General features: G+C 45.9%; 1 protein-coding gene across 1 annotated transcript; it reads left to right on the top strand.

The window, feature by feature from the left end:
* The first annotated feature begins 15,433 nt into the window (after positions 1-15,433).
* Positions 15,434-65,167, top strand: LOC137504556 (G-protein coupled receptor family C group 6 member A-like). The gene is made up of 6 exons (XM_068233138.1): positions 15,434-15,621; positions 25,638-25,932; positions 27,738-28,595; positions 35,203-35,415; positions 58,332-58,449; positions 64,140-65,167. Exons 1-6 carry the CDS (start codon positions 15,434-15,436, stop codon positions 65,165-65,167), a joined length of 2,700 nt encoding a protein of 899 aa, XP_068089239.1.
* Positions 65,168-72,089: the final 6,922 nt, after the last annotated feature.

Raw genomic sequence — 72,089 nt, 5'->3', positions numbered from 1 at the left:
AAATTTGTTCTGTCCACAATGAAGCAATGACCTTATTATTTTGGGTGTGCCCCCCAACACACTCATATAGGTCATTGCTTTATTTGTGATACACAAGCCCCTTCATCGCGGCAAGGTAACGAAGGGGAATTGACACATGTACATGCCTTTTGTTTTGTTGTTGTTGCAGCCGCAGTGCAGCCAGAAAAATTAGGCATATACATGCACCAGAAAAATTATTATTTTGGTAGCGGATGCTGCTTAAGCATTCAGGAATCCACCTGGATTCCTGGACCCTGTTGGTGGTGGCGGAGGAGGCAGTCAAGCATCCTCCCGGCAGAGATGCTGTGTGGGGACTGATTTAGTCTTTGGGCAGGCAATCATGTGGTATGCAGGCAGAGATGCCATGTGGGAACTAAATTAGTCTTCGGCAGGCAGTAGCCCTACGGGATCCATGCCTCATTCATGCCTGCGGGGACATGGGAGGAGGAGGATCACAGACACCTTTTTCCCGTTGTGTTGTGAAATCACCCATAAACGTACTGTAAAGCATACTTGCCGGATTGTTGTGCAAAAGCTGCATCCTTCCAGCCTTGTGGTAATTTGGTAACATCTCTGCCACTTTGTAGTTATACTGAGGATGTAGTAACTTTGCCACCCAGTACAGCTCTTTCTCCTTGATTTTTTTTATATGGGGGTCTCTCAACAGGCTGCAAAGCATGAAAGACTCCATCTGCAGAAGGTTGGATGCTGACCTACTAGTCATCTCCTCTTCCTCACTGATGTCAGATAAGTTCTCCTCCTTCCCCAGCCATGAACAATACCACGGGTACTCGAAAGGTGAACAGCACAAGCCCCCTGCAACACCTGCTGCGGCTGTACTTCCACCTCCTCCTCAAAGCCCCCTTCCACCTCTGACTCCTCCTCCCTCTCCTCCTCCTCCTCCCCCCTCCTCTGTGCTGCTGCAGGTGTTGACAACAGATCTGGCTCTGGTTCCCACAACTCTTTCTCCTCTTTCTGTTCTACAGCTTGATCTACCAATCTATATCCTTGGCACACTCCAGAAAGAAAGTGTATGGGATCAGATTGCTGATAGCACTTTCACTGTGACTCACCAGGTTTGTCACCTCCTCAAATGGACGCATGCGCCTGCAGACATTATGCATGAGTGTTCAGTGTACGGTACCTCGCAAAGCAATTCCCCAGCTCCCCAGAGCCTGCTCTAGCACCGTAGCTGTACAGATACTCATTGATGGCTTTCTCCTGTTGTAGCAGGCGGTCAAACATGAAGAGCATTGAATTCCAGTGAGTCGGGCTATCGCAAATCAAGCGCCTCACTGGCAAGTTCTTTTTCTGCTTAATATCGGAGAACCATGCCATGGCCGTGTATGAATGCCTGAAATGCGCACACATCTTCCTAGACTGCTTCAGGACCTCCTGTAAGCCTGACAATTTACACACAAATCATTGGATTATTAGATTCAGCACATGTGCCATGCAGGGTATATGTGTCAACCTGCCCAAATTCAAAGCCAAAATGAGATTGCTGCTGTTGTCACACACCACGTTGCCGATCTCCAGTTGGTGCGGGGTCAGCCACTGATCCACCTGTTTGTTCAGAGCGGCAAGAAGTGCTGGTCCGGTGTGGCTCTCAGCTTTGAGGAAAAAGACTTGTCCAGGATGGGGTGACACCGTTGTACCTAGCATGCGGAATAGGCCCTGGGGAGCTGGGGGTGTGCAGCTTGAGAGGAGAGCGCAACAATAGAGTAGGAGTCAGCTGAGGAGGAGGATGACAGCAAACAGGATGTAGGAGGAGGAGTAGGAGGAGAAGAAGAGGAGGTGGCAGCAGGCCTGCCTGCAAGCCGTGGCGTTGTCTCCACCGAGTCCGCTGCACAGCCATGTACTCCCTGCTTGCCAGCGGTCAGCAAGTTTACCCAATGTGCCATATAAGTAATACACCTGCCCTGACCGTGCTTTGCAGACCAGGCATCCGTGGTCAGATGGAACCTTGACCCAATGCTGTGTGCCAGAGATGACACTACTTGCCTTCCAATATTACAATACAGTTTGGTTGTCACCTTTTTGGAAAAATAATTGTGGCCTGGTAAGTTCCACTGTGGTGTCCCAATCGCCACAAATTTTCTGAAGGCCTCAGAGTCCACCAGCTTGTATGGCAACAGCTGGTGGGCTAACAGTTCCGCCAAGCCAGCTGTCAGACGCCAGGCAAGGGGGTGAGTGGCAGATATTGGCTTCTTCCATTAAAATATTTCCTTAACGGACACCTGGCTGTGGGCAGAGGAGCAGGAACTGCTCAATGTGAGAGGCGGAGTGGAGGAGGGTGGCTGTGAAGGTGCAAGGGCAGCAGAGGATAAAGCGACTGAAGATGCTGGACCAGGAGGAGGAGGCGGAGGTTGGCTTAGCATTTGTGTGCTGCTTTTCCTCATGTGCTCATCCCATTGGTGTTTGTGATGGGAGATCATGTGCCTTCGTAAGGCAGTTGTCCCTAGGTGGGTGTTGCTTTTTCCACGACTCAGTTTTCGGTGGCAGATATTACAGATGGCATTGCTATAATCTGAGGCAGAGACACAAAAACAATGCCACACTGGAGAGCTCTGGGATAACGGCATTCTGGTGGTGGCAGCAGCAGACGCTGAAGGGCGTGTTGGCTGGCTGACCCCAGGTGGCGATACATCCCATCGGACGCTGCCATGAGCTGTTTGCGACAAGCTCCCCCTGCTGCTTACAGCAACTTGTCTCCTCCTCCTCCCTGTCTCCCCCTCTGAACTGTCCCCCTTTTAATCTTGTCTCCCGGGATCCCACGTGACATCCATGCCATGACCATCATCATCATCATCAACATCATCATCATCCACAGCTTCATTTGTATCAGACACCTCCAAAACTGCACCAACAACAGGTAGTTCATCATCATCCTCACACCTTACCTCCATGTGTGTAGTGATGCATAACTGAGACATATGAGGTGGTGAAACATCCTTAGCGCCTTCATCTTGTACCAATAATGGGTGTGCATCAGTAAATTCTTCAGAGGAATGTGTGAATAACTCCTCTGACATCTCAAGTGGAGCAGCTGTGGTGGTAGTAGAGGTGGTGGTGGCTGCCGGCTGAGTAGTAAGTAGTTGTGGGGTGTCTGAATCAGAGCAGGAGGAGGAAGATACATCTCAGTTCTGTGCGGAAGCTGAGGTGTTCTGTGTTAACCAGTCAACTAAGTCCTCAGAATTTTGGGGGTTGAGGGTACGCACCCTCTAAACACTGTGCATTGTTGGAGGGCCGCACAAAACCACACCAGCACGACCTCGAAAAGACCTGCGGGGTGGTCTGCCTCTGCCTCTGCTTGTCATTTTTTCCACATTGGGGTATGCAGTACTACTACCAATATTTAATACTGGTAGACAATGTGTGTAATCACAAAGAGGCACACAATCAGTGTCAAATACACTGATTACACAGCTGTGAGTGTGTGTATCAAATCAGTGTCAAATACACAAATACACAGCTGTGAGTGTGTGTATCACTGGGCTGTGTACTTTAACATACACAGAGAGATATGCAGTTGTGATATTGCAATGGTTGTAAAAAGGCTGAAGTGCTGTAATAGTAGTGTGCATAACCAAATGGCTGTGTGGACTGTGGGCTGTATGCAGTGTGTCACCCACACAGAGAGATACCCTATAGTAAGTTCAATCACAAATACAATTGGAAGATATGCACTGGTAATAGAGTGTGCTGGCAGAACTACAAGGGCCAGCTGCGACTGTTGGCTGTATACAGTGTGTCACCCACACAGAGAGCTATCCTGTAGTAAGTTCAATCATAAATACAGTTGGAAAATATGCACTGCTGTTCTGATAGTGTGCTGGTGGACTACAAGGACCAGCTATGACTGTGGGCTGTATGCAGTGTGTCACCCACACAGAGAGCCATCCTATAAGAAGTTAAATCACAAATACAGTTGAAAGCTATGCACTAGTAATAAAGTGTGCTGGTGGACTACAACAAGGGTCAGCTGCGACTGTGGGCTTTATGCAGTGTGTCACCCACACAGAGAGCTATGCTATAGTAAGTTCAATCACAAATATAGTTGAAAGATATGCACTGGTAATAGAGTGTGCTGGCAAACTACAACAAGGACCAGCTATGACTGTGGGCTGTATGCAGTGTGTCACCCACACAGAGAGCTATGCTATAGTAAGCTCAATCACAAATATAGTTGAAAGATATGCACTGGTAATAGAGTGTGCTGGCAAACTACAACAAGGGCCAGCTATGACTGTGGGCTGTATGCAGTGTTTCACCCACACAGAGAGCTATGCTATAGTAAGCTCAATCACAAATATAGTTGAAAGATATGCACTGGTAATAGAGTGTGCTGGCAAACTACAACAAGGGCCAGCTATGACTGTGGGCTGTATGCAGTGTGTCACCCACACAGAGAGCTATACTATAGTAAGTTCAATCACAAATACAGTTGAAAGATATGCAATGGTAATAGAGTGTGCTGCCAGACTACAAGGGCCAGCTGTGACAGGGCTGTATGCAGTGTCACAGAGAGAAAAAAAAACACATCCGAACAATATTCTCTCTCAAAAGGGCTTTTTTGGGGTACTTTCAGAAATAAATAATAGTGAGGAGCAAGCTAACAACAGCCTAACTAACGCTTTCCCTATCTCCAGCAATGTCTCTCCCTTTCTCTCACTAAAGCAGCAGCTGAAGACTGAGAATATGGCCCGTGCTGCTGCATTTTTATAGGGGGCGGGCTTGTGGGGGAGTGCAGCCTGATTGGCTGGCATGTGTCTGCTGACTGTGATGTAGAGGGTCAAAGTTTAGCCCAAGGACGAGGTATAGGGTTGAATGCCGCGGAGGCAAACAGCTGAATTTCTCTGGGAACTGTCTGCTGTCGAACCGTTCAGGCCATCTCTAGTTGTGGCATCACTGGGCCAATCTATTATAGGAATGTGTCCCAAATACTTTGATTGATGCTCCAAATCCTTTATGGAACTAAAGAGTTTCCACTTTTTATGCAGACAAAATGCAACACAAAAATCCTTCTCCAGAATACTCGGTGTCAGGAATAGCAGTATTACCTCACCAGCGGAGAGTGCTGTGGCCGCCGCTTCCACGTCTGACGTCACCCTGGCGGAGGCCGCTTCCTCTCGGACATCTTGCACAGCCCCTGGCAGGACAGGTCTCTCCTCTGCACATCAGATTAGGTCAGCACGCTCGAGGGCGGGGCAGCAGGACCTTTATAATCTGAGGAGACGGGTCAACTGATCTTGCGGTCAGCTGACACCAGCCTGCCAATCACACGCGGCTTATTGGTTCAGACCTCTGGGTGGGTGGCTTGAATTTGCTTTCTGTATTTAAGCTGGGAGATGTAATTTGCTCATTGTCTGTTGTTGTGAATACTTCGTGTTAGCGCTCAGACCTTTGATAGCTGTAATCAGTAGTGAAAACCATACTTATTGTATTTATCTGTGTATGACTCTTGCCTGTTCTGACTTCTCTCTCTGCCTTACGATTCTGTACCTCTGCCCATCTGATCTTGTTGCCTACTGTTGCTTGAACTTCACTCTGATTCTGCTTGTTGATTCTGTACCTTATCATCCCGTCTGTTGCCTACCTGATCTGTCTGACTATTCTCACTCACCAGTGGGCCCTCACCACTGGTGAGGTTACCGTTGTGGTTCTATCTGTAACCTCCCCCGTCTCCGGTGAGGTTACTGCTGAGATTCTATCAGAAACTTACTGTTTGCACCAATCACTACACTTTGTGCAATAAAGCTAGTGACTTCTGTCACGTCTTACACGCCACTTGCTTACTATATTTCTATTATTGATGATTCTGCAGATCATCATATAATCAGATATAGTATTTGTATTATTGGTGATACTGCAGATCACCACATATTCAGAAATCTGTTATCCTGCTGACACTAATTGTTACACTCGGCCTGTCTTCTGTAGTGTCTGGTGACATGTAGTGGTTAGGACTGTGCCATGTCATCGTATAATGGGATCAGCCGGGTACCGGGGGCATGCAAGGAGTAGAGATGGGCCGAACTGTTCTGCCGGCGAATAGTTCGCAGCAAACAAGGGGTGTTCGAAATTTGTGTCTAACCCAAATGTTTTCAAAAAAAAAATTACAGTCACAGTTTTCCTTTAGACTTTAATAGTAGCCGAGCAGCCACTGACTTTAGCGGGTTAATAGCAAAGCCCCCTTAAAGAGACACTGAAGCGAGACTAAATCTCGCTTCAGGTCTTATATATAGCAGGGGCACGTGTGCCCCTGCTAAAACGCCGCTATCCCGCGGCTTAACGGGGGTCCCTTCACCCCCAACCCACCCCCCGCAAACCTGGGTCGGAAAAAGGTCGCTGGAGCTGATCTTCCTGGAGGCAGGGCTAACGGCTGCAGCCCTGCCTCCAGTCGCGTCTATCAGACGCGCATCGCCGCCTCTCCCCCGCCCCTCTCAGTGAAGGAAGACTGAGAGGGGCGGGGGAGAGGCGGAGTTACGCGTCTGACAGACGCGCATGGGGCAGGGCTGCGGCGGTTAGCCCTGCCCCAACCAGGAAGCGCTCCCCCGCTGCTCGGAGGGGGTTTGGGGGGACAGGGACCCCCGTTAAGCCGCGCTATAGCGGCGTTTTAGCAGGGGCACGCATGCCCCTGCTAGCTATGAGGTCTGAAGCGAGATCTATTCTCGCTTCAGACTCTCTTTAAGTGCTAGAAACCACATTTTCAGGGTATGTGGAGGGGGACAGTGGCTACAAGAGGAAAAAAAATCAAAGGACTTTATAGTTTTTGATATAATTGATTTTAAAGTTTCATAGAAAAAAATAATACATTCAAATGTGGTAAATGACAGATAATGTATCAAACCTAATGGTAGTGTAAATTTACATATATCAAAAGAAAGCCCCTGGAAACCCTTTGGAAGGGCAACGCTTTGGCCAGGGATCGCTATACAGCCGCAATATGGCTGTACTGTATAAAGATCCCTGGCAACTTTACCTTTTTTTTTTTTTTTTACTTTTTTTCAATGTTCAGAGTGTGGGAACTGCTCAGTTGTGGCTGAGTAGAAGCTTGTAAGAAGTTTCTGGGCCATACCAAACTTCTGAAGTTGGTGGAGATAAAATAGCCTCTGCTGGGCTTTCCTCGGGGTGTAGGCGGTGTTGGCCTTCCAATGCAGGCCCATGGAGATGGTAGTGGTCAGGAGGCATGCACAGGGAATGCTTTCAACTTTTGTGCCAGCAATGCAGAATGGAGAATGCCTTCTGAAGTCTACAACAATCTCAATGGTCTTTGAAGTGTTGAGGACTAGGCTATTTATTCTCTCTACACCAGTGGCAAATTCTATGGGACACTTTTGTGTTCACATATTTAACCCTCTATTTGCTAGGGGTAGATTTTATAAAGAGAGACGATCTCCAACCTCTAGCAACCTGACCTCAGGCTGGGTCCAGGAAGGGCCTTAGGAAGAGAGTTTTGCCATTTTCTCAGATTATGCCATAATTATATGGATGTTCAGCAAATTATATAAAAAACAACATTTTATGCTGTGTCAAAATGTGCTGAATTCATGGGTATCAATCATGCCTAGTTGACCACATTCACTGTCTAGGGGATTGATATCTCAGGCTGTGGACCAGCTAGAAGAATCATTAACCTTAACAACCTTGGCTTATTATTCACTGTGAACCACAACCACCTGCAGCAGTGCTGTTCCTAAATATTCCTAAAATGATGTCACAATGTGGAATTATATATATCAGAGTTGAATCAGAGGACCATAGATTCCATCTTCCCCGCCATGAGATGTGGAAATGAATATGACAAGGCTTGTAGTTAGTGGTAGTCTTATGCTGGATGCACACCATGCGTTTCCGGCCTGCGTCGAATGCGTCCGCCGATACGCGTCGATTCGATTATTTCTGAGCATTTCCGAACGAATTTCGATGATTTTTAGGTCGATTGCCATGTAAAGTATGGGAGATCGACCTAACGATCCATCGAAGCTTGAATCGGAGATTTCGGAAATAATCGAATCGATGCGTATCGACGGACGCATCGAACGCGGAAAAGCATGGTGTGTATCCAGCATTAAGCCCCTTCCGAACAGCTCATGAGTCAGTCGAGGAAAGGTTCTGGTCCAGATTTCCTGTATAGATCTTTTTGGCAGCTCTCAGTTCCATGTTTAGCATGTTTTTTGTTTTGTTTTCCTATAGTCCTCCTGGTTGCTGGACTTGTACACCATTTCCTTGCTTCTCCTCAGTTGCCGTAGTTTGTTGGAGAACAACACATTGTCATTGCGGGTAGAATATGAGGGTTTTCATTAGTATACAGTAATACTCCCAGAAGCTGATGTACGAGGATCCATTGTCTGCCCACTCATCTATAGAGGTAACAGCAAATAAACATGAAACTCCTTTGTAAGTGTATTAGGTTGTGGGTGTGGTCAATTGCAGGTGCAGTCTGCACTATTGTGTCTCCCCTCTGGTCCCATAGCATTCAGTCCTGGGCGGCCCACCTAGACTGTGGCATGTGCGGAATCCCTTGTTGAGAGAGACAGACCACACTGTTATGCTGGGCATACACGGCGAGGTGCGCTCTTATCAATCGAGCCGCTGATGGCTCGATTGATAATATCTGACAAGTCCGATGACCTGCAGGATAGATTCCCCGCTCAATCCCCGCCGGCGGACAATAGCGGCGAATCGAGCGGCTGATAAGGAACGCCAGCGGGGACGAGCGGGAATCAATCTGCACGCATGCGCGGATGAGCGGGGATGCAGCAGGGACACAGCGGGAGTCGATCTGGCGGCTAATCGGCCGTGTATGCCCAGCATTAGAGTTTTGGAGCACTGGATCGGCAGGCCACTATCTTTCTTGGAGGCAATTGTTATTAACCACTTTGGAGGACATTGCAGCCTTTTATCACTGGAGGTGGTAAGACTGCACATTACGCCAGGGAAGGGAATTGAGGCTTCCCTCTGGGATGACAGCCATGCAGACCAATCTTATTTAGTGTGCAGCATATGGCCTGAGCATATGGGAAGGGGGGAGGGGTCATCAGGATACCTATACTGGAGGGAAGGGGTCATCAGGCTATCTAAACTGGAGGAGGGGGGAAAGGTCACCTATACTGGAGGGAAGCATTAACGGGCTACCTATGCTGGAGGGAGGGGGAAGAGTCATCTGGCTGCCTATACTGGGGGGGAGGGAGGGTCATGTAAGTACCCATACTGAAGGGGGTGTGTGTGCTGACAGTGGCCTTGGGCAGTAGAGACTACAAATCCGGCCCTGGCAATGGTTGCCACTCAAATTAGAATTAAATGGTAATCTTTATTGCGGCATAAAATATTCCAATGTTTCGAGACATCGGTGTGTCTCTTTCTCAAGGACAAAATACCAGATAGATCTGTAAATACCACAAAACCAACAATGAGTTGCATAAAACCACATGAAGGAGGACAAAGCAGTCACCAAGAAACAGAAAAGTCTTATGGCAGTGGTAATGCAGCTCAGCATGCTACCAACAACGCAACACAAAATGAGGATGCCAGCGCAAAACTGCGGCAAATAGTCATAGCACAAATACAATGGACCCCAGTATTAAGCTGGTCTTCCTTAATGGGAACCAGAGATGAACGTTTCACACAAAATAAACATATCAGTCGATAGCTTGTAAAGAATAAATGCTCTACCTGATAATTTTGCCACTCTGATGTGCCTTTTTTAGTGTTTTGTATCCATTATTGCACCAGGAAAAATCCAATATGGCCGCCAGCTCATATCCCTTCTGCTTCCGGGTTATGAGTTGTTCTGGATGTGCTGTCTAGGCTATATTAGAAAGGCTGCTGCAGCCTTTCATCTGTGTGCTTTCATTTTGGTATGATGTGCAGCTGCCTGTAGGAAGTGTCTCTCATAGGAATGAAACTGCAGTCCTCATCATTATCTATGCAGAGTGCACACAGAGCACACAGATCATATTGCAGCCACACTTGTCTGTTTCAGAGCTTCTCTCTCAGCAGAAGCAGTCCCTCCCATGTCATCAGAGCTCTCAGTATTATGTATTCAATGCTGCTGCGCTTTAACTCCTCATGGATTCATCCAATAGCATGTATGGGGGAAAGGAAAAAGAGAAACCAACATATGGTGTGTAACGTTTGCTTACTGACACCCTCAGTGATAAACACACACTTCCGAATAATGTGATAAAGCCCCCAGCCTGGAGAACCTCCACCACTAAGTATAGAGTGGCCGCTCACCCTCAGTTTTCTTGTAAACAAGCCCAACTCCTGGCAGCCATTGCCTCTGTAAAAAACTTCCTAGAGCCAATGTAAGGATAAAACATAGCGTAATTCCGTTTATTAAAACAACAACATCCCTGCTAACAAAGCTGCTTACAATGTAATCTCTTGGGTATGAGCATATCTTATAATATACTGCACCAGGTCATCAGCGCGTCCGCCGGCCAAGTGTAGCTGTAACCTCGCTCCTTCCCAGTATGCGTGCGTGCGTACGTCCAGGCTCCGCCCTACGCGTTTCGTCACTAAGCGTGACTCATCAGGGGCTGGACGCACACACGCAATCAACATCTTTTATACCATCCCTCGCAACCCGCTCCCAGTGGCCAGGAGGCGTTCCCAGGCGTCATATTCACAACGTAATACTACACGCCCCCTAACCATCACATGAGCTGCGAAGCAGCATATATAACCCCTCCAATGCCGCTTAAAAGACGCGCATATAGCGCTAGAAAGGCGCATGCGGCACATACATATTGCGTCCTATATTCCATCATAATCATGCTATAAAATACAATACAATAAAAGTAGCAGTAAAAATTATAAATAAAAAAACAAAATAAAAACATAAAAGGTATTCCAAAGGCCATCTTGCAAAAAAGCCATCTCTTAAAGGACCACAGCCCATAGCATTACATGCAATCAACATAACCAATGCTAATAAAAACACATATGATCATATCCCATATGTATCATCACCCCTATATATATCATGATACCTTGTGTCTATCAACACCCCCACTGTTTATGGCTTCATTAAAGTGCATTCATATCTGACTTCTCTGTCCAATATAAGCAGGTAGAGAGGAGCATACGTAAACACTGGCCTGTACTCCTTACTGATACGGCCCTACGTAGGGCCTTACCAGAACAACCCCGGTTCATATACCGTAGGGCCCCCAATCTACGTGACCAATTGGTACCAAGCTGCGTGGATCCTCCGATCACGCAGAGATTAATAGGGTGGCAGAGACCGGGTTTTTATCCATGTGGGGCATGCAAGGGGTGTGAACTGAGGGTTGCAAGGAGGACAACGGAGTTTTTCTCAAGTAATATGGGAAAGAAATTTGATATTAAATCATTTATGACATGTGGGTCCCATCATGTAGTCTATCTGATATGGTGCAACTGTGGTTTCCGCTATGTTGGACGTACTACTAGGCAGCTTAAGAAACGTATTTCAGAACATATATACAAAATAAGAAAGGGCCATGAGGACCACAGTGTTTCAGCCCATTTTAAACAGATGCATGCATGTGATCCAACCCAGATGCATTACTGTGCAATTGATAAGTTGGTGCCCTCTTGGAGGGGCACAAACAGATTGCGGGAATTATGTAGAATGGAAACTAAATGGATTTACTTACTACGCACACTTACACCTGAGGGATTAAATATCGAGGTTGATATCAACTGTTTCATAAGTAATGATTAATGGTTGGGGGTGGGGGGTTCTGTCGTGAGCTGTTAACTTGCACACATCTTAGCTCTGTATAGTGGGGGGCCCTTTCGGTGGGGGGTTTTGATATGTAGGGAAGGATCATATGGGATCATTTGCACTTTAATGAAGCCATAAACAGTGGGGGTGTTGATAGACACAAGGTATCATGATATATATAGGGGTGATGATACATATGGGATATGATCATATGTGTTTTTATTAGCATTGGTTATGTTGATTGCATGTAATGCTATGGGCTGTGGTCCTTTAAGAGATGGCTTTTTTGCAAGATGGCCTTTGGAATACCTTTTATGTTTTTATTTTGTTTTTTTATTTATAATTTTTACTGCTACTTTTATTGTATTGTATTTTATAGCATGATTATGATGGAATATAGGACGCAATATGTATGTGCCGCATGCGCCTTTCTAGCGCTATATGCGCGTCTTTTAAGCGGCATTGGAGGGGTTATATATGCTGCTTCGCAGCTCATGTGATGGTTAGGGGGCGTGTAGTATTACGTTGTGAATATGACGCCTGGGAACGCCTCCTGGCCACTGGGAGCGGGTTGCGAGGGATGGTATAAAAGATGTTGATTGCGTGTGTGCGTCCAGCCCCTGATGAGTCACGCTTAGTGACGAAACGCGTAGGGCGGAGCCTGGACGTACGCACGCACGCATACTGGGAAGGAGCGAGGTTACAGCTACACTTGGCCGGCGGACGCGCTGATGACCTGGTGCAGTATATTATAAGATATGCTCATACCCAAGAGATTACATTGTAAGCAGCTTTGTTAGCAGGGATGTTGTTGTTTTAATAAACGGAATTACGCTATGTTTTATCCTTACATTGGCTCTAGGAAGTTTTTTACAGAGGCAATGGCTGCCAGGAGTTGGGCTTGTTTACAAGAAAACTGAGGGTGAGCGGCCACTCTATACTTAGTGGTGGAGGTTCTCCAGGCTGGGGGCTTTATCACATTATTCGGAAGTGTGTGTTTATCACTGAGGGTGTCAGTAAGCAAACGTTACACACCATATGTTGGTTTCTCTTTTTCCTTTCCCCCATACATGCTATTGGATGAATCCATGAGGAGTTAAAGCGCAGCAGCATTGAATACATAACATTTGGACTTCCTATACAGAGGACACTGCTTGCGGCTGGGACACCTGTCAAGTACTTTTTTTGAATATTTTGCGCAGTGATACTATTGAGTATTGTTTGAAGAGCTCTCAGTATGCAAAGCAGGAAAGCTGAGCAAGGAGGGGGCAGGCTTTGGCTTGAAAAGACTCCAGAGAAGACAGACTCAGCTTTAATGTTTCCAGGTCAAACCTAGACTGAGTGCTCAGTCGGGGATTCTTATCACAGCTGATAACAGACTAATTAAGCAGATAAGAATGAAACTAAAGGTAGCCATACACTGGTCGATTTGCCATTAGATCGACCAGCTGACAGATCCCTATCTGATCGAATCTGATCAGAGAGGGATCGTATGGCTGCCTTTGCTGCAAACAGATTGTGAATCGATTTCAGCCTGAAACTGATCACAATCTGTTGAGCTGCTCCTGCTGCCTGTCCCCTCTGTCCCCCCGTATATATTACCTGAAGCTGGCTCCGGGTCCTCTTCTCCGCACTGCACCGCATCCCAGCATCCCGCACCGCATCCCAGCGTACACTGTGTCACTCCGTGACCAGGAAGTTCAAATAGAGCGCCCTCTATCTGAACTTCCTGGTCACTGGAGTGACACAGGAAGTTAATGTACGCTGGGATAGAAGCAGGAACAGAGCGGTGCAGCACGGAGAAGATGCCCGGGAGCCAGCGTCAGGAAATGTATACCTGATCGGATCGGCCGCCGCTAGCGACGCGCTCCCTACCCGCGGGCGATCGACGATATTTTTTCGCACGGCGCGATCGACGGACTGATCCGATTTCTGGAGGAAATCGGATCGGCGGGTGCATTTAGCGTGAACGATTGGCAGCAGATTCGATCCCAGTGATCAAATCTGCTGTCGAAACGGCTGCAAATTGGGCCAGTGTATGGCCAGCTTTAAAGCAGGGTAGGTGTTTACTGTCCTGTTCCCACTGATAAATGTAGTAAAATACATGAGGGTGCTTCGTCTCTGGTTCTCTTTAACACTGGAGTCCTTTGGGTTTTTGCTATGACCATTTACCACAGTTTTGTGCTGTGATGTTGGTATCTTGTTTTGACTTCTTTATCCTCCTTCATGTGTTTTTTTGTGGCTCAGTTTTGTTTTTGTGTTATATACAGATCTGTCTGGCATTTTGCCCTTGAAGAAAAGACACACTTTTGTCTCGGAATTATTTTTTTTATGCAGCTATAAAGATTAATGTCTAATTCTAATTGAAGCGTCGACCATTCACTCTCCTTATCCATTGGTCGGCCAGTAACCATTGGTCTGAGCACCAAGGAACCAGTGGGCTACACCCTTTGGTATGCACCACCTCCCCTACCCTAACTTGACCTCCTACAGTCAGATCCATTCTCGGTACCTGGTGGAAAGGAGGGGCCTGGCCTCCTTCCTTACTTCCCCTCCACCAGATCCCCCCTCTCCTGTGCTTCTTTGTCTGTGTCCATTCATGCAGACCCACAGATCAGCGAAGTGGCAGTGACACCACCTGGGGCTTACTTCTTCCACCATCGGGTCTCCCTGGCGCTCCTGCTGCTGCCACTAGGTGTCCTCTGGCCTCGGCCACCCAATCGGAGTTTCTCTGCACACAACTCCCCCGATTGCAGGGGCTGCAACCCCATAGTCACACCACTGGAGACATTGTTGGGACTGGTGTCATTGTTGGGACTGGTGTCATTGTTGGGACTGGTGTCATTGTTGGGACTGGTGTCATTGTTGGGACTGTCATCGATAGGGAATTACTTTCTCTGTGGAGGTTATGGAATTTTCCCCAAACAAAGAAAGACATCGATACACAAGGTTGAAAAACACGTTCTTACCATCCCCCACTGTATACAGAACTAAAGAACATGATTTTCAGGAAGAGAAATATTTGAAATTCTTGTGAAAACCATCTCCTATGGGTTTTTGTATTGAGCTGTTGTCACTCATGTGTGTGAGTTGTACAGTTGTCACGCACCTAGAAATCACCCATGCGTGACGTCACACACTTCCCCCTCCTATAATATCTAAGTGTGGCTATAAAGCCCAGCAGTCATCTGTTACTGCTCCAGTCTCTGCAGCACACAGGAGACGGTGGTGGGAGGAGCTCTGTCCTCAGTGTGGCTATAAAGCCCAGCAGTCAGCTGTCACAGCTCCAGTCTCCGCAGCACACAGAAGACGGTGGTGGGAGGAGCTCTGTCCTCAGTGTGGCTATAAAGTCCAGCAGTCATCTGTTACTGCTCCAGTCTCTGCAGCACACAGGAGACGGTGGTCTGAGGAGCTCTGTCCTCAGTGTGGCTATAAAGCCCAGCAGTCAGCTGTCACTGCTCCAGTCTCCGCAGCACACAGAAAAAGGTGGTGGGAGGAGCTCTGTCCTCAGTGTGGCTATAAAGTCCAGCAGTCAGCTGTCACTGCTCCAGTCTCTGCAGCACACAAGAGATAGTGGTGGGAGGAGCTCTGTCCTCAGTGCGCCTATAAAGCCCAGCAATCAGCTGTCACTGCTCCAGTCTCCACAGCACACAGAAGATAGTGGTGGGAGGAGCTCTGTCCACATTTCCCGCAATGTTCCTGCTTGTGCTCCTCCTCCTCAGTGCTGCTCCTCTCTCTGGATTGGTGGATTCCTGCTACTCACGGGAACATGCCGTGGCTCACAGACCAGGTGATATCATGCTGGGGGGAATATTTCCCATCCACGATGGGGTTTATAATTTGCTGCAGCGCCCCCATGTGGACGGATTCACTTGTACAGGGTAAGTCCTGGAGAATCTATTTCTTTAACCAGTTTGTAACCTAACTACAGTATATTCAAGCTGTTACCCCCAAAATAAGGCAGTGTCTTATATTAATTTTTGCTCCAAGTGTTGTGCTAGGGCTTAAAATCAGGGATATCTTATATTTCTATGAACACACAAGATCCTGTGCTTTGTGTCCTCCTGCCTTCCCCACTGTGCCACCTCTTCGTCAGCTGGATCCACCTCTTGTAGGCACATGTGTCCACCATGTACCTTTAGTGTCCTCCTGGTGTCCCCCTCTGTACCAGTGTCCTCCTCAATCCCCTGTCCCCCTGTGTCACTTCTCTACTTATGTCCTCCTGGTGTCTTCTGTGTCCTTCCATGTGCCCCTCATCCTCCTCTTACCCCTAGCTCCATGTTGTGCTGTCCCCATGTCCTGTGATGTCCCCCTAATCCTCTTCCCCCCAGCTCCATGCTGCTGTGTCCCCGATCTTCAGTCTATGGGGAAGAAGTACAGCAATTTGTGTTTCTACTGGGGCCGATAATCTCATAGGCTGGACCATGGCTCTGTTATTGGGCCGATCACTGCACACGCTGAGTAACAGCGACTGCAGTGATTGGCCCAATGTTAGAGCCTTGGACCTGCATGCGAGACCATGGGCTCCAGTAGAAACACAAATTGCTGTACTTCTTCCCCTTACTGCAGCTTGGGCTTACCTTCAGGGTAGGGCTTATATTTCAAGCATGCTCAAATTCCTGCTAGCGCTTACTTTCAGGGGATGTCTTAATTTCAGGGAAAGGTTATAAGTGGCTTTTGAAAGCCACACGACATGACAATTAGTAACTTACATTCAATGAGCACAGCGCATGTGCTAGCTCGTCCCCTGGCCTTATTAACCCCCTAACTACACTAATCAAGGATCCCCTCCAGGAGGTCTGATACCTAAACCCCGCACCCGATCCCCCATAATTAACCACCCCATCTCCCTCATGCTGCGATCAGGCAGCAAGGAGGATTAGCAAGTAAAAGGATCTCGGTCACCTCACCTAGTTTCAGTGTGATTAGTCTCCCCTCTGTACAGTACTGCTGTCTACCTCACTATGCTGAATGGATTGGGTCACGGCTTGATGATGATGTCATCAATCTGGGACATGGTTCATTAGGCATAGTGAGCAGGGTTAGACTGGGACACTAAGGGCCCACCAGGAAAGTTTAAGCCTGGGGCCCACACGCCCCACCCCTAAAAGAGGGGTGTGGCCATGCAGTGGAACATGGACGTGGACATGATGGTCATGGACAGACCCAAAAGTACAAAATAAGTGGCGGTGTTGGGCCCATACACTGGTCGATTTCAGCCATCGATCAATCCATCGATTCTATAGAACTGATCGATCAATCAGAAACCGATTCTATCGAATTCCCCATTTGATCGATTTGATCTATTAGACAGGATGGCGGTAGCGGCAGCCCCACAGATGGTGAATCGGTTTCATAGGGAAATCGATTCACAATCTGTTTGCAGTAAAGGCAGCCATACGATCCCTCATTGATCAGATTCGATCAGAGAGGAATCTATCTGTTGGTCGATCTGATGGCAAATCAACCAGTGTACGGCTACCTTTAGATTGGACTTGACTGGCATCTGACAGAAATCTATCTGATGGTCAAATCTGCTGCAAATCTATAAGTGTATGGCTACCTTTATTCCCAGAGAGTGGGTCTGTCCAGATAAACTTTAGATAAACAAACATCTTCAGTAGTCACACACCTCCAGCTAAAATAATCACGTAGCCAAGTGGGCCATGTATACATGAATTAAGTAGCCATGTTCCCCAGTAAACAGAATTAAGGAGCCATGCGCCCATACATATCAGTATTAGGTAGCCAGTGCAGGCTGGGGAGGGCTGGGCACTTTGCTGGGTACTACTGCCTGCTATGCTGGGCACAGCCTGGGTGGTGGGCACTTTACTGGGTGCTGGGGAGGGCTGGTCACTTTGCTGCGTGATACCGCCTGCTTTGCCGGGTGCTTTGCTCGGTGTTGCACTGGGGGCTTTGCTGGGGGGGAGGGCAGTTCACCGCTCTACCCAAAGACCTCAAAACACTGCTGACCCAAAGTCTGAAGAGAGGCAGTGTGGATCAGAATCAGAGGCGGCCTTAAAGTATGCAGGGCCTGGGGCAAGTGTCATATTCGGGGCCTAGAGCCTGAGTATAGTTGCCCCAGTGCAGGTAGCCAGGTATAGCTTCTCCCAGTATGGGTAGCCAGGCATTGGTGCACTCAGTATAGGTAGCCAGGTATAGGTGCCCCCAGTATAGGTAGCCAGCGATAGATGTCCCCAGTATAGGTAGCCAGGTATAGGTGCCCCCAGTATAGGTAGCCAGGTATAGGTGCCCCCAGTATAGGTAGCCAGGTATAGGTGCCCCCAGTATAGGTAGCCAGGTATAGGTGCCCCCAGTATAGGTAGCCAGGTATAGGTGCCCCCAGTATAGGTAACCAGGCATAGGTGCACTCAGTATAGGTAGCCAGCTATAGGTGCCCCCAGTATAGGTAGCCAGGCATAGGTGCCCCCAGTATAGGTAGCCAGGCATAGGTGCCCCAGTATAGGTAGCCAGCTATAGGTGACCCCAGTATAGGTAGCCAGCTATAGATGTCCCCGGTATAGTTAGTCAGGCATATGTGCCCCCAGTAAAGGTAGCCAGCTATAGGTGCCACCAGTATAGGTAGCAAGTTATAGGTGCCCTCAGTATAGGTAATCTAAATCTAATCTAATGTAATTGAAATTAATGGGAAAAATTAATGGGAAGGTAACTGTTAATTGTTCCGAAAAAACGGTTTGATTTGAGATCTTTTTCACTTAAGATAGAATTGTAAAATCTAATATTTGGTTTAATAAAATTCTCCAAATCAATTGATCAAATAATTGTTTCCCAACGATTTTCTCCACACATGGCAAATTATCGCATGTGAGGAACAATTGTACTGTTAGCGGGCACCTTAATAGAAACGAGCATTTACTAGTAGTAAAAGTCAGAGCAGATCCTATAATACACAGTCTGTAGGACTTTACCACCAGTTGCATAAAATCTCATGGTTGACCATCACCCAAAATAGCTTACCAGCTGCCAACAACCCACATTATAAGGTTGTAAGTCTCGCATTCAGTGTCATAAGGGACCGACCACGATCACCCAGGGATCCAAACGTCCAGCACTCCTTCACTCCAACATGGTACCGCGTCCAGCAATAGTCATCACCAATTCGACTCTTCCCACTTAAGAATTGACTCATGATCATGATTAGAAATGGAAAAAAAAATGGAAAAAAAAAAAAAAAGAAATGGATATCAGACTTGGGTGCAGTTTTGAGTCGAATAACCGCCTGTAATCACAAATCACGAGTTGTTATTTGTGATTAAAAACCCACCGACTTTAGTGGTTAATAGCAAAATCCCCTTACATGCCAAAAACACCAAATTTGCCAGATATGTTAAGAAGAACAGTGGGAACAAGAGGACATTTTTTTCCAAAAAGAACTTATTGTTTTTGAGAAAATCGATTTTAAACTTTTAAAGGAAAAAAGTATACATTTAAATGCGGTAATGACAGTTAATGTATTTGCCGCATTTAAAGGTATACATTTTTCCTTTGAAACAATTTTCTCAAAAACTATAAGGTCTTTCTAAAAAAAATTTGAAAGGAAAAAACTTTTTTTCCTCTTGTTCCCACTGCTCTTCTTAATATATCCTGCAAATGTGGTGTTTTGGCATTTAAGGGGGCTTTGCTATTAACCACTAAAGTCGGCAGGTTTTTAATCACAAATACCGACTAGTGATCGCGAGTCGGGTAACGAGTGCAATCATGAGTGCATTCGTGATCGGTATTCATGATCGAGAGCCGATCACTAATGCCGAGTACAACCTCGCGATTGCAGAAAATGGCTCGTGGTAAGCAAGACAATGTACATAAAACAACCAACAAACTGCCGTTCTAAGTGTAAACCGTTTATTTGAAGCCCATCAATGTAAACCATAAAAGGATAAAAAATAATAAAACCAATAAAAACTTACAAAGAACCCCAGGACCTGGGAACCCGAAGCGAACTTGCACGTGTATGCTGGTCCACAACCAGTAAAAAAGCTAAGGTGCCGCCTCTCTCCTTCCCGACCGGTTTCTGTGAGAAAGCGCGGAAGAGCCGCCGCCATAAGCCAGCGGCAGGCGGCTCTTTCCGCACACAGTGACGCTGCACACGGAGAGGCAGCCGCCTCCTTTCAGTATGAGGCGGCTGTCCCCGGGCAGGTCTCAGTAGAGCGCGGAGAAACCGCCGCGTTGGACGCGGCGGTTAGCGCGCATGCCCACGCTGCGGAGGCACCGCAGAGCGGGGCTGGTGTGGCTGGGACATGTAGTCCCTCTGGAGTTAGAGTGACGAGCGCACGCGCACTCAGGCAGGCTTTTTGTGGAAGCCAGAGGTAGCCAGCTGACCAGGCTGGTCAGCTGACTCTGGTTCCACTCCTCATTGGTCCAGCACTTAGGGAGGTGCTGGAGAGGTGCCTGTGTATATATACTGCAGGCTGTTCAGTTGCTGATTGTCTGGCGTGCGATCACATACGTGGGAGCACCTAGATCCGTAGTCAGATCCGCAAGTGTGCCGGGACCAGCTGGAGCTGTAATCCTACACTTAGCTAGATTCTGTTGATAGCTAAAGTACTAGTTTGATTGTGATTATCTGTTATGACTTTTGCCTGCCTGACTATCCTCCTGAACTCTGATCTTGCACCTCGATATTTCTGATACTCTGTTGCCGAACCCCGGCTCGTCCTTAGACTCTGCTTCTGCCTCCTGATCTTGTACCCCGATATTTCTGATACACTGTTGCCGATGCCGAACCCTGCCTGTACCTCGACTCCGCCTTTGCCTCCTGATACTGTACTTTATCTGTCCGTGTGTGTACGACCAGGCTTGTCCGACCTCGAGAACCGACCTTACTGTTAGAGGCGGTTCCCCGTTCTGTTAGTGACACTTCCTTCAGAGTGTTACTGTCAGACAATCCTTCCTACCCTCAGTCTGACTCCTCCCGTCTTGGAGAGTCCAGGTCTTCGGAAGGAATCGGTGCAGTACTCCTTACTGCGTTGAGGCTTAGTCCTCAAAGTGTTACTGTTACACCCAACACTACACTCTACTCAGGTGAACAGAGGTTAGCTGGTATATCGGATTATCGGTAATACTGCAGATCACTTATAATCTGGTATACATCTGTATTCCCAGTGATTCTGCAGATCACCGGTAATCAGATCCTCTCTGTGCTTCACCGATCGTTACAGTTTCCCATTCTTGCGTCATCACGGGAAACAAGCACTGAAGTAAACAGCTTTGTGTTTTTAAAGTGGAGCTGAACTCTTGCACAGGACAGAAGGAAAACACAGAGAAATGCACTCTGTATGTATTTAGAGAGTCCAGCCTGTCTAAGCCCCCCTCATCTGTGACTCATCACAATTGTAATCTGATCTTCCAGGTGGCAGCCTGGGCAGAGCAGCTACTTTGTAAATACAGGATGTTAACCCTATGTCTGTTTCCATAAAAGCAGGAAGTAGACACACTATTTATTGTAGGATTTGTAGCAGCTGTAACAAAGAAATGTTTTTCTTTAAAGGTTATTATGCTGTTGCTTATCCCTTAGAGCAGAGAGGAAGTTCTGAGTTCAGGTCCGCTTGAAGAGCTGTTCTGACAATTATTTCTCTTAATTCCCAAATAAAAAAATATTGTTCATTGTTGTTGAATACTTTTAAAGGAAAAGACAACTACATTGGGATAAGAGAAACGCTGCAGTGTTTACAGGACTTAAACAATTCACAGAAAACAAATCCCCTGTTCACTCTTAAAGGACATCCGAGGTGACATGTGACATGATGAGCTATACATGTATATGTACAGTGCCAAGCATACACATAACTAGGCTGTGTTCCTTTTTTTCTTTCTCTGCCTGAAAGAGTTAAATATCAGGTATCTAAGTGGCTGACTCAGTCCTGACTCAGACAGGAAGTGACTACAGTGTGACCCTCACTGATAAGAAATTCCAACTATAAAACACTTTCCTAGCAGAAAATGGCTTCTGAGAGCAGGAAAGAGATACAAAGGGTCAATAGTTCATAGCGTTTAGCTCTGGCATACTTCAATGAATGTGTCATTGAGCAAAAACAATAAAACCGTTAAAACTTAAAAAGTAGATTTAACCACTTAACCCCCTGCGGTACGAATTTCTCCGTCCCTTTTTTCCCCCTAAAAAAACAGAGACGGAAAAATCTGTACCTTCCGCGCTACCGCAGCTGTCCACGCTCCCGCCGCTAGTGCGCACACACCCGCCACTCGTTCGCAAATATATTTCATGGGTTTTAATTACAGTAGCATGCATTATTTAAAAACTATAATGGCCGAAAACTGAAAAATAATAATTTTTTCCCACATTTTTTCCTATTTTCCCATTAAAACACATTTAGAATTAAATAATTCTTGGCATAATGTCCCACCTAAAGAAAGCATAATTGGTGGCCTCGGGTATACTATAAACAAAACAACAGCCTATTTTAGCTGAAGAACAGTGAGAATTTAACTTTTGGTGGAGTAAGTTCACAGTGTTGCATTGCTGTGTAACGGCTGCTGTGTAAGCAGCTTAATGCGCCATCTATGCAACGTTCACAGTGCAGGGGGCGTGTCACAGTGCGGGGGGGGCATGTCACAGTGCGGGGGGCGTGTCGCAGTGCGGGGGGAGTGTCACAGTATAACGGCGTGTGGCATAGTAACATGCAGCATGCTGTGTATTACCTCAAAATGCTGGCATTTGCTTCTTGCTGTTGCAGAGAACACAATGCTATAGTCACTGTGGCCTAACCCTGATTTTCCATCATAGTTTCCAGGCCTTCTTGCATGCTTTCCACTACTGATAAGCACACATTTTGCACAATCATAATTTTGCATCGTAATTGCAAAATCGTAATTAATTTTGTTTGTAAATGTAATCAGGAACTGTAATTTGTGTGTATTGTTGTGCTGACTTTAGCGATTAATAGCAAAGCCTGCATACATTTGTAGCAATAAGAGAAAGAAGAACCTCCACACTCAGGTCAGGGAAGGCAACACGGAAGACACTCTATTGACTGTCACTATTGTGCTCTGCTGTTCAAACTGCGGCTCCACGTAAAGAGACTTGCATACCAGAGGCGTAGCTAGAAATCACTGGGCCCCCTCCACTCCCCCCCACCCCCTCGCTTTCTGCACAGGTAAACTGAGAGCCAATGTTATGCAATTGGCTAGCGCACACTTGAATATGTTTTCCCCATGCAGAAAAAACAGATAGCAGTGAAGCACTGCAGGCATCTTCTCTATCAATTACATTAGCTTCTGTGATAAAACATGCATTTTTCCCACATACAGACATACATGGTGTGCAGAAAACACATACAGAAAACCGACAGTCGAGTGTGCTCCCAGCCTCAGCTTATTACACTCACTCTGTCCATCTCTGATGTAGCAGAATTGGCTCTGTAGACTCCTCCAGCATCACTACAGTACAGAGCACTTGGGGAGGGGGAGGAGAGGCTGGGGGCGGGGCTCTGCACACTCCCCCAGCATCACTACAGCACAGAGCACTTGGGGAGGCAGGAGAAAGGTTGGGGGCTGGGTGATGTACACAAGAGCCTGCCGCACACTGAAGGGACTGACTACAAATCTTTGTCTACAAAACTTTGTATCAGTCCCTGAGCAGATGCAGTCATTAGAACAATTTTTCAGAGAGCAGAAAGTTTTTCTCTCTGTGTCCTTAGATGTTAGTCCCTCAGGACAAATTAAATCAATCACTGCCCATACTTCTTTTTCAGGGATGGTCGTAGTCAGCCAACTTCGCTACGCTGGAAATACGCGTAGTTTTACGCAATTACGCTTCGCCAAACTACGGCTCCGAAAACAAATATTCGCTTCGTATGCATTTCATAGAATACGCGTTAAAATACGCAATTACGCGTAGTGCGAAGCGTAGTGTATGTGGATACTTATGCCCGTATGCAGAAAATTGTACGCATTAATTTCCTTAGAAATGCACATACAGGGAACCCTTCTATGCGTACATTCACCTTTCCAATGCGTAAATTTGTATGCATACAACCGCATGCGGAAAATTAGACGCGAGTAACGCATTCGTAGTTAACTACGCAATACACATGTTAACTACGCATAGTGGGCGTAAGCTACGCGTAGCGGTACTTCGCTACGCGTAAATTCGTATGCGTAGTTTTGAAACTTCGCCTATGAACTACGATGCGTAGATGCGAACTACGGTGCGTAAATTCGCAGTGGCGTAGTTTCTGCTCATCCCTGTTCTTTTTCCCTGTAAAATCATAAAACGCACATAGTGCCCAGTACTGCTAAAAACAATTAATAGCCAGCACCCTGTGCTGCACACCTGGGGGTAGTGCCACCACCTTATAGGGAAAGTTTTTAACAGGTCCCCCCTTCGTGCATACACTCACCAAAAGAGCGTCTTGCTCTATTGCATATCAAATCAGATCCACGCTTCTTTGCCAGCCAAGGGGAAGTAGACAAGATGTCAGGCATAGATCCATTTAATGAAATAAAAGCATCTCGCAGGCTTACAGATACAGGTTATGGCTCCATCGCGGACAAACAAAGCCACTCGCCTCCTCAGGGTATTCCTGCTTCTGGGTGACGTCACTGCGCTCCTCCGACTCCGCCCTACGAGTTTCGTCACGCTCCGTGACTCATTCAGGGGCCCCCTCCATTGAGAAATGGAGGAATGTGTTCTACCTGATGGGCCACACCTTTCCTGATTCAGTCCTGTCAATTAATGTGAGCTGTACCAAAACTATGTGAGGACCTCGGCCCTTGAGGACTGGAATTTGAAATCCCTGCGCCTAAAACCTGAATTAGCTATTTTATCAATAGGCCTAGAGAAAATATCAAAAAATAATTCTGACCACTACTGAGAGCAAAAATCTAATAACTACATATTGGAAATCTATAGATCTAAAGATTCTCTTGACCTTCATTAAAGCATTAGTCAACTCAACTCTTCAACTTGAAAACATCATCCAAGCAAGGTTAAACTGGTATGGAGATACCCAACCCCCTCGTAAAATACACCACGGGCTTCCAGAATGCTTCCTGTGTATAGTAATTCCTTGTTAGCAGATTTAGTTATTGTTGTTAGTTCAGCAAAATAACTTCCTTCACATTGTACGAATTCCAACAATATGTAGTGGGATTCAAGATACATAAAATTAATCACTGTTAAGGCCCATATACACGTCTGATTTTTGCGAACGACGGGTCGTTTGAATGTCCCGCCGTTCAGTCGTTCGCCCGCCAACTTAGAAAATAAGGGGCGGATCACTCAAACTCAGTTTTATCACGCGAACGACAGTCTGTACACACGCCCGATTTGGCGGGCGAACGACTGAACGACGGGATGTTCAAACGACCCGTCGTTCGCAAAAATCAGACGTATGTATAGGCCTTTATTTCTATCCTTTACTGCTTTTCTGCTAAACTGATTACTTTGATCCATAGGCCACTGATCCAAGAGCATCGTTCTTAAGGCCCATACACACGTCGGATTTTCGCTCAAACTCACTCTTATCACGCGAACGACAATCTGTACACACGCCCGATTTAGCGAGCGAACGACTGAATGACGGGACGTTCAAATGACCCGTCGTTCACGAAAATCCGACGTGTGTATGGGCCTTTAAACAGATCCGGACTATCCAAGTTTATTTTCTTTGTCTCCAAAAAAAACCCTTTACAGCCAAAGTGACCAAGAAAAGGGGTTGGATTATTCAGGGGCTTGTTTTGGGGTCCTTACAGTATGTTACCTTTAAGTATGTCTGTATCATGATCTTAATGAAAAAATGTTTTGGTGAAATCATTACCGTTTAGGTAATAATGGTCAATGCCACTTGGATATTCCTGTAACGTTTGAATAAGGTAATAAAAGCTTTATTTGAAAAAAAACCCTTGTTTTTTGGCTTAGGTTGCAGTTACGATCCATGGTGGATGCCTTCTCCATGATTTACACCATCGAGAAAATTAACAACTCCACCCTTCTGCAGGGAATCCAGTTGGGCTACGAGATTCATGATTCCTGCTCCCATTCCCTCAAAGCTATTCAGGCAGCAACAAGGCTCATACCAGAGATATCGTCCATCAACTCATCCCAGTGCAACAGCTCTGAATTTATGACAACAGTTAAGGCTGTCATTGGAGAAGTCTTCTCTGAAAACTCCATCACTATAGGCAGGATGCTCAGCAGCTACTTCATTCCACAGGTAATGTTCCTCTTGTTAGAAACAAAAATATAGATCTGAATAACAGCTCAACACTCAGATAAATGCAAAAAGGATTCCATCTTTATTTACTACCAAAACATCCAAGGTAAAAACAATTAAATACATAATTAATTAATTAATTTAATTAATTAAAAATAGGGTTTGTTTACAAAGAAGGGTTGGCTACTCCATTAAGGTCACCTGCAGATATATAATGAGGTGAGTGATAAGCTTCCGAGGACTTAAACAGACCTTTATAAAAACTTGCTTGAGATGTCTGAGGGGTAGAGCAATTTACTATTGTAACATTTTTATTACCTAATCTGAGCTGGATGAACAAAAACATACTTTGGGGATCTCTGAATACTTGAAGTACAGTTAAAGGGACAGAGTTGTGAAACAGAATAGCCACTCCTCTTTTCGTTTTTATAAATGTTGTAAAAAACACCCTTGAGTATGATGAGTCTAAATAACGAGGGGCAGAGTGGATTGAGAAATGTGTCTCCTGAAGAAGGATAATATCTGGGCGTAACATCTCATAGTCATGGAATGTCTTCCTTCTCTTGTGAGGGGAGTTAAAGCCCCTCCCATTCTGCGACGAAACCATAAGGGTCATTATATATAGTAACTTATCAAGAGCAGCTGACAAATGATAGATAAAAACCCAATAGGATTGTAGACCAGTCCTCTTCGTCATCTCCATGCACAAGTTCTTGTGATGCGACATGGCCGCCATCTTGAGAAGACATGCTGGCTGGGCGGGCCCATAGAAAATAGTCTCTTACCAACTGTTGTGCCAGAGATTCTCGCTGTTTTTTCTTCCCAGGCATGCACAACACCATCATCCAGGGGTGAGACAGATTTAGGGTTGATTCCTGAAGGTATGGCCCCAGAGAACACGAATTAGGCTCTCAGCTCTGACGGAGCTACATAGAGACTCGACTCTCCTTCTCTGCACCGCGCATGCGCCCCCCCCTCCCCCACCATCCAGCTGTTTAGTCACTATAACTCTACACAAACACTGGTTCACACGACAGCCGGGGGCCACAGTCTCTCCCACTGGCTAACCACCATGTGATACCCAGAGGGAAGTGTAGGTGGACCCTGGGCCTCTCACCCCAGGGAACTCACCCCCACTGCCTCTAAACTGAATGCTAACTGCAACACACACAATTGCTCACTCCCAGCTAAAGCAATTTCCTACCTTTATCTAGTCAGCAGACGCCAGTCAGCCAGTCAGCCAATCAGGTATACACCCTTTGCCTGCTATACCAAATCTAGCAGGAATTGCATAAATTGGGTAGCATTCAGGTGAGAGGCTTCGTTGGATGCAATCGTAGATTGCATTGGTTACAGGGACGCCCCGTGTAGGCAAATCTTCCACACGGCCCCCTCCCTAACCACTCACCTGTCAACCGCATCCTGGAAGCTGCAAAAAAAGAAATTTAAAATCACAAACACTGGTCTGCACTGCATGACACCCGGGGGCCCCAGTCTCTTTCACTGGCTGGGGCCCCAAACCACCATGCGATACCTAGAGGGAAGTGCAGGCGAGCCCTGGATCTCTCACCTCCGGGGAACTCACCCCCACTGCCTCTAAACTGAATGCCAACTGCAACACACACAATTGCTCACTCCCAGCTAAAGCAATTTCCTACCTTTCACTATAACTCTACTCTGTGGTTTCTCTCTAGGTTGCATTTCTGAAATGATAATCCCATCTCCATCAGGAAATCACACCACCAGAATCCTATCACGCTATACATCATTTCATTAACTGTGTTATCTCCACTTTGTTCCTACAGTTAAGTGGAGCATCCTCTGCTGATATACTGAGCGATGAGATGAGGTTTCCTTCCTTTCTGCGCACCATTCCCAGAGATTTCTACCAGACACAAGCCATCGTAGAGCTGATAAAAACATTTGGCTGGAACTGGGTGGGAATCATTGCCAGTGATGATGACTACGGACGTTCAGCCCTTGATTCTCTCAGCAACCTTTTTAAAACAAATGGCATATGTATGGCTTTCTCCAGAGTGGTCCCTTCCAATGTTCAACAGCCATTTCTGCAGGAAAGCTTGAACGATGCAATTAATGATCTGGAAACCAGCACCGCAGAAGTTGTGATCGCCTTTGCTAGAGGTCCCATCGTAGCCAATCTTTTCAAAAAAGCCATCCAACAAGACATATCCAGAACTTGGATAGCCAGTGATGGCTGGGTTGTCTCCAACTTAGTTGCTAGTACAGAAGGTATTGAGAAGGTTGGTACAGTATTTGGATTTACATTTGAAAACGGATTGGTTCCTGGATTTCAGGACTATCTAAAAAATCTTTATCCCTCAAGCAATGGAACAACTAATGAGTTTCTGGATGAGTATAAAACATTAAGATTTGGATGCTCAGAAGAATACCTAGAATACCTAAACTGCTTGAATTCCTCCTCTGCTAACTGCTCAGTCCCTGACAGGGTAAATTATAAGTCTCCGCTGGCCTGCAAGGTGAAAGACGCAGCTTATGAAAATGATGATTTTTTGGTGCAAAACACTGAAAATGGGACAGTACATTCCACATCCCTGGCTGTTACAGCTGTAGCTCAAGCTCTGAAAAGTATAGTATGCCAAAATGGAACTTGTGACAAGCATCTGCAGGTCTCACCACGAGAGGTAAGTGATTTAAAAAGCATCGCTGCTACCTTTTTTAATCTAAAGTCATAATCCACCAGAAGTGTAGATAGTTTCCTCACTAAGTAATGATAAATTGTGGTAATCATGTGGTAATAGGCTTAATGAACACCTGAAGTGAGATGCATATGAAGACTGCCATATTTATTTCCTTTTAACCTCTCTGGCGGTGCATTTCTGACTGGGATTATAAGTCAAAAGCGGTACTTTTTTTTTCAAGAATTTTAGGCCTCCAATTCTTAAAGAGAACCCGAGGTGGGGTTCTGACAATGAAATCCGCATACAGAGGCTGGGTCTGCCTATACAGCCCAGCCTCTGTTGCTATCCAGATCCCCTTAAGTCCCTCCTGCACTCTGCAATCACCCATGCGGGCTGTGTTTTCCTCTGTATCGTCAGTCTCGGCTCTCCCCCCGCCTCCTGCATATCTCCGGTTCCCGCCCGTGTCCCTTCCCTCCAATCAGCGGGAAGGAAAGGGATGTGGGCGGGGACCAGAGCTATGCAGGAGGCGGGGTGAGCAGCAGACTGACAGTACAGAGGTAAACACAGCCTGCTGTGACACGCTGCGTGTCGGCAGCACGGCTGTGATTTATGGGTGATCTCAGAGCGCAGGGAGGGCTTAGGGGGGATCTCGATAGCAACAGAGGCTGGGCTGTATAGGCAGACTCAGCCTATGTATGTGGATTTCATTGTCAGAACCCCACCTCGGGTTCTCTTTAAGTCATAACGCACCAAAATATATCAGAATAAAATCCTGGTAGACATTCTGCATATAAGTAAAAGACTAGAACACAAATTTGTTGAATTTATGAATAAACTTAACCAGTTCAGCACCACAGTGTCGAAAACCTCATGCATCCGAGCAACGTTCACCTCCCATTCATTCGCCAATAACTTTATTGCTACTTATCACAATTAATTGATATGTATCTTGTTTTTTTCCGCCACTAATTAGGCTTTCTTTGGGTACTACATTTTGCTAAGAATTATTTTTTTTCTAAATCCATTTTAACAGGAAGATTAAGAAAGAAATGAAAAAAAAATAATTATTTCTCAGTTTTTGGCCATTATAGTTTGAAATTAATATACGGTACCGTAATTAATACTCATGTATTTTATTTGCCCATCTGTCTCGGTTATTACACCATTCAAACGATGTCCCTATCACAATTTATGGTGCCGATATTTTATTTAGAAATAAAGGTGCATTTTTTCAATTTGCGTCCATCATTATTTATAAGCTTATAATTTAAAATAATCTAATCTAAGAGTACTCTTGACATGCATATTTAAAAAGTTCAGACCCTTGGGTAACTATTTATGTTGTTTTGTTTTTTGTTTTTTATTGTAATTTTTATTTATTTTTTTAATAAAAAATGTATTGGGGTAATTTTTGATGTGGGAGGGAAACAGGCAATTTTACATTTAAAAAAATATAATTGTTTAATAAAAATGTATGTGGGTGCAGTTTACTATTTGGCCACAAGATGGTCAAAAAAGTCCTGGATGTGAACGACCTCGCATCCAGGAACTAAAAAGAAGGTGGTGAAGTTTCCTGGGGGCAGAAATACCGCGCTCTCTGAATAGAAAGCATCGGTATTTCTCTGAGGGAGTTAGATCGGTGAATGGGGATTATATTCCCATTTACTGATCAGGGGGCTAGCGACGGGAGCATGCGCGGGAGCACGCCCGATCGTGCACACCACGCGGCGGCAGCAACAGAGCCTATCTGGACGAACGTACTCATCCAGATAGGCCGAACTGGTTAAAAAAAATTGTGAAACTGTACAAATACGGCAGGCAGAGACTAGTCAAAATCCAGGCAGACGTCGGTGCAGGCGGCAGGCAGAGGGTAGTCAAAATCCAGGCAGAGGTCGGTGCAAGCGGCAGGCAGAGAGTAGTCAAAATCCAGGCAGAGGTCGGTACAGGCGGCAGGCACAGAGTAGTCAAAATCCAGGTAGAGATCGGTGCGGGCAGCAGGCAGAAAGTAGTCAAAATCCAGGCAGAGGTCGGTGCAGGCGGCAGGCAGAGAGTAGTCAAAATCCAGGCAGACATAGGTGCAGGCGGCAGGCAGAGAGTAGTCAAAATCCAGGCAGACATAGGTGCAGGCGCAGGCAGAGACAGGCAGCAAAATATATTATATATATATATATATATATATATATATATATATATATATACATATTTATGCACAGTATATACATGTGTATTTACATAAATATATATGCATGGTTGAAAAAAGTTCAGGTCCGCTTTAAATTTAGTCCCATCCCCCTCCGATGTCACACTGCCACCACCGCAACCACTGCGCTAATTGGCCGCCGGTCCTACTGTGTAGCGCTGGTCGCGCGCGGGACCCAGGATCAATGTGCACGCAGCTTTTTTTGCCAGCTGACCTGTGCACGGGCTTACCGATCTCACACAAAGTGGAGCCCGTGCTCAGGTCGGGATTACTACCTGGGGGTTAAAGAATACCAGTTGCCTGGCCTCTTGCTAATCTTTCATGAATCAGTAGTGTCTGTAGTGTCAGAATCACACTGGCATCTTGCAGTGTTTAAAAGGGAATAAATATGGAACCCCTAATATACCTCTCACTTCACTTTACTGTAATGGAAATTCAGAACAATTCAGACGTCACCTCACTTTGCTGCTCAGTGGACCATTGGCTAAATTCTGGGAATTCCTCTCTAACAACCACTTTTTTAATACGTTTTGTTTAAGGGCCTGACAGCCCCTCAGGTGTTTGCTACACTTGTTACTAGAACAGATAGATAGCAGAGACAGATAAACAGGAATAAATGGCAACCCACCTGTAGAGCTGGGCTGGACTCTTCTGCTGGCAAATAGTTCGCAGCAAACAAGGGGTATTCGAAATTTGCATTTAAAGCAATTTTTTTTCATAGACTTTAATAGCAAGACAAGTGGCCGCTGACTTTAGCAGTTAATACCCCTTACATGCTAGAAACACCAAATTTTCAAAAAGACCTTATTTTTTGTTGTTGTGTTTTTATTTAACCCTCCTGGCGGTTTGCAAAAAAATCGCCAGGGGGCAGCAAATCTTTTTTTTTAAATTTTTTTTTTTTTTTTTCATGTAGCGAGACAAAGTCTCGCTACATGATAGCCGCTGCTCAGCGGCATCCCCCCAGCCCCTCCGATCGCCGCCGGCGATCGGAGATCCGGAGATCCCGTTCAAAGAACGGGATCTCCTGGAGGGCTTCCCCCGTCGCCATGGCGACGGGCGGGATGACGTCACCGACGTCATCGACGTCGTGACGTCAGAGGGGACTCCGATCTGCCCCATAGCGCTGCCTGGCACTGATTGGCCAGGCAGCGCACGGGGTCTGGGGGGGGGGGCGCCCGCGGCGAGAGGAATTGCGGCGGATCGGCGGGTAGCGGCGGCGATCGGGCACTGCACGCAGCTAGCAAAGTGCTAGCTGCGTGCAGCAAAAAAAAAATTATGCAAATCGGCCCAGCGGGGCCTGAGCGGTGCCTTCCGGCGGCATAGCCCGAACTCAGTTCGGGCTTACCGCCAGGAAGGTTAATTTAAGTCTTTGTGGAAATGGGTAAGGGATACTTTGTACCCTGATACTCATTTCTTCTGTGAGGGGGCAGGCATCTTGGGGTCATTTTCTTAATGGGGACTCCCAGATGTCACCATGAACCCCCCCCCCCCCAAGGGCTCCGTCGACCCCCACCTCCTCCTGGGGCACCGGAGGTGGGGAAGAGCCCCTTGTCCATGGATTGGGCAACGGCTCTGGGGAAAGGGGGAGGCTTGGCCGCCCCTCCCCCCAGAGCCCCCCCTTCCTTTCAATATACCATGCGGGCTGGTATAGCTAGGGTGCGAAGCCCCATGCGGCCGGGGCTCCATATTCTGGCTATGCCAGCCTGCATGGGGCACAAAGGGTTACAGAGGCTCGGGAGGGGGGACCCCATGTCATTTTTTAAAAGACATTCAGACAGAACATAAAAAAATACATTTATATACATGTTAATACATTATCTTTCATTTTACCGCATTTAAAAAGCAACTTTTTTCCTCTAACTTTATCATAAATTTCTCAAAAATTATAATGTCTTTTTGACAACTTGTTCCCACTGTTCTTTTTAACATTCCCTGCAAATTTTGGTGTTTCTAGCCCCTAATGGGGCTTTGCTATTAACCGCTAAAGTCGGCAGGCATTTAAACATTTCCCACACTCAGAAGGAGAACTTTAAAATCAATTTTCTCAAAAACCATAAGGCCTTTTTGAGGTATTTTTTGAGGTATTTTCTTGTACCTACTGCGCCCTCCACATACCCTGAAAATTTGGTGTTTCTAGCATGTAAGAGGGCTTTGCTATTAACCGCTAAAGTCAGCGGCCATTTGCCTGCCATTTAGACAAAGACAAGACAAGACAAATAACATTTATATTGCGCTTTTCTCCTTGCGGACTCAAAGAGCCAGAGCAGAGCAGCAGCCACTAGGGCGCGCTCTATTGGCAGTAGCAGTGTAAGGGAGACTTGCCAAAGGTCTCCTACTGATTTAGTGCTGGCTTACTGAACAGGCAGAGCCGAGATTCGAACCCTGGTCTCCTGTGTCAGAGGCAGAGCCCTTAACCATTACACCATCAGCCAACTGCATGGACTCCGAGCAGTTCAAAAACTATGGAAAGATGCATATCATTTTAAAGCTCTCTTTCTCCTCTTTCCAATGATATATAAACCGCCGCCCTACGCCTTTTAGTTTTCGCTATATTCACGATTAAAAATTGCCGGGGCCGCGACTTCGATCGCGAAAATAGAGAAAACTAAAATACGTAGGGTGACGATTTAGGTGTCGCCAGAAAGAGGAGAAAGAGAGCTTTAAAATGATATCCATCTTTCCATAGTTACCTGTATTACACAGGACGACACTTTCCCCAGTGTCAGCAGCTCCATTCAGCAGAAAAAGTCGCCCTGTGTAATACAATGTAACTATGGAAAGATGGATATCATTTTAAATCTCTCTTTCTCCTCTTTCTGACGACACCTAAATCGTCGCCCTACGCCTTTTAGTTTTCTCTATTTTCGCGATCGAAATCGCGGCCGCGGTAATTTCAATCGTGAATATAGCGAAAACTAAAAGGTGTAGGGTGGCGCTTTATATATCATTGGAAAGAGGAGAAAGAGAGCTTTAAAATGATATGCATCTTTCCATAGTTTTTGCACTGCTCGGAGTCCCTTTAAGTGTATGGAGCCCGCTGCGAATAGCAGATTCACAATTTTTGCAGAAATTTGCAATTGAAATTCACAAACCCAAAATTTGATGTTGGGCCCATCACTGCCCTCCTTAACCAAAGGCAACCTTGTTACTCTCCTCCATTTATTACCACTTCATGTCAGGCACTTCTCTGTGATGCAATAATACGTTGTGTCAGTAAGGATAATGAGGTTACTAGAAATAAGAAAAATGGCCTCAATTCACTAATCTTATCTCCTGTCTTTAGTAACGTTTCTAGAGTTATCACCATGGTGATGAGGCATGTCATATTCAGGAAACATTTTACCTCCGGCAAACCTTAAGTTAACTCTTCTGTCGTTAAGTTAAGGTGAGATCTCTAAAGTTAACTCTTCAATCCTTAAACTAACTCCAGAGTTAAAGACAGGCTGTTAATTAACTGCATGTGAAAATACCTACAGATGAGGTAACTTAACTACAGAGGAACTGTAGAGTAGTGAAGGAAAAACACAAACAGGTCCGGGAGCCCAATCTGGTGCAATATCGTTAGTTGGTATGGCTATTTTCAAAAAGCAATTGAGTGTATACTCACAAAGCTGTATTCACAGGTGGAGAAAAACCGTCCCCACTCGGCCTTTTGTTTCCCAGCCGGTCGCTGCTCCCAACAAAACGATTTTTTCAGACACTCGACTAAATCACCCTCAATATAGGGTATATGTGAGGCAAAACAGCTGTGTTTATAGTGGGTAGGAGGCGCCCGGTCTGGGTAACATCATAGTATGAAATAGTACTATATCAAGATATCAATTAGTGACTAATCCAATCACTTTAAAGTATGGAGTAATAAAATTGTCCTACCTTATAGGTGTTTGGCAGAGTATAAAAGCAAGTAGCCCGGATACCCGTACTGAATCTACAACAGGCACTTGTATTGACTTGAGGAAGCGGCGTTAAGCTGAGAAACGCGTTGTCAAAGTGCACCAATAAAAAAACGAATCTTAATCGTAAAGTTCTACTTGCTTTTATACTCTGCCAAACACCTATAAGGTAGGACGATCATATTACTCCATACTTTAAAGTAATTGGATTAGTCACTAATTGATATCTTGATATAGTACTAGCTCCTACTATGATGTTACCCAGACCGGGCGCCTCCTACCCACTCTAACTACAGAGGAGGTAACTTAACTACAGAGGAGGTAACAAGTTTTCTCTTGCCTTATTATCTCCAACATGATCTTAGTGAATTGAGGCCATTATGTGTATCAGCTTTTCTTCCCCTTGTTCTGGCACAAAATAGAGGCTGTTCGGGGATATATTTAAGCACCAATAAGTATATGAAGTTTGGTCTTTGGGTTTCTGGTAACTCTATCTTACTTTCTTTGCCCTTTTAAGCTCCTCACTGAACTGAAGAAGGGCACTTATGTCTACAATGGAAAAACCTTCCAATTTAACAGTTTTGGAGAAGTTCTGTCTGGGTATAAATTAATTAACTGGCAGAAAAAAAAACATTCCATTGAGTATGTCATTGTTGGGAAATACGACACCATCCAGCAAACTGTTATAGCGAATCAAAGTCTTATTTTTTGGAACAACATCAACAATTCGGTATGTATAATAAATAAATAAATCCAATTTTGTTTATCAGGAAGACGACAAATGTTTTTACATGCATTTCTTTGTCAGTCATACCTTGTCACACTCCTGGTTACAATTTCTTTGTTGATATCTTGAGGCTAGAATCGTTGTTGTGTAGGATCAGGAAATGACGACTGATTTTGGGGGAAAAAAACACAGATCATTTGTTAGGTCGTAATTCAGGGTTAACAAAACAAAACTAGGAGTTAAGTTATAAACTGTAGATTGAGGTTGAGGTTACTGTACATTTAGGCAGGTTTATTTGTAGAACTGGTAGAGATGTTTAATGTACGTATCATGAGTTTTGGTTTGGAAGAAATGGAATCTTGGGTTAGTGATTTGCCTTGCGTTATGATGAGAAGAAGGATTTGTGCTGCTCTATTTTTTAGAGTTAGAGTCGGGGTTTAATCCCTAGTGCGATTCTCGAGTGTTGCTTGAGGTTATTTTTAAGTCCAAAACTGTTAACCCCACACTACCCTCATGGACTCTGCTCAATGGGGAATATGCAGAGAGCATGGAGTGTTATAGAGTTCACTACCCCAGGATCCAGCATAATGCAGCTCCTCTCCATTGTGTTCTCCAAGGCACCCCATCTCTATGGTGAGAGCGCCATCTGTCACATGACGAAACATGACAGTCTCACCATACAGATGGAGTACCCCCAGGAGAAGAGGATGAAGATGCGCTGCATGTCCTGAAGAGGCGAGTTCTATAACCTCCACTGCACTCTCTTCATAGCAAATGGGTTGCCCTGCTGAGTGATCTATATTGAAGGGGGGGGGGGGGCACTCTCTGGCTACCTCTAACTGGTGCAGGAGGGGAATTTCTGGCTACCTACATGGGGGGTGGGGTGGGAAATAATCTGTAAAAAATGTGGTCTGTACATAACATGCTACTGTTTCATCTCTACTGTTTCCAACACCGCACACTATGAGCACTATGAGTGTGTGAAACGTTGTCCAACCATTGCTGAGTGAGCAAAAGTGGAGCGGACCGGTACCCAAAAACATGTGATTCAGCAGAGCGGACCCTTTAACCCAACAAGGCCTGAAAATGGTGCAAACAAAGGATTCTGCAGCACCACATAAGTAAATATAGCTCTTTATTAAGTTACAATAGAAAGGTAGTTATGACCAGCTGTCCATGGCTACCTCTCTATTTTAACTTAAAGCGGAATGAAACCCAGCATTTCTTTTTTGCTCTAATAGATTATTTACAGCATATTATATACAACCAACATTTTTTTTTTACTAGAACAGCATTCAAAGGGTTACACACAGGCCTTAGAAGCCTCCCTGCCAGCAAAGCTGGACGCATCCGAACTGGAGATAATGGTATCTTGTGTTTAATTGTATCAAGTGAGGAATGTAAATAAACACTTCTCTGACACTGCAGGCTCTGCTGAACAAAGTTAGACAATCAGAAAGCATTTCTGCTTACGTTAGAACATGAATAAAGCAGTTATAAATAAAATGCACAGTCAGCTTTCAGAGCAAAAAAAAAAAAAGTGTACTTTGGGAATGTATAGTTTCTAAATGAATAATATTACTTATGCACAAATGCAAATATGATAACCGTATTGCATATGAAAAGTAGGTAAACATGTTTTCATGGAATATTATGTCAGGGATTTATACCGATTTAATGAAGAGCTTTATTACCTTGTGTGGTGCGGCAGAATCCTTTGTTTGCACCACCACCGTGTGAACATGCAAGAGGTGCCACCCACCCCAACACCAGGCCAATCACCAAGTATCCACCCACACCTATCACAGGAGGCGGAATATGCCCTTAAAGCGGATCCGAGATGAAAAACTAACTATAACAAGTAACTTGTCTATATATCTTATCTAAAGTTTAGATGGTTTACACAGCAAGTCTAGCTGCAAACAGCTTAAATGGAAAATGATTATTTCTTCCTGTGATTAGAGTTGGGCCGAACGGTTCGCCTGCGAACGGTTCCATGCGAACTTCAGTGGTTCGCGTTCGCGTCCCGCAGGCGAACCTTTGCGGAAGTTCGGTTCGCCCCATAATGCACATGGAGGGTCAACTTTGACCCTCTACATCACAGTCAGCAGGCCCAGTGTAGCCAATTAGGCTACACTAGCCCCTGGAGCCCCACCCCCCCTTATATAAGGCAGGCAGCGGCGGCCATTACGGTCACTCGTGTGCTGCCTGCGTTAGTGAGAGTAGGGCGAGCTGCTGCAGACTGTCTCTCAGGGAAAGATTAGTTAGGCTTAACTTGTTCCTGTCTGGCTGCATACCTGTTCTGTGAACCCACCACTGCATACCTGTGCTGTGAACCCACCACTGCATACCTGTGCTGTGAACCCACCACTGCATACCTGTGCTGTGAACCCACCACTGCATACCTGTTCAGTGAACCCACCACTGCATACCTGTGCTGTGAACCCACCACTGCATACCTGTTCAGTGAACCTGCCACTGCATACCTGTTCTGTTCAGTGGACCCGCCACTGTATACCTGTTCATTGAACCCACCACTGAATACCTGTGCTGTGAACCCACCACTGCATAACTGTTCTGTGAACCCACCACTGCATACCTGTGCTGTGAACCCACCACTGCATACCTGTTCAGTGAACCTGCCACTGCATACCTGTTCTGTTCAGTGGACCCGCCACTGTATACCTGTTCATTGAACCCACCACTGCATACCTGTGCTGTGAACCCACCACTGCATACCTGTTCTGTGAACCCACCACTGCATACCTGTGCTGTGAACCCACCACTGCATACCTGTTCAGTGAACCTGCCACTGCATACCTGTTCTGTTCAGTGGACCCGCCACTGTATACCTGTTCATTGAACCCACCACTGCATACCTGTGCTGTGAACCCACCACTGCATACCTGTTCTGTGAACCCACCACTGCATACCTGTTCAGTGAACCCGCCACTGCATACCTGTTCTGTTCAGTGGACCCGCCACTGTATACCTGTTCAGTGAACCCGCCACTGCATACCTGTTCTGTTCAGTGGACCCGCCACTGTATACCTGTTCAGTGAACCCGCCACTGCATACCTGTTGTGTTCAGTGAACCTGCCACTGCATACCTGTTCTGTGAACCCGCCACTGTATACCTGTTCTGTTTAGTGAACCCGCCACTGTATACCTGTTCTGTTTAGTGAACCCGCCACTGCATACCTGTTCTGTTCAGTGGACCCGCCACTGTATACCTGTTCAGTGAACCCGCCACTGCATACCTGTTGTGTTCAGTGAACCTGCCACTGCATACCTGTTCTGTGAACCCACCACTGTATACCTGTTCTGTTTAGTGAACCCGCCACTGTATACCTGTCCTGTTTAGTGAACCTGCCACTGCATACCTGTTCTGTTCAGTGGACCCGCCACTGTATACCTGTTCAGTGAACCCGCCACTGCATACCTGTTCTGTTCAGTGGACCCGCCACTGTATACCTGTTCAGTAAACCCGCCACTGCATACCTGTTGTGTTCAGTGAACCTGCCACTGCATACCTGTTCTGTGAACCCGCCACTGTATACCTGTTCTGTTTAGTGAACCCGCCACTGCATACCTGTTCTGTTCAGTGGACCCGCCACTGTATACCTGTTCAGTGAACCCGCCACTGCATACCTTTTGTGTTCAGTGAACCTGCCACTGCATACCTGTTCTGTGAACCCGCCACTGTATACCTGTTCTGTTTAGTGAACCCGCCACTGTATACCTGTTCTGTTTAGTAAACCCGCCACTGCATACCTGTTCTGTTCAGTGGACCCGCCACTGTATACCTGTTCAGTGAACCCGCCACTGCATACCTGTTGTGTTCAGTGAACCTGCCACTGCATACCTGTTCTGTGAACCCGCCACTGTATACCTGTTCTGTTTAGTGAACCCGCCACTGCATACCTGTTCTGTTCAGTGGACCCGCCACTGTATACCTGTTCAGTGAACCCGCCACTGCATACCTGTTGTGTTCAGTGAACCTGCCACTGCATACCTGTTGTGTTCAGTGAACCTGCCACTGCATACCTGTTCTGTGAACCCGCCACTGTATACCTGTTCTGTTCAGTGAACCCACCGCATCAGTGCGCATACCTGTGCAGTTAAGTGAACCCACCTACCTACGTGAGTGCACGCAGTGTGATATACCACTCCGTGCATACCCGATATGGACAAAACAGGTAGAGGAAGAGGTAGTGCCAGAGCCAGAGGAAGGCCACCCGGCAGGTCTGCGCGAGGTCGTGTAAATGTAATTTCGTGTGGACCTGGCCCACAGTACAGTGCTCGGAAGAAGGCACGTCCCATCACCTCCCAAGATTGTCAGGACGTGGTTGAGTATTTAGCGACACAGAACACCTCATCTTGCTCAGCCACCAGCGCTACTACTAGCACCACTTCCGCTGCATTTGACACTTCGCAAGAATTATTTAGTGGTGAAATCACTGATGCACAGCCATTGTTGTTACAGCCAGATGAATTTTCACCAGCTCATATGTCTGAGTTACGCGGCAACACTATGGATGTAACGTGTCAGGAGGATGAAGGACCTACTGATGGTGCAAGTTTGGATTTGTCTGAGGCAAGCGAAGCTGGGCAGGATGACTACGATGATGACTGTAATAGGGATCCTCTGTATGTTCCCAATAGAGGAGATGAAGAGGGGGACAGTTCAGAGGGGGAGTCAGAGAGTAGTAGGAGGAGAGAAGTTGCTGAAAGAAGCTGGGGCAGCTCTTCGTCAGAAACAGCTGGTGGCAGAGTCCGGCACCATGTATCGCCACCTATGTACAGCCAGCCAACTTGCCCTTCAGCATCAGCTGCTGAGGTCCCCATAGTGCCCACATCCCAGGGTGGCTCAGCGGTGTGGAAATTTTTTAATGTGTGTGCCTCAGATCGGACCAAAGCCATCTGTTCGCTCTGCCAACAAAAATTGAGCCGTGGAAAGGCCAACACTCACGTAGGGACAAGTGCCTTACGAAGGCACCTGGAGAAAAGGCACAAACAGCAATGGGATGGCCACCTGAGCAAAAGCAGCAGCAGCACACAAAAGCAAAGCCACCCTCCTTCTCCTCTTCCTCCTCCATCAGGTGCATTATCTGCTTCTGCCGCTTTCTCCCTTCCACCTTCACAGGCACCCTCCTCCACTCCGCCTCTGCCCTTGAGCGGTTCCTGCTCCTCTGCCCACAGCAGCAGTTAGGTGTCCGTGAAGGAAATGTTTGAGCGGAAGAAGCCAATTTCGGCCAGTCACCCCCTTGCCCGGCATCTGACAGCTGGCGTGGCGGAACTGTTAGCTCGGCAGCTGTTACCATACCGGCTGGTGGACTCTGAGGCCTTCCGTAAATTTGTGGCCATCGGAACACCGCAGTGGAAGATGCCAGGCCGCACTTATTTTTCGAGAAAGGCCATACCCCAACTGCACCGTGAAGTTGAGAGGCAAGTGGTGTCATCTCTTGCGAAGAGCGTTGGGTCAAGGGTACACCTGACCACGGATGCCTGGTCTGCCAAGCACGGGCAGGGCCGCTACATTACCTACACAGCCCATTGGGTGAACCTGGTGGTGAACGATGGCAAGCAGGGCGCAGCGGACCAAATTGTGACACCTCCACGGCTTGCAGGCAGGCCTCCTGCCACCTCCTCTCCTCCTGCTACATGCTCTTCGCTGTCCTCCTCCTCCTTGGCTGAGTGGCAGTTCTCCTCTCCAGCTACACAGCCCCAGCTCCGCAGGGCCTATGCTGCATGCCAGGTAAGACGGTGTCACGCCATCTTAGACATGTCTTGTCTCAAAGCGGAGAGTCACACTGGAGAAGCTCTCCTGGCTGCTCTTAAGAAACAGGTGGATGAGTCGCTGACCCCGCACCACCTGGAGATAGGCAACGTGGTGTGCGACAACGGCAGTAATCTGCTTGCCGCTTTGCATATGGGGAAGCTGACACACATACCCTGCATGGCACATGTCATGAATCTAGTGGTTCAAAGATTTGTGGCAAAGTACCCTGGCTTAGCGAATGTCCTGAAGCAGGCCAGGAAGTTCTGTGGGCATTTGAGGCGGTCTTACACAGCCATGGCACGCTTTGCGGAAATTTAGCGCAAAAACAACATGCCGGTGAGACACCTCATTTGCGATAGCCCGACTCGCTGGAACTCGACCCTGCTCATGTTATCCCGCCTCCTAGAACAGAAGAAAGCCGTGACCCACTACCTCTACAACTACAGTAGAATGAAACAGTCTGGGAAGATGGGGATGTTCTGGCCCGACAACTGGACACTGATGGAAAATGCATGCAGGCTCATGCGGCCGTTTGAGGAGGTGACCAACCTGGTGAGCCGCAGTGAGGGCACCATCAGCGACTTAATTCCCTACGCTTACTTCTTGGCTGTGCGTAGAGTGGCGGATGAAGCTGTGAATGAGCGTGACCAGGAACCGTTACGGCAGGAACAGGCATGGGACCAATTTTCATCAGACCCAGCTGTTTCCTCAACACCTGCGGCAGCACAGAGGGGGGAGGAGGAGGAAGAAGAGAAGTCGTGTGCAGAAGACGAGTCAGACTCAGAGGATGATGAGCAAGGTGTTTCTTTGGGGGAGGAGGAGGAGGGGACAGCGGCAGGAGAACAACCTCAGCAGGCATCGCAAGGGGCTTGTGCTGCTCAACCTTCCCGTGGTATTGTTCGCGGCTGGGGGGAGGAGGTTGACTTACCTGACGTCACTGAGGAAGAGCAAGAGGAGATGGAGGGTACTGGATCCGACTTTGTGCAGATGTCGTCTTTTATGCTGTCCTGCCTGTTGAGGGACCCCCGTGTAAAAAACCTCAAGGGGAATGAGCTGTACTGGGTGGCCACACTACTAGACCCTCGGTACAGGCACAAAGTGGCGGACCTGTTACCAACTCACCGGAAGGTGGAAAGGATGCAGCACATGCAGAACCAGCTGTCAACTATGCTTTACAATGCCTTTAAGGGTGATGTGACGGCACAACACCAGCAAGGTACCACTGCCACTAATCCTCCTCCTGTGTCCACGCAGTCAAAGACAGGACGCTCCAGCGATCTCATGGTGATGTCGGACATGCGGACGTTCTTTAGTCCAACGCCTCGCCGTAGCCCTTCCGGATCCACCCTCCACCAACGCCTGGAACGGCAGGTAGCCGACTACCTGGCCTTAAGTGTGGATGTAGACACTGCTGTGAACAGCGATGAGGAACCCTTGAACTACTGGGTGCGCTGGCTTGACCTGTGGCCAGAGCTGTCCCAATTTGCCATCCAACTTCTCTCCTGCCCTGCCGCAAGCGTCCTGTCAGAAAGGACCTTCAGCGCAGCTGGAGGCATTGTCACAGAGAAGAGAAGTCGCCTAAGTCACAAAAGTGTTAAGTACCTCACCTTTATCAAAATGAATGAGGCATGGATCCCGGAGGGCTGCTGCCCGCCCCAAGACTAAGTCAGTCCCCGCACACACAGCATCTCTGCCTGCACGCCGTGTGACTGGCTGCCTGGCCTGCCCCAAGAAGACTAAGTCGCTCCCAGTCCCTCCACACAGCATGTCTGCCTGCAGGCCGCTTGACTACCTTCTCCACCACCACCAACAGGGTCCGGGACTCCAGGCGGATTGCTGAATTTTTTAGGCCGCTGCTAGCAGCGGCCGCTGTAATAATTTTTCTGGTGCGTGAACATGACTGCCTAATTTTTCTGGCTGCACTGCGGGCAGCTGCAACAACAAAAGAAAAGGCATGTACATGCGCCCATTCCCCTTCGTGATCATTACCTTGCCGTGGTGAAGGGGCTTGCGTATCACAATGAAGCAATGACCGGCGCCTAGATGAGTGTCTCGGGGGGCACACCCACGATAATAAGGTCGTTGCCTCATTGTGGTCAGACCAAATTTGATCAGCTGGACAGTCACTGTTCTGTCATTCAGCTACATCAGCCAGGCGACCATATGGGCTGTAAAGCCACCAAAACCTGCACTCTCGCCATGGTGCGCACCAGTCCAGCACGGCCGTCACTACACAAACAGCTGTTTGCGGTGCGTTACACGGTGAGTTTGGTGTGTCAGTGTGAAGCAGTACCTTAATTACACTACCTGATTGATGTATACACATGCAAGATGTTTGAAAGCACTTTAGGCCTGTCATTTAGCATTCAATGTGATTTCTGCCCTTAAAACGCTGCTTTGCGTCAAATCCAGATTTTTCCCCGGGACTTTTGGCATGTATCCCATTCCGCCATGCCCCCCTCCAGGTGTTAGACCCCTTGAAACATCTTTTCCATCACTTTTGTGGCCAGCATAATTATTTTTTTTTTTCAAAGTTCGCATCCCCATTGAAGTCTATTGCGGTTCGCGAACTTTAACGCGAACCGAACCTTCCGCGGAAGTTCGCGAACCAGGTTCGCGAACCTAAAATCGGAGGTTCGGCCCAACTCTACCTGTGATACAATGACAGCAGCCATGTTGTTTGTAAACATTACTCAGAGGCAGGCTTATCTGCACCATCAGCCCTCAGACTGTGAAAAAAACCTAATCCCCCCTCCCCCTCCTCCCCTCTGCCTCTGAAATCAATGACTAGTAACACCTCCTCCTCCTGCCCAGACTGAGCTCCCATGAGCCCTTGCTACTGTCTGAATGTGCCTTGGCTCTCTGAAAACCTGTGGGAGTGGTTTATTTAGTTTATAGGGAATTAGAGCATTAAAACAAAAACAAAAAAGTATTTGGCTTGAGGAATGCCCTATAAACTATATGAAAGGAACACAATTATGCAATGAGTAAAAGTTCATCTCGGATCCACTTTAAGGCCATGTTTGCCAAGCCCAGCTTTCCAGGCACATCAGCAGACTATCCAAAAGGAAATGCAGATGAACTCAAAATAGTATAATCCTGTCATCTTATTATTGTTTTTAGCACCATAACAGGCAACTTCAGCATGAAGGGAACAATGTGTGATCCCCAGCGTGTAGACAAGACACTCGTCAGGCATACTCATCCCAACAGCAGGCCACTTACCGAGTATTCACCCACACCTATCACAGGTAGTGGAATACATGCTTGTGGTTATTCTTACCTACCATGGCTTAGCCAGACACATCATTCAACAATCCAGGGGGCTGAGGGCGCTCTCACTGTAAACTCAGCCAGCCCTCTATATCACCATCACTCCCACAAGGTGCTAACAGAGGAGCTGTCAGACATACTATCCCAGAAAAGAACACATATATAAGTAGATAAATACTTGCTCTACTTACATAACATATGTATTGCATTGTCGACGTTTTGATTTTAGTGATGTTTCTACAGTAAGAAAAAGAGAAAATCTTTCTTAGCATTTCCCATTTTAACTGTGGCTATTTTGAAACCAATCCTGATGTAATTTCCTCCCTTACTCTGCTCTGCCTGTTTGCATATGCATTGCCCGCCTTCCACTATAGAAAGTGCATTGTCTCAGCATGAAAAATACTGGCCAATCAGAGAGGAACAGAGTTGTGGGAGGGGAAAACAGGAGGGAAAAAGGCTTCAGCCAATCAGCATTAGTTAATTCTGGGGGGAAAGTAGAGAAGCAAAAAAAAAGGACAACCCAGCATGCCCTGCAATGTCAATTGGGTGTGCCAAATTTTGTGTGTACCAAATAAGAGTCAGTTAAGCTGGGGAATGATCATTTATCAACAAGAAAAGTAGTAGTGATTTTAACTTTTGGATTGCCTGATTAGCATCCTTATTACTTGTTCACCAGATAAAAATAAAGAATTGATTTTTAGTTTTATGCCCAACAGTTACACTTTAATATCCTGAAAAAGTCTTCAAAACTATTTAAAAGCCTTGTGTGCTATTTTCTTAAAAACCCTGCAATAGGTGTGGGTAGATCTGCCTACCCATACTTTAGGTACCGCTCTGGCTACTTTTACTGTACAAATCTGTCCTTAACATGGGATTAAATTCTGATATAACGTTTAATAAAAAAAAGTTTTCCTAATTTTTGTTACCTATACAGTTATCATATTTTGTTTTTGTGCACAAGTATTATCGTCCATTTGCAAATTATTTGTTCCCAAAATACAGTTTATCTTTTCTGAAAACTTTCATTACATTTTATTGCAAAGCTGCTGTATTTATAATCCAAAGATAATTTGTAAACACTTTCTGCTTGTGTTCAGCTAAAATACTGCCAGCAATCTTTACTAAATGTGGCTGATAAGGAAACATAAACAAGATAATGTAATCACTTATCAACTTCAGATTTGAAGCTAAGCTTCCCATTGAAGAAAAAAAAAAGTTTGAATGCTGTTCTGCCTGCTTTAACCACTTGAGGACCAGAGGTTTATACCTCCCTAGTGACCAAACCATTTTTACAATTAGGCACTTCACACCTTTAATGGTTTATTGCTCGGTCATACAACATAGCACCCAAATTAACTTTACCTCCTTTTCTTCTCACAAATAGAGCTTTCTTTTGATGATTGCTGCTGCTATTTGTAGTATTTTTTTTTTTAATTAAAAAAGAGCAACATGTTTGATTATTTTTAATCCCCCTTCCTCCCACTAAATTGACCCTACAATTTGATACATACACTACACATAACATACATAGACACAGAACTACTGTGAGCCCCTCCGAGGCACAGTTAAGTGACAAGGCAATACTCTGTGCAGCGCTGAGCAAGATGTCAGTGGAATATAAATATATGTTTGTGTATAACTTGAAAAACCAGCCTGCCAGCGCTGATAAGCTGATGGCAGGCTGATCGCTGTGCCCCGCTCTGTTTATTAATGGGAAAGCGTGCTCGTGTGAATGCGAGCTCCCTTCAAATCTCGATCCTCGCAAGATGAAGCTATATTGCGTCGCTGAGACCTGAGAGAGCCACTCAGCGGACGCCAATCTGCGTTAGGCGGTTATAATGATCTTTTAAACCAAAGAAGAAATACCACTTTAAACATTGACTTCTAGAGATGGCACATGAGATACGGACAGTTATGCAAAACATACATTTTTTTCTCTATATTACCAAATGTAAGAGGCGGACTAGAATCGCTAAGGTATACGGGCCATGATGACCTAAAAATTCATTGTATATTCCAAATTTCAACCTATTTATTAAAATGACACTGTAATAAACATCCCCCCCCCCCCCCCGAGGGATACTTACCTCAGAAGGGGGAGTTCATGGCTCCTAATGAGGCTTCCCAATTCTCCTCTGTGACTCTGTCTCTTCATTCTAGCGCTAGCTTTCCCAAAACCACAGCAAACAAGAATGTTTACCTTCCCCGGTTCCGGCTCTGGTGCAGCAGCGGATTTCCGATCGGGCTCAGGTGGAAATAACCAAGCCTGATAGGGGTCCGCTCTACTGCGCAGGCTATTTCCGACCTGAGTCTGATCGGCAAGCTGCTACTCCGCCCTTGTTGGATCGCAGTGGGCGAACATTTACCTCACCAGTGTTCGGGTCTGGCAGCACTGGAAAGGAGGGGGGGGGGGGGGGGCGGAGGAGGATGGAGGTAGCCTCATTTGGATTCAGTGGCTTCCCATTACCAAGGTAAGTATCCTCCAGGGGCCTTTTTTATTTACAGATTTTCTTTAAAGTTCAGCATACCGAATCCATAAATATTAAGAAGCACATGGGATGACCACCCCACCATACATACCATAACTAGCTGCACACACACTATTTATTTAAGTATTTATATGGTGCTGACATATTACGCAGCACTGTACAGAGTATGTTGTCTTGTCACTAACTGTCCCTCAAGGGGGTTCCCAATCTTGTCCCTACACACACTAGCACACAACTGCCAGCACACAGAAGCCATGATGTTGTTTGAATAATGACAAAAAAAGTCCAGATGGTAGATAGGTTGCTGTGGTAGCTCTATAGTAATATCAATGCCACGCAGACAGAAATTGGTGATGGTGAAATCGGTGATGGTGCAGCCAGATAGCACCGGCATAAATGTCCAAATACAATCACAGGCAAAAACAGGTATAGCTGCAAAAACAGCCCCACAAGAAGCAAAGCAACAGACTTGGTATATGCAGTAGTTACTTGATCTAAGCCATACAAGTCAAACTCTGGCCTGCGGGGCAAATCTGGCCCTCAGAGCCCTTAAATTTGTCCCTCAAGGGATTTCCCCACTTTGCATTATGTTTGGCCCACTTTGCACCACCAGGGAAGCTATACTGGAGATGAAGCCCTAGAAAACCAGGGAAGCCATATGTAGGGAGAAAGAACAAAACACTAGGGAACTGTATAGAGGAGTGAGGGGGCCTCTAGACACCAGGAAACTGTATAAAGGAGGGAGGGCTACTACATGCCAGAGAACTGTATAGGGGTTGGAGGGGGCAATTAGACACCAGGGAACTTTGTAAGGGATAAAGGTGGCCACTGCCCACTAGACATTGAGGTTTGCCTGCGACTTGGTCCCAGTGTACAATTCTGTCCCAGTTTGTATTTGAGTTTGACACCCCTGGTCTAAGCAGTGATATTGCACAGATGCACACAAAGCTGCAGCACAGTTCAGCCCACCACAACACAGCCAGTAGCAGAGCAAGGATTGCAATATTATGAGCAGTTCATCATCTCACCACCAGACCTCGCAGGAATGTGCAGTTCAGTGATGAGTGAAAATGCCAATACTCTTTTTGCATTCATTTTCACAAAAATAATGTTAAATTTGGTTTTTGAAGCAAATATACCATTGGAAATGTTGTAAGAAGTTTGTGTACTATTTTGCATTCTTTGCAAATTTTTTGTGTTTAAAATAAATGATTGTTCACGTATTTGTGAAATTTTCCAGAAAAATAAACCTTTTTTTTTTTTTTTTTTTTGCATTTTCGAAGTAAAAATAATGATTTTCACGTTTCTATTTTTGCCAAAATACAATGTATTTTCGCAAAAAAATTCTCAAAATTAAAAATGTCTTTCTGATGCCTAACCCTAAAACCCCCATTCCTGACCTCTAACCCTAAAACCTTCTTTCCTAATGCCTAACCCTAAAACCCCCATTCCTGACATCTAAGCTTAAAAAAAACCTTCTTGATGCATAATCCTAAAACATCTCTTTGTGATGCCCAACCCTAAACCCCCCTTCCTGACACCTAACCCTAAACCCCCCCTTCCTGATGCCTAACCCTAAAATACCCCCCCCCCCTTCCTGACACTTAACCCTAAACCCCCCTTCCTGATGCCTAACCCTAAAATAACCCCCCCCCCCCCTTCCTGACACCTAACCCTAAAACCCCCCTTCCTGATGCCTAACCCTAAAATAACCCCCCCCCCCTTCCTGACACTTAACCCTAAACCCCCCTTCCTGATGCCTAACCCTAAAATAACCCCCCCCCCTTCCTGACACCTAACCCTAAAACCCCCCTTCCTGATGCCTAACCCTAAAATAACCCCCCCCCCCTCCTGACACTTAAGCCTCAAACCCCCCTTCCTGATGCCTAACCCTAAAACCCCCCTTCCTGACACCTAACCCTAAAACCCCCCTTCCTAATAGCTATCCCTAAAATAACCCCCCCTTCCTGACACCTAACCCTAAAACCCCCCTTCCTGATGCCTAACCCTAAAATAACCCCCCCCCCCCTCCAGACACCTAACCCTAAAACCCCCCTTCCTAATAGCTATCCCTAAAAAAACCCTTTCTTGATGCCTAAGCCTAAGAACCATCCTTCCCGATGCCTAACCCTAAAAAATATCTTCCTAATACCTAGCCCTAAAATCCCCTTTCTGGATGTCTAACCCTAAAAAAACCCCCTTCCTGATGCCTAACCCTAAAACAAGGGATTCTCATTCGGATTCCGTGGAAATGCAATTTCCGAAATTCCGATCGGAAATTGCATTTCCGCATTGGAATGCGGAAATCGGTAATACAGGTGCGGTAGGCGGAAATCGCTGAAATTTCCGCCGACTTTAAAGGGACTCCGAGCAGTGCAGAAACTATGGAAAGATGCATATCATTTTAAAGCTCTCTTTCTCCTCTTTCCAATGATATATAAACCGCCGCCCTACGCCTTGTCACCAGAAAGAGGAGAAAGAGAGCTTTAAAATGATATCCATCTTTCTGTAGTTACCTGTATTACACAGGACGACACTTTCCCCAGTGTCAGCAGCTCCATTCAGCAGAAAAAGTCGCCCTGTGTAATACAAGTAACTATGGAAAGATGAATATCATTTTAAAGCTCTCTTTCTCCTCTTTCTGGCGACACCTAAATCGTCACCCTACGTTTTAGTTTTCTCTATTTTCGCGATTGAAATCACGGCCGTAGCAATTTCAATCGCGAAAATAGCGAAAACTAAAAGGCGTAGGGCGGCGGTTTATATATCATTGGAAAGAGGAGAAAGAGAGCTTTAAAATGATATGCATCTTTCCATAGTTTCTGCACTGCTCGGAGTCCCTTTAACATTGATTTTCTCAAAATCTATAAGGTCTTTTTGAAAACTTTTTTTCTCATCTTGTTCACAAGATTCAGTTTAATAAACCCTGAAAATTTGGTGTTTCTGGGACTTATGGAGGATTTGCTAATAACCGATTGAGTCGGCAGATTTTTACTGTAATGTAAAAAGCTGAAAATCTGCATTATCCTATATGCGGTAATTTTAAGCCAATCAGAAGACGCAGAATGATGAATAAGCCAATCAGAGAATGTGGAAAATTGCCACCTAAATCCCCATTCTCTGATTGGTTTATTCATTTTGAGTCTTCTGATTGGCTTAAAATTACCGCATATCGGATAATGCGGATTTTACATTACAGTAAAAATCCGCCGACTTTAGCGGTTAATAGCTAAGCCCCTGTAAGTGCTAGAAACACCAAATTTTCAGGGTTTTTTAAGCAGAATCTTGTGAACAAGACGAGAAAAAGTTTTCAAAAAGACCTTATAGTTTTTGAGAAAATAGATGTTAAAGTCGGCGAAAATGTCCACGATTTCCGGGGGAAATCCACATCGGAATGCAGAAATTTGTATCGGAAAGCGGAATCGGTAGCAGTAGCGGTAATTGGCAATGGCGGAATGCAGATTTTCCGCAGAATCGGAAATTGGCATTTCCGACCATCCCTACCTGAAACCCCTTTCCTGATGCCTAACGCTAAACCCCCTTCCTGATGCTTAACCCTAAAACCCACTGCCTTACACCTAACCCTAAACCCCCCTTCCTGATACCAAACTCTAACCTTTCCCTTCCTGATGCTTAACCCTAAAACCCCCTGCCTTACACCTAACCCTAAACCCCCCTTCCTGATACCAAACTCTAACCTTTCCCTTCCTGATGCTTAACCCTAAAACCCACTGCCTTACACCTAACCCTAAACCCCCCTTCCTGATACCAAACTCTAACCTTTCCCTTCCTGATGCTTAACCCTAAAACCCACTGACCTACACCTAACCCTAAACCCCCCTTCCTGATACCAAACTCTAACCTTTCCCTTCCTGATGCTTAACCTTAAAACCCCCTGCCTTACACCTAACCCTAAACCCCCCTTCCTGATGTCTAACCCAAAATCCCCCTTCCTGATGCCTACCCCTTACCCCCCTTCTGACTCCTAACGTTAAGCCCCCCCCCCCCCCCCCCCCCCCCGCCGTTTGGGCTTGTTCACATTGCACTCCGGTCATGTTAGCGTTCACATTTTTTTTTTTTTTTTTTTACGCTTTTTCTTTTTTCTATTTCCGCTGATTTCTGTGCACTGGGCATTTTTGGTAAGTGTTTTTGTAAGTGCTTTTGCAGAGCACTTCCATCTTTTTATGCAGAAAATAATCCAGAAAAGAGTAAATACAATATATTTATTCTTAAAAAAGTGAACGCAATCGCTGCACAAAGCAATTTTGTGAGCATTTTGTGTTTTTCCTATATCTTCCATTGAGGCGAATCACCTCTAAAATGGTCCAGGCAACGCTTTTCTGAGCAGATCAGAAAGGAACCGCTCAGATGTGAACGCTCTCATAGAGAATCATTACACAAGCGCTTTCAGGTTGATCTTGAAAAATCGCCAGCGCTTAAAAAAAATCAAAAAAATACCTCCGGTGAGAACGAGCGCTTCCTGATGCCTAAGCTTAATTTAAAAAAAAATACATCTATATCAGTAGCGTCCCTACCATAGGGCGGCAGGGGGCGCTCCGCACCGGGTGTCGGGCGCCCCAGGGGGTGTCATCAAGGCCTCCCACAGAGGCCTGTGCAGGACAGGAGGGGGAAGCAGCACGGAAAGGAGGGGTGGCGGGGAAAGCGGCGGGGAGGGGGGCCGACCCCCCACCTCCCTCACCTGGGTCCCCTCCTTCTGGCGCTTCCCCCTCCTAATTAGTAGCAGCGGGCAGCAGCGGGCAAGAGGACTTACTCACCTCCTTCCTGCGTTCCAGGCGATGGCAAATAGCGTCATCGTCACGTGACGCTGGTCTCCGCCTTCTCCACCGCTCACTGTGCTTCCTGATTGGCGGAAGCACAGTGAGCAACAGAGAAGTCGGAGACCAGCGTCGCGTGAGGATGACGCTATGCGCCGCCGCTATCGCCAGGAGCAGGTGAGTGAGTCTTCTTCACCGCTCCTGCCCGCTGCTGCTAATTAGGAAGGGGAAGCGCCACAAGGAGGGGACCCAGGTGAGGGAGGTGGGGGGTCCGGCCCCCCTCCCCGCCACCCCTCCTTCCAGGGCTTTCCTCACACTGGGGGCAACTAAACTAGCTATATTGGGGGCAATTATACTAGCTATTCTGGGGGCAATTATACTAGCTATTCTGGGGGCAACTGTACTGGCTATACTGGGGGCAACTAAACTAGCTATACTGGGGGCAACTAAACTAGCTATACTGGGGCAGCTATACTTGGGGCAGCTATACTAGCTATACTGGGGGCAACTAAACTAGCTATACTGGGGGCAGCTATACTGGGGGCAACTAAACTAGCTATACTGGGGGGCAACTAAACTAGCTATACTGGGGGCAGCTATACTGGGGGCCACTATACTGGGGGCAGCTATACTAGCTATACTGGGGGCAGCTATACTAGCTATACTGGGGACAGCTATACTGGGGGCAGCTATACTAGCTATACTGGGGGCAACTATACTAGCTATACTGGGGCAGCTATACTAGCTATACTGGGGGCAGCTATACTAGCTATACTTGGGGCAGCTATACTAGCTATACTGGGGGCAGCTATACTGGGGGGCAGCTATACTAGCTATACTGGGGGCAGCTATACTGGGGGCAGCTATACTAGCTATACTGGGGGCAGCTATACTGGGGGCAGCTATACTGGGGGCAACTATACTAGCTATACTGGGGGCAACTATACTAGCTATACTGGGGGCAACTATACTAGCTATACTGGGGGCAGCTATACTAGCTATACTGGGGGCAGCTATACTAGCTATACTGGGGGCAGCTATACAGGGGGCAAATATACTTAGCTATACAGGGGGCAAATATACTAGCTATACAGGGGGCAGCTATACTAGCTATACTGGGGGCAACTATTGACGATTGAAGTGTTTTGTGGACAGGTCTGCCACACGATTGCATGTATTTTCTGGTCAAATCTGCTACATGATTGCATGTATTTTCTGGGCAAATCTGCCGACATGATTGCATGTATTTTCTGGGCAAATCTGCCGACATGATTGCATGTATTTTCTGGGCAAATCTGCCGACATGATTGCATGTATTTTCTGGGCAAATCTGCCGACATGATTGAACGTATTCTCTGGGCAAATCTGCCGACATGATTGAACGTATTCTCTGGGCAAATCTGCAGACATGATTGCATGTATTTTCTGGGCAAATCTGCCGACATGATTGAACGTATTCTCTGGGCAAATCTGCCGACATGATTGCATGTATTTTCTGGGCAAATCTGCCGACATGATTGAACGTATTTTCTGGGCAAATCTGCAGACATGATTGCATGTAATTTCTGGGCAAATCTGCCGACATGATTGCATGTATTTTCTGGGCAAATCTGCCGACATGATTGCATGTATTTTCTGGGCAAATCTGCCGACATGATTGCATGTATTTTCTGGGCAAATCTGCAGACATGATTGAACGTATTCTCTGGGCAAATCTGCAGACATGATTGAACGTATTCTCTGGGCAAATCTGCAGACATGATTGAACGTATTCTCTGGGCAAATCTGCAGACATGATTGCATGTATTTTCTGGGCAAATCTGCCGACATGATTGAACGTATTCTCTGGGCAAATCTGCACACATTACGTGTATTTTCTTGAGAAAACCTGCACAATTATGTGAATTTTCTGGGGAAAGGGTCACCAAAACTTGGGCCCACTGTCTTTGCATTGCACTTTTAAAGGGAACCCGAGGTGAGAATAATATTGAGGCTGCCATATTTATCTCCTTTTAAGCAATACCAGTTGCCTGGCTGCCGTGCTGGTCCTCTGCCTCTAATTCTTTCAACCACAGACCCTGAACAAGCATGCTTGTTTCTGGTGTGATTCAGTTCACTACTGCAGCCAAATAGATTAGCAGGGCAACTAGTATTGTTTAAAAGGAAATAAATATGGCAGCCTCCATATCACTCTCACCCGGGTTCACGTCAAATTACAGTTAGCTCCGCCCTCATCCGGTCATGGCCACGCCCATTTTTTTGCCGCGGCGCGCTTAGCGCGCCGCATGTTGTAGCGCCGCCCATTTTTTGCCCCTTTACTTTTTTTTTTTGGGGGGGGGGGGCGGGGTGTCTTATAATACCCAGCACCAGGTGTCAAATGCCCTAGGTACGCCACTGATCTATATATATAAAATCGGATGTATGTGTGTGTATGTGTGTGTATGTGTGTGTGTATGTGTGTGTGTGTGTGTGTGTGTGTGTGTGTGTATGTGCCGCGATCATGAGAAAACGGCTTGACCGATTTGAACGAAACTGGTACACAGATCCCTTACTACCTGGGATGATATGTTCTGGGGGTCTCGCGGCCCCCCTGCACACCTGGGCGGAGCTACAAACAGCAAATCAGATTCCACCCATTCAAGTCAATGGAAAAAATGTAAAAGGCTGCCATTCTCACAGTAATCAAGCCAGAGTCCCCACATATGGCACAGTTGGTCACTTGGTGACTGAGGTTACAAATCCTGGAAAAGTGGGCGGAGCATAAAACAGCCAATCAAATTTCAGCCGTTCATTTTAAATGGGAAAATGTAAACTGCAGCCATTCTTAGACTGTTAATCGCAGGGTTCTCAAACTTGCCACACTTGGTCACTGGGTGAATGTGATTAAGATTCAAGAAAATGGGGTGGAGCCTACAACAGCCAATCAAAATTCACCTATTGATTTTCAAGGGGAATATTTAAACTGCTGCTATTCTTACACTTTTAATGGCAGAGGCTTCAAACTTGCTACAGTCGGTCATTGGGTGACTGGGGTCCAAATTCACTAAAGGGGAGGGGCCACATACAGCCAATCAGATTTCCTTGGTGGATAAACTGCTTCCATTCACACATTTTTGATGCCAGGAACCTGACAGCTCACAAACTTGGTCATTGAGTAACTGTGTGTCAAGGTTACAAAAAGTGGGCGGAGCCAAAACAACTTTTACTGGGAAAATATAAACTACAGCCATTCTTACACCGTTAATGGCAGGGTTCTCAAACTTTGCACAGTTGGTCATTGGTCATTGGGTGACAGATTAAGATTTTAGAAGGTGGGTGGAGCCTACAACAGCCAATAAAAATTCATCTTTTGATTCTCAAAGGGAATATTTCATCTGCTACCATTCTCTTATACTGTTAAAAGCAGATGCCTCAAACCTGGTACAGTTGGTCACTGGGTGACTAGGGTCCAAATTCAGGAAGGGGGCGGAGCCACACCAGCCAAATTTGTTTATTTTTCAATGGGAATATACAAAGTATTGATACCAAGGACCCCAAAGCTGATAAACTTGATTATTGAGTGACTGTATGTCAAGGTTAGAAAAAGTGGGCGGTGCCAACACCTTCATTTTTTACATGGCAGGGTTCCCAAACTTGACACAATTAGCCACTGGGTGACTGGGATAAATATTCAGAAATGTGGGTGGAGCCTACAACAGCCAATCAAAATGTACCTATTGATTTTCAAGGGGAATAGTCACATTGCTACCATTCTTACACTGTTAGTGGCAGAGGCCTCAAACCTGATACAGTCAGTCATTGGGTGACCGGGGTCCAATTTCACTAAAGGGGTGGAGCCACAAACAGCCAATCAGATTTGTTAGATTGATTTCAGCCATTCTGTTATTGGCAGGGTTCTCAAACGTGACACAGTTGGCCACTGGGTGACTGGGACTAATATTCAGAAAAGTGGGTGGAGCCTACAGCAGCCAATCAAAATTCACCTTTTGATTTTCAAGGGGAATATTTACATTGCTGCCATTCATGCACTCTTAATGGCAGAGGCCTAACATCTGCTACAGTCAGTCACTGGGAGACTGGGTTTAAATTCTGAAGGGAGCGGGCCAAAAACAGCCATTCAGATTTGTTTAATTTCAATGGTAAAATGCAACTTATTGATGCCAAAGACCCCAAAGCTCATAAACTTGGTCATTAAGTGACTGTATGTCAAGATTAGAAATAGTGGGCAGAGCCCAAAACAACTAGCTTTTTACATGGGGAAATGTAAACTTCAGCTTTTCTTACACTGTTAATGGCAGGGTTCTCAAACTTCACACAGTTGGTCACTGGGTGACTAGGATTAATATTCTGAAAAGTAGGTGGAGCCTACAAGAGCCAATCAAAATTCACCTATTGATTTTTAAGGGGAATATTGAAACTGCAGCCATTCTCACACTGTTAATAGCAGAGGCCTCAAACCTGCTACAGTCGGTCGTTAAGTGTTTGGGGTTCAAATTCAGTAAAGGGGCGGGGCCAAAAACAGCCAGATTTCTTTGCTGGTTAAACTGCTTCCATTAGCACAATTTTGATGCCAGGAACCCAAAAGCTCACAAACTTGGTCATTGAGTAGTGACTGTGTGCATAGCCGGCCTTTGATATGAGCGACCGGAGCGGTCGCTCAGGGCGCCAGCTTCCAAGGGGGCGCCTATAGCTGGTTGCCTATACTGAGGGCACCTAGACCTGATTTCCTATACTGAGGGTACCTATGTCTGGCTACCTTTACTGAGGGCTCCAACACCTGGCTACCTATACTGGAGGCACCTACGCCTGGCTACCTATGGGGGGATGGAGGGCACCTATGCTTGGCAACCTATATTGAGGGCACCTACACATGAGATCCTATACTGGGGGCACCTATACCTGGCTACCTACCTATACTGAGTCTGGGGGCGTTTTGGGGGGGGCGCAATGTGGTTATAACGCGTGGTGCAAATTGTCAGTGCTGTGCTATCATTCTAAATGGAGGGAGGCGGCTAACTGTCCCACTGATTGTTTTTATTAATATTCCTGAAAGGTTCTAGCCTTCATTTTTAAATGTATTCAGGATAATGCATTATTTCCATCCATTCGTGGTTAATAGTATTATACATACGTGATGTATCACAGAGATCTGAACATTTGGCATGATGTGTCACAACGTCAAAAAGGTTGGGAACCACTGTTCTAGGAACAAAAATCAGGTTTCGCTCAAGGCGCTGTGAAACCTAAGGCCGGCCCTGACTGTGTGTCAAGGTTACAAAAAGTGGGTGGAGTTAAAAACAGATTTTTCTGGGAAATTGTAAACTGCAGCCCTTCTTCACTGTTAATGGCAGGGTTCTCAAACTTAGCATAGCTGCTTACTGGGATTAATATTTAGAAAAGTGGGTGGAGCCTAAAAATGCCAATCAAAAATCACATGTCACTTTTCAAGGAGAATATTAAAATTGCTGCCATTCTTGCACTGTTAATGGCACAAGCCTCAAACCTGGTACATTCGGTCATTGGGTCACTGAGGTTCAAATTCAGAAAATGGGACAGAGCCACAAACAGTGAATCAGATTTGTTTCATTTCATGGGAAAATACAAATGATTGATGCCAAGGACCCCAAAACTCACAAACTTGGGCATTGAGTAGTGACTTTGTGTCCTGGTTACAACAAGTGGGCTGAGCCAAAAACAAATTTCACTGGGAAAGTGTAAACTGCAGCCCTTCTTACACTGTTTATTTCAGGGTTCCCAAACTTTGCCCTGATGGTCACTGAGTGACTGAGATTAATATTCAGGGAAGTGGGTGGAGCCTATAATAGCCAATCAAAATTCACCTGTTGATTTTCAAGTGGAATATTTAAATTGCTTAATACCAGATTCCTCAAACCTGCTACAGTTAGTCATTGGGTGACTAGGGTTCAAATGCTGGAGAGGGGCGGAGCCACAAACAGCCTATCTGATTTGTTATTGATGCCAAGGACCCCAAAGCTCACAAACTTGGTCATTGAGTGTTTGTGCGTTAGGGTTAGAAAGTGGACGGAGCCAACACCACTCAAATACATACCCGGGCAAGGCCGGGTCATCAGTAGGCGGAGACAAATACAAATTTCACTGGGAAAATGTAAACTGCAGCCATTCTTACACTGTTAATGGCAGGGTTTTTAAACTTTGCACAGTTGGTCACTGGGTGACTGGGATTAATATTCAGAAAAGTGGGTGGAGCCTGCAAAAGTGAATCAAACTTCACCTGTTGCTTTTCAGGGGGAATATTTAATTGCTACCATTCTTGAACTGTTAATGGCACAGGCCTCAAACCTGGTATAGTTGGTTATTGGGTGACTGAGGTTCAAATTCAGAAAAGGGGGTGGAGCCACACACAGCCAATCAGATGTGTTTCATTTCAATGCAGATTATTGATACGAAAGACCGCAAAGCTCACAAACTTGGTCAGTGAGTAATTGTGTGTTAGGGTTAGAAAAAGTAGGCGGAGCCAACACCAGCCAAATACATACCTGGGCAACGCCGGGCAATCAGCTAGTAAGATATAATTTGTTGGAATAATTTTGAAGACCACAGTATCCATTATAATTCCAGGTTCCCTTCTCCAATTGTTCAGCAACCTGCAAGCCGGGATATTTCATGAAACATTCCTTCATCAGCTGCTGCTATGAGTGCATCCCGTGTGCCAACAACACCTTCTCCTCCTCACCGGGTACGTATTTGTTGTGGACCTCGCAGAATAGAGATGTTCTGCCTCCTGTCAATTCCCTGTGGTATTGCAAAGTCAGATATGTAGGATGTGGAGAGCCTTATTGAAAAATAGATGATAACCCTTTTGACTCTGACAGTGTTGGTAGGCATGGAATCCTGGAATCATAGAAGCCACTGCTCTTCACCAGAACAAAGTGTCAGTTCAGTTTACAACTATCTTAGTGAGCAACCATTTACTTTTCTGGAGCCTGGAAGTAGCTTCTAGGGGTTGTCACACCAGAGACACGGGAGTCTACAGGTGAGTCCACAGAGAGGTACCTGACAGATGAAGAGTCACATGCAGAGTCATGTTCATGGAAAATGTCAGGAGCAGGAAGTTGAAGGTTGGAGCATCGGTCAGATGGCAAGCAGAGATCAAGGTGGGCAGAAGAGCTTAGAGTCATGTAACACACATAAGGCCAAGTAATGGCAGCAGGCAAGGTGTATTACCAGGCAAGGAACCAGGCAAGGAATGATTTCAGCATGAAATTCATTGAGAATTGGCCTGAAGTGTATGGGCAACTGACAGATCTCAGTCTAATTAGATTCAAATAGAGAGAGATGTGTCTCTTGGTCCAATCTGCCCATGCATTGCTAGGTGTATAGGTGCCTTTAAAGGATACATCTGAGATTTAAAAAAAAAATCTAATTTACTTATCTGGGGCTTTCTCCAGCCCCTGGAAGCCCCCAGCAGGCCTCCCAGGGAGTCCTCCGGCCCGGTTAGGTTGGCGGCCCCTGCTCATGCAGAGGAAGATCTGATTTTTTTTTTTAAATCTCAGATGTATCCTTTAAAGAGACACTGAAGCGAAAAAAAAAATATATGATATAATGAATTGGTTGTGTACTATGAATAATTTCTGGAAGATTAGCAGCAAAGAAAATATTCTCATACTTTTATTTTCAGGTATATAGTGTTTTTTCTAACATTGCATCATTCTAAAATATGTGCAGATTACACAATACTCAGCATTCAAAATGAGTCTTTCAGAGCAGTCTGTGAAGTAATGACCTCTCCTCTAGCAGAGAAAAAGTAAACAGTTTACTTACAGTTGAGATAATAAAAGTCAGATAACAGCCCTCTCCACGACTAGCTTAGTCGGGGAGCTTAATGGCTTGTTTGCATAGAGATAACAACTGGAGTTTCTCAACTCTTCCTGTACTGGAAACAATTACACTGATGTATCTGATCTTATTGTTTTATTTCTTAGCTGTACTACACATACAAATCATAATATCATCATTTTTTTTTTTCGCTTCAGTGTCTCTTTAAGGTCAGTAGTCAGTACACACTCCCAACAAAACTCACAGAAAACAGACGACCAATGCTGTGGTTTCTGCACACCGATACTGCAAACAACCAACTCTACTGTGTGCGCCAGCGTAAACACCATTCTACACAACACGCCCACATTCAGTAGAGCAATGTCGTGCTAATAACATTGTACACACATACCGACTGCACGATATCTGCCCAACAGTCCTGTGAGTTGCCGTACGGATCGTGCAAATTGTGCAATTGTGCAAAATTCCTGATATCTATTGCTTGTCTTGTTTTTTGCCTACTTCTTTGCATAGAATTGCATATTATGGTCCAACATGGCAAAATCTGTCACTTGTGGGACATTTTACTTTCCAATGACTTTCGTTGAATGTGTGTATGAGGCTTCAGAGCACAAAAGTAAACACACAGTTATAATACTCTTAATGTACAAGCACTCTTTAGGTTGGTATAATACTGCATTCGGTATTTTACCCTTTTTTTTCCAAATTAACTAAGATTGCCTGCATGTGGTAGAAGTTTGTTAACCTCCCTGGCGTTGCATTTCTGTCTGGAATTAGGAGTCAAAAGCGGTACATTTCTTTCAAGAATTTTAGGCCTCAAATTCTTAAGTCATAACTCGCCAAAAATGTCAGAATAAAAGCCTGGTAGACATTCTGCATATCGACAAAAGACTGGGATACAAAATTGTTGAATTCATTAATTTTATGAATAAACTTAAAAAATTGTGAAACTTTACAAATAAGGCAGGCAGAGAGTAGTCAAAATCCAGGCAGAGGTCGGTGCAGGCGGCAGACGGAGAGTAGTCAAAATCCAGGCAGAGGTCAGTGCAGGCGGCAGGCAGAGAGTAGTCAAAATCCAGGCAGAGGTCGGTGCAGGCGGCAGGCGGCAGGCAGAGAGTAGTCAAAATCCAGGCAGAGGTTGGTGCAAGCGGCAGGCAGAGAGTAGTCAAAATCCAGGCAGAGGTCGGTGCAGGCGGCAGGCGGCAGGCAGAGAGTAGTCAAAATCCAGGCAGAGGTTGCTGCAAGTGGCAGGCAGAGAATAGTCAAAATCCAGGCAGAGGTCGGTGCAGGCGGCAGGCAGAGAGTAGTCAAAATCCAGGCAGAGGTCGGTGCAGGCGGCCGGCAGAGAGTAGTCAAAATTCGGTAACAGTAAGGCAGAAGCACTTATCTCAGAAGCAGTTGGAAACCAAATGGCGACATTGTTTACATCCTGTGCTTTCAAATTAGCTTATCTGCCATGGCAGTCAGGTGACACAGGGAGAGATTAAATTTCAACTTGTGATTAGAGACAAATGAGGAGGAATTAGACAAGCTAAACTCTCTATATACATGCTGGCTGCATTTCTCTATGTTTTACCTGCTGTCCAGATGGGAGAATCAGATAGGCTAAACTCCTGTCCCTGCATTATCCTCCTGTCCCTGTGTCCCGTGTGCTTTGGCTACTGTGCATGTGCAGCCGTTGGCACAGAAAAAGGACGGGGCCAGGGGGCGGGCGGATGGGTGCGTGTGTGTGTGCGCGGTGCGTAGCACACGTTGGGCGGGTGTGCGTGCTGACATGTGGCGGTGGCGGCGGTGAGATAGACCTAGAGCCTGTTTTTAAGCAGGCTTAGATCTACTACTGTGTACATGTGTGTGTATATATATATATATGTATATATATATATATATATATATATATATATATATATATATATATACACACACACACACATATTCTCTTTGTTTTCCATCTGCCCTGTGCAAAAGTTGAGGTCCCACTTTGTTCCGCTCCCTGCTCCCTATGATGTCACGCCGCAAAACTGCTCCTCTGCTGTGATTGGCCGCCGGGTCCCCGGAAGAAGAGCGAGGACATGGGGATACCGGTGGCCAAAAAGGAGGCTGATAGCGCGTGGGACCCAGGCAGCCAACAGAAGCGGCGGTTTTGGCCAGCCTGAACTGAACTCGGGCTTACCGCTCCAGCTTCTGAAACTGGGCCCGAGCTCAGTTGGGGATTACCTCCAGTGGGGGCTAATATACTGAAAAAGCATGCTTCAATTCACTAAGCCCTGTTTGGTAGACTCTCCAGCTGTGGAGCAGGTCAGGCAGCAAGCTGTCAGTCTTGTCTTACAAGTCTGTGCATGAGTTGTTCTATTAGTGCATCCCCGCCATCCCTTTAGATGTTCATCTATGCTAACTAGAGAGAGCTTTTCTGTCTATCAGTATATAGATACGCACACCTAAAGGGATACAGAAAAGCCTTTTGAAATGTCTCCTTCTCCTGCTCTGCCATTCTGAAGTCTCGCCTGCCTAAGTATCTGATCAAATGGGGCGAGCAGCAGGGCTGTGTGGCTCTTCCTATTGGCTGCCTGGCTCTCCTTATTGGCTGCCTGGCTCTTCCTATTGGCTGCCTGGCTCTCCTTATTGGCTGTCTGCTACACCCATCAACTTTTACCACATGAAGATTTTGAGTTACCGGCTGGTCAGAGCTGGAGATAAATACCAAACACTTTTACTTGATTTACTGAATGTTTTAATCGTTGCAAATTGCAATTTTTGGACATTTCTTGAGGCATTTGCCACATAAGTCAGTAATTTATCTCACTAGTTGGTAATTTTACTCTTGAGGGAGAAAATAGGTTTAGTGAATTGCAACTTAGCAAGGTGATCAGTAAACTCAGAAGTTTTCTGCATTACCGAATGTGATAATGCTTAGTGAATTGAGGCATGCATGAAAAAAGGGCCCGGCTGGATAACGAAATGGCGACGGTGGATAACGGAATCTGATAACAATAAACATCATTGTCAAACTTGGTTAACGATAAACACCATTGTAAAAACAGAAAGGAAATAATAGCGAAAAGATATCAACGTTAAAAATCGTTACGCAATTCAACAATACAGCTTAACCCAACCCTACTCTCACACAGAACCCTCCGCTGGTGGTGCCTAACTCTAACTGCCCCGGTGGTGCCTAACACTAACTACTCCCCTGGTGTTGCCTAAGCCTAACCACACCCCTGGTGTTGCCTAAAACTAACCGCTGCCCAGGTAGTGTCTAACCCTAACCACTCCCCCTGGTGGTGCCTAACTCTAACCACGCCCCCTGCAGAAACACCCGTTCACACATTGTAACAAAAATATCTTTGATAACATAAATTTGCTAATGCAAATGAAATAATATGACAAAAACTGTACCGTCTCAAGCTTCTAAAATGATAGCATACTTCAAAAACGTTAATGTTCTAATGGTGTTAACGATATTTATTGCGAAGCCCTTTTTCTGCTTTTTTTTTTCACGGTATTAACGATAATTGCATTAGAGTCTATGGCGGCGCCCTTTACATCAACCGTCAGCTATTTTTCCTGCGCCCTTTTTTCCTGCTACTGAATTGAGGCCATTGAGAGGAGCAGCTTCTGAGGAGGGAGAGGAGAGATGAATGAAGTGAACACCAGGGTGGTTATGTTATTAGAATCAGAATCAGAATCAGAATCAAATTTATTTCGCCAAGTACAACGGGGGTTGTACCCGGAATTATTTTTGGCTCATACAGGGGCGGAGATGGTACAAACACATGCAGCAATTTAACACATACAATCACGTGCAATAGTACACTTAAGCATATAATATATACCCATATATACATAATACCAATAACTGTAGTAGAGGACGCGTGTGGAAATCTGGAGTGCTATGTGAGGGGAGCAGCCTGCCAACTATCGACGGCGCTCGCTCGCTCCACAGCAGCTCCAGATGCCCCGCAGTGTGTCCTGGATAGAGAAAGAGAGAGAAAGGATAGCTAAGAGAGACGAAGAAAGAGAGAGAGAGAGAAAGGATAGCTGAGAGAGACGAAGAGAAGACCAAGGCAGGAAGAGAGAGACAGATACAGAGGCAGAGTCCTTGGGGCTGCAGAGTGCAGATTGAAAAGCACCCCTGGGTCCAGCCATCAGTCCAGTCCAGTTGTTGTGCAGGGATCAATTGTGGATGCAGGCAGATGGGACCCTGTGCTTCTGGCAGCTGTAGCATACAGAGCCAGGACCGGTGGAGAAAGGACCGAGCTTCAGGGCCCATGGGAGTCCAAGTAGAAGTAGTCCAAGTAGTATTAGGACTCTGACATAAATTGCTGGTCAGTGGTTCAAACTGCCAGTCCAGCTTGTATATTCTTAGGTGATTAGGTTAAACCCACCCTCCTAAAAATATACTGGTAGGTTGATTGGCTTCCCCAAGCTTCTGTCTCCACCATGTGTGACAGAGACTTTGGACCATGAGTGTCACTGAGTGGAAGTTAGTAATATGAGTTCATCATTGTCGTGTTCTTTGTAAGGTACTGCCAGTGCTATTTTACAGTATTTTATCTCCCTATTCACATACATTCTCCTTTGTGTGTGTTTTAGATATGACGCAGTGTCAGACGAGTTCCCTCCATCAGTGGTCGTATAGTGGAAGTTCTCGCTGTGAAAACCGGACGGTTGATTACTTTGCATGGAACAACGCCTTTGCTATCACTCTAGAGACCTTGTCCTCTCTTGCTATGCTGCTTGTCCTGCTGACTGTTGGTTTGTTCATAAAATATTCCCACACGCCACCCGTGAAGGCCGCAGGGGGCCCTTATGCCTACTTGTTCATGTTCTCACTATTAGTGAGCTTGGCCAGCACCGGAGTTTTCATTGGCCAGCCTAGCGATACGCTCTGTAAGATCCGCCAACCCTTGTATGGCATCAGCTTCACCATGGCCGTGTCTTGTATCCTAATCAAATCCATCAGGATCCTTTTAGCCTTTGAGTCGGCCACAAAAGGAAGGAAGTTAGAGAAGTTAACCTACCAGCCCGTTCTCCTGGTCATTATATTAACGGGGATCCAGGTCTGTATTTGCGTAGTGTGGCATGTGGTGAAAGGTCCTGCTTTCACGGAGATATACACCATCCCTGAGCGCATTATACAACAGTGTGATGAAGGATCCTACGTGGCTTTGGGCATCATGTTGGGTTACATGGGCTTGTTGGCCCTAATTTGCTTCATTTTGGCCTACAAAGGCAGGAAATTGCCAGAACGATATAACGAAGCTCGTTGTATCACATTTAGCATGCTGGTCTACATGTTTGTGTGGATTCTCTTCATCCCTATCTATATCAATGTTACTAGCGGCATCTACCTCTCCGCTGTGCAAGTGGTTTCCATCCTATCCTCCGTGTATGCCGTGATCTCCTGCCACCTCTTACCCGTGTGTTACATGGTCCTCTTTAAGAGAGATAGCTGCACAAGAGAGAGGTACCTTGCGAGTGTCTTTAGGTTCTACAGGACTAAAACGCGGGGCAGGTCCGTTATTCAGAAGACTCCAAACCAACAAGAAGCTCCTTCTGCCAACTTTGAGCCAGATATTGAAACTATCCCAATTCCAGAAGAGCATTCTCACCGCTCCTGAAGAGGAACACATCTTAAAAACAGATTCTCACCTAAGAAGAGGGAAGGCTCAAGGTCCTATAGAGCAGTGTTCCCCAACCCTGTCGTCAAGGCCCACAACAGTGCATGTTTTGTATAAAACCACAGAGGTAGTTAATCAGCTCTGCTGCAACACTAATTACCCCACCAGTGATTGTGTGTGGTTTTCTGCAAAACATGTACTGTCGGTGAGCCTTGAGGACAGGGTTGAGGAACTCTGCTATAGAGCCTTCCCGTTCCTCTCCTGGACCTTGAATTCCCTTGCAGGCTCCCCATTAGCAGTTTCCAACCAAACTGCTCCGACCACACTAACATATGAGTAGTATGGAAACACCCGTCTTCGGGAACACTCAGGCTTTGAAGACTTCTGAAGCCTCCCGTGGTGGGTGATTTGAATGGAGAAGCCTGCAGGGGAACAACGGGGCCAGGAGAGGAACGGGAAGGCTCTATTGGACCCAGAGCCTCCCTCTCTCCTTAGGTGAGAATCTGTTATTTTGTTTGTTTTTATTTTTTAGTATCGCTTCAGACTTAAATTGTCCTCCTGCTTTCACTAAAAACTTGTTATCATGCAATTGGTGCTTCTCAACTCCTCCTGGCTGTCTGAATGCACTATGCAGAGCAGGAACTCTTGTTAGGTTTGGTTCACACTTGAGCTGAAACATGGACACCTTTTGTCTGTTATACAGATCACAAAAGCGACACTTATATAGACCCTATGTTATTAATAGGATCAGTGGCGTACTTGCCACAGGGCTGCAGGTGCTCACAAACCCCCAGGGGTAGCCATGGCTAGGGGTGCCACTGTGGTGCTCAGCCTTTGCGTTCTTCCACCTGGGACCTTTACTCATAGTTCGGCCAACAATCGGGAAAATAGCAGGTTCACTGCCTCATCCAATAACCCCCGTGTCTCCTAATAATAATAATTACAATAATAATGGACCAGAGCACTTTTTACATTTTGGGACTGTTCCCTTTCATTCACCGATAACTTTATTACTATTTATCACACCGAATACATCTATATATTGCTTTATCCAGAACAAATTGGACTTTATATCTGGTGATATATATGTTTGTATATTTTCTATGCTATTTTAAGGGAATATTTAGGGGGGGGGGGGGGGGGATTCTCTAGTGTTATCTATTACAGTTTTAAGATAAACAGTGTTGAAGATAAAACTCACAGATTTGATTTGCCTATTTATAACCAGTATCACAGCATGTCAATTATGTGCAATCTATAATGACAATATTTTATTGTGAAATAAAGGTGTACTTTTTATGTTTTTGTTTTTGTTTTGTTTTCTCATTGTACACTATCAATTATTATTGCCCCTATTTGCAATATAATACACCCTCTTGACATCAATATTTAATAAGCCGAGTCCTTAAAGAGAATCTGTACTCTAATATTCTTACACTAAAAAGCATACCATTCTATTCCTTATTTTCTCATGTGCCCCTCTGTGCTGTTTCTGCCACTCCCTGCTGCAATCCTGGCTTGTAATTAACTGTTTTAGGCAGTGTTTACAAACAAACTAACCAGCTTCTAATAGGCTCAGCTAAGCATAGTGTGTGAGTCATTCATAGTGTGCAGGGGGCCTGCAGAGGGTGTGTATCGCTTCTACCAATCACAAGCAGCCCTGCACATTCCACACAATCAAAGCCTTAGCCCGACAAACAGGACAGAGGAAAGATACATTGATTTATTACAGAGACAGTGTAATTAGGAAGAGCTGCAGTAAGCCCCAGCACATTAGAACAGGCATAGGAACTCATAGGATAGAAGAACTAAGGCTGAAAAAATTGTTACAGAGTCTCTTTAAGGTAACAATTTATACAGTTTACTCTCTTTTACATTCCATCACTTTTAGTGTTTGATTTTAGTTCAGATTATATCAAAATAACAATTTCTTGCTTTTGATTCAGTTATTCACTAACAGGAAATCACATGACACATGTCCGGCCCACTACTTATCACAGTAGAAATGTTACCACATATGCCTCATTTGATAGCTAGTTGGCCATTTAGCAGGCCATTAACCCCAAAGTGTGCACGTGGCTTCCTACAGGCCATATTTTTGCATGAAGTACTGTATTTAAGTGCTATGCTTTATTTGAAGAGCCCTAAAAGAATCTGGGCAATGGCATCATAAAATATGGCATATTGTTTTAACTGGGATAGGCTGATGTATTTTGCGGTTTTGCGGTTTTATAAACTGTGGCACTTCTCATGTAAAAATTGGAAATGGTGAAACATGAAAAAATGTGTAATTTACATCTAATTCTCCTTGATAAAATGTACACAAAAAGCGATCACTAAGGGGGGTTTTAGGGTTAGGCACCACCAGGGAGGTTTTAGGGTTAGGCACCACCAGGGAGGTTAGGGTTAGGCACCACCAGGGGAGTGGTTAGGGTTAGGCACCACCAGGGGGTGGTTAGGCACCACCAGGGGGGTTAGGGTTAGGCACCACCAGGGGAGTGGTTAGGGTTAGGCACCACCAGGGGGTGGTTAGGGTTAGGCACCACCAGGGGGGTTAGGGTTAGGCACCACCAGGGGGTGGTTAGGGTTAGGCACCACCAGGGGGGTGGTTAGGGTTAGGCACCACCAGGGGGGTTAGGGTTAGGCACCACCACGGGGTGGTTAGGGTTAGGCACCACCAGGGGGGTTAGGGTTAGGCACCACCAGGGGGTGGTTAGGGTTAGGCACCACCAGGGGGGTGGTTAGGGTTAGGCACCACCAGGGGGGTTAGGGTTAGGCACCACCAGGGGGTGGTTAGGGTTAGGCACCACCAGGGGGTTAGGGTTAGGCACCACCAGGGGGTGCTTAGGGTTAGACACCATCAGTGGAGATTTAGGTTTAGGCACCACCAGGGGGGTCTTAGGGTTAGGGATAGGTACAGGGAGGGTTCTGTGTGAGAGTAGGGTTTGGTTTAGTTGTAGTGAAATGTTAGTAATCAGGGATGCTCGGATAATACTTTTTAAAATCCAAATTGATCCGGATCTGGATATCCAGATATCCGGATCAGATATCCGAATCCGACCTTTAAGACATCCGCGTGGACGCAGATATCCAAACGCATTATCCGCGGATATCCGACCTATTCGGATATCCGGATAGAGAAACTGGAAGTGCCTTTTAAAACTTTTAAAATGCTTTCCCAAAATGGACATTTCATCGGAACCTAAGTTCCTTTTCTCTTTAATTGTTGATTTTTAATGATTTTCTGTATATATTCATTATTTACAGTATATTGCATTTATAACAAAAGGCTTCTAAAAACTCACTTATTTCTCAGCTACACCTACTATTCAGCCACACAGAACAAACCCTAGCTTTCTGAGGAGTAGCTACTACTGTCCGAATGGCCAGATAGTGTTTTAACTGTTTTTATTCACAGGTACAATACAATAGAATAACATTTCTATAGCGCTTTTCTCCCATTGGACTCAAAGCGCTTAGGCTCTCTCAGATTCAGTAATTGGTAGGATGAAGTATTCACACAACAAAAGTTATATTTCTGCAAATGCCAAACTGAACAGGTGGGCTTTCAGTCTGGATTTAAACACGTCCAGGGATGGAGCTGTCCTGATCTGTTGAGGTAAGGAGTTCCAAAACGTAGGGGCAGCATGACAGAAGGCTCTGGGACCAAAAGTTTCCAAGTGGACTCTGGGTATGACTAGATTATTAGAACCTGTGGATCTGAGAATGCGTGGATTGCTACGCAGCTGCAACATATCTTTCATGTATCCAGGGCCCAGATTATTCAGGGATTTAAATGTCAGTAGGCCGATCTTGAATAGGACCCTCCATTATATAGGTAGCCAGTGAAGGGAGTGCAGGACTGGCGTTATGTGGCAGTGACTGGGTTGGTTAGTTAGCAGTCTGGCAGCAGTATTCTTTATCAGCTGTAGGCGGCACAAGACCATTTTTGGAAGGCCAGTGTAGAGAGCATTACAGTAGTCCAGTCGGGATGTGATGAAGGCATGGACTAAGGTTGGCAGATCTTCTGGGGGGATGAGGTGCTTGATTTTTGCAATGTTCTTCAGGTGAAAATAGGATGATTTCACCACAGCAGAGATGTGAGTTCTGAAGTTTAACTCTCCATCAATTAGAACTCCCAGGCTACGCACATGATCAGAGCTGCGTAGATCCGTGCCTCCTATTCCCAGTGGTGAAGACTACAAGTTAAGTTGTTTTGTTATCATGCGCTGCCCTCCGATCAGAAGGACTTCAGTTTTGTCTGAATTCCGTTTCAGCCAGTTGTCATTCATCCATTGCTGTAGTTCACGTAAGCAGGCATTTTATAGTTGGAGTTGGGTCTGTCACACCAGGCTTGAAGGAAAGATATAGTTGTGTGTCGCCCGCATAGCAGTGGTATGTCAGGCCATGTTTTTGGATTAATTTTCCAAGCGGTAACATGTAAATCATAAAAAGCAGGGGAGAGAGGATTGAGCCCTGGGGTACCCCATACTTAAAACAGGAGAGAGGAAGGAGATGGGTACAGTGTAACGAATGTGGAATATCTCCATGGTCAGCGCACAAGATGCGCAGACACGGCGGAAATCCTCCACAAGCATCTGAATAACAGAACCCAGCTTTGGTGCAATGCACCTGTAGAGGGGAATTCCCACCAGCAGATGGAGCTGTGGAGTGCAGAGGAATAAACCCTCTGCACTGCCAAAGATGCGAGTTAGAGGGGAAGCAATGCAGGGCAAGATAGCCCCTAGTGAAAGAGAGAGAGAGCACAGAGACAGAATGTATGTATGTCCACCAATCTAGTCACCATCCGGCGACGGTGAACACACAACAGCGAAGAATGGCGATTGCTAATAGCGACACAAGACTGAGTAAAGACAGAGCATAGGTGAAGTAAGACAGGCACAGTAAACAATAACAATCAGAACGCCAAGGAAAATAACAAATGCACTCGCTAAACGCGGTCGCCGCACGAGAAGCGCAAAAGCGACAAAACACGTTAATGGCATGGTCTCCGCATGAAAAGCGCAACAGAGACAAAACGCGCCAACTCTGACTAACAAAAGAACACAGAAAACACAAACAAACAAATAACAGAAACGCTTGCTAATCGGTTGCCTTACCTCAGGCAACAGCACGCGTTTGCTCCAGACAAACAGAAAACAGGAACAAGACAGATAGATCCACTGCTCTTCCGCAAGAGCGAGTGCGATCCGTACACAGGAACGGGACTGAAAGAATCCACTGCTCTTCCACAAGAGCGAGTGCGATCCGTACAACAAGGCAGATAGAAGGAGTCGCCAGTAGCAACTGCAGCTCTGGCTATACTCCTAGACAGAATAAAGAGAGATCCACCGCCACTAACGCTAGGGCGAATGCAATCCAAACAGACAGCAGGAGTAACCAGTAGCAACCACAGCTAAGGCCACACTCCAAGGTACAGACAAAAAAGACCCACCGCCTCTAACGCTAGGGCGAGTGCGATCTAAGACTGACAGAGCGATTTACTAATAGCCACCGCTGGCAATAGTACAATCGCACAGAAAGACAGAAGAAGGCAATACAGATAATATGACCTCACTAAGCTAGAAGGAATGCTACTGCACGCCCAAGGAACTACTCTAAGATAGCAATATTAGCAAACAATAAGCAGAGGGCTGAGACTCCAGGTAAGTTAGCAGGAACAAACCTCTATGACCAGCAAGGGATTCTGGGAGGAAATGGTATTTATACTGCAAGCCATCAAAACAAGCAGCTAAGCAATTTGCATGACAAGTGGATGCAAATTCCTCACCAGAACAGCAGCTCTTAAACTCGCAGAGTGAAGACAGGTCTCTTTTCCAGAGACCTGCAGCACTCAGACCTAAAAAATGGTCAAAAATTGTTCTGCCTGTGCAGACAGCAGAGCGGATCATTACACACAGCTGCTAAAATACCCTTTATTGTGGCCGGGTTGACACAAAAAGCTTACAGCAGTGGGGGAAAGGACAAGTCTGAATGTCTGACAGCTTTTTCGCAGGGACTAGCCCTGCTTCATCAGAGATCTCTGATGAAGCAGGGCTAGTCCCTGCGAAAAAGCTGTTAGACTTTTCCTTTCCCCCACTGCTGTAAGCTTTTTGTGTCAACCCAGCCACAATAAAGGGTATTTTTTTTTTGTTTAAATAATTTTTATTCAAAGAAAACTTTGTAACAGCCATAGCTTATACATTTTCAAATTAACAAAAGTGACAGCATAACAGAGTATTAATGGTGTTAACAGTTACAGGAATAGGATTCAAGTAAACTCGCAACCCAATGAGTCCAATAAAATTTTACATATTTTAGCTTTCTTTGTCTTTTTTTTTTTTAACCACTTTACCCCCGCGCGTACGTATTTCTCCGCCCCTTTTTCCATCCTTTAAAAACCAGGGACGGAGAAACACGTACTTTCCGCGTTCCCGACGCTGTCCGCGCTCCCGCTCGTAAACACGCCGCCCGCCGCTAGTAAAACCGCCGCCGCCCGCTCGCCCGGAGATCAATGAACGGGAAAATCCATTCCCGTTCGTTGATCTAAGCCCCACAATGACCCGCTGCTCTCCTATGGGCAGCGCGATCATTGTGAGAAGAAACTCACGTGTCCAGCCTCCTTATTCTTCCTCCAAGCTTCCGGAAGGAGGCTTGGAGGTCGCAATAAAGCAAAAAGTTACTGTGGCCATCTTGTGGCCAAATAGTAAACTACACCCTACACATTTTTCACATACAAATAAATGACTTTTACACAAAAAATTAACTCATTACCTCCCACACTCCCCATTTTTTTTTTTTTTGTAATTAAAAAAAATTTCAAAAATTTACAATTAAAAAAAATACATAATTAGTTACCTTAGGGACTGAACTTTTTAAATATTTAGGTCAAGAAGGTATAACACTGTTACTTTATAAACTA

This window comes from Hyperolius riggenbachi, chromosome 4, assembly GCF_040937935.1.
Source record: "Hyperolius riggenbachi isolate aHypRig1 chromosome 4, aHypRig1.pri, whole genome shotgun sequence".
Taxonomy (NCBI): domain Eukaryota; kingdom Metazoa; phylum Chordata; class Amphibia; order Anura; family Hyperoliidae; genus Hyperolius; species Hyperolius riggenbachi.
Note: the sequence above shows the minus strand (reverse complement) of the source record. Positions and strands in the feature narration are given on the sequence as shown.

Excerpts from the sequence above, each read along its gene's own strand:
- LOC137504556 (XM_068233138.1), top strand. The coding sequence starts at position 15,434 with ATGTTCCTGCTTGTGCTCCTCCTCCTCAGTGCTGCTCCTCTCTCTGGA. Across the intron at positions 15,622-25,637 it reads GACGGATTCACTTGTACAGG|GTTGCAGTTACGATCCATGG; the intron begins GTAAGTCCTGGA and ends TTTTTGGCTTAG. Across the intron at positions 25,933-27,737 it reads GCAGCTACTTCATTCCACAG|TTAAGTGGAGCATCCTCTGC; the intron begins GTAATGTTCCTC and ends TTGTTCCTACAG.